At 36.1% G+C, this 72,089-nt stretch overlaps 2 protein-coding genes, 1 long non-coding RNA gene and 5 other non-coding genes across 9 annotated transcripts; 6 read left to right on the forward strand and 2 right to left on the reverse strand.

Moving 5' to 3' along the window:
- Nucleotides 1-10,099: 10,099 nt before the first annotated feature.
- LOC110886274 (UBX domain-containing protein 1) lies at nucleotides 10,100-16,507 on the forward strand. Its single transcript, XM_022134047.2, has 12 exons — nucleotides 10,100-10,405; nucleotides 10,730-10,874; nucleotides 11,875-11,970; nucleotides 12,138-12,214; nucleotides 12,448-12,527; nucleotides 13,290-13,350; nucleotides 14,023-14,090; nucleotides 14,178-14,259; nucleotides 14,351-14,434; nucleotides 15,037-15,114; nucleotides 15,235-15,354; nucleotides 16,138-16,507. Exons 1-12 carry the CDS (start codon nucleotides 10,238-10,240, stop codon nucleotides 16,312-16,314), a joined length of 1,236 nt encoding a protein of 411 aa, XP_021989739.1. The 5' UTR covers nucleotides 10,100-10,237; the 3' UTR covers nucleotides 16,315-16,507.
- A 908-nt stretch (nucleotides 16,508-17,415) lies between these two features.
- TRNAY-GUA lies at nucleotides 17,416-17,501 on the forward strand. The gene is given in 2 exon segments: nucleotides 17,416-17,452; nucleotides 17,466-17,501. It is a non-coding gene; the product is annotated as a tRNA-Tyr (tRNA).
- A 2,479-nt stretch (nucleotides 17,502-19,980) lies between these two features.
- TRNAY-GUA lies at nucleotides 19,981-20,067 on the forward strand. Its single transcript is given in 2 exon segments — nucleotides 19,981-20,017; nucleotides 20,032-20,067. It is a non-coding gene; the product is annotated as a tRNA-Tyr (tRNA).
- Nucleotides 20,068-34,829: 14,762 nt separating this feature from the next.
- On the forward strand, nucleotides 34,830-34,916 carry TRNAY-GUA. The gene is given in 2 exon segments: nucleotides 34,830-34,866; nucleotides 34,881-34,916. It is a non-coding gene; the product is annotated as a tRNA-Tyr (tRNA).
- Nucleotides 34,917-38,162: 3,246 nt separating this feature from the next.
- On the forward strand, nucleotides 38,163-38,254 carry TRNAY-GUA. The gene is given in 2 exon segments: nucleotides 38,163-38,199; nucleotides 38,219-38,254. It is a non-coding gene; the product is annotated as a tRNA-Tyr (tRNA).
- A 945-nt stretch (nucleotides 38,255-39,199) lies between these two features.
- Nucleotides 39,200-40,508, reverse strand: LOC110883209. Of its 2 annotated transcripts, XR_002560401.2 has the most exons (3): nucleotides 40,370-40,508; nucleotides 39,790-39,843; nucleotides 39,200-39,422 (listed from the first exon to the last, which is right to left on the reverse strand). It is a non-coding gene; the product is annotated as an uncharacterized LOC110883209 (long non-coding RNA). The 2 variants fall into 2 exon arrangements; XR_004871041.1 differs by having other exon boundaries at nucleotides 39,200-39,843.
- Nucleotides 40,509-42,964: 2,456 nt separating this feature from the next.
- On the forward strand, nucleotides 42,965-43,056 carry TRNAY-GUA. Its single transcript is given in 2 exon segments — nucleotides 42,965-43,001; nucleotides 43,021-43,056. It is a non-coding gene; the product is annotated as a tRNA-Tyr (tRNA).
- Nucleotides 43,057-44,442: 1,386 nt separating this feature from the next.
- Nucleotides 44,443-57,181, reverse strand: LOC110886275 (chromosome transmission fidelity protein 18 homolog). Its single transcript, XM_022134048.2, has 23 exons — nucleotides 56,554-57,181; nucleotides 56,054-56,115; nucleotides 54,791-54,928; nucleotides 54,449-54,724; nucleotides 53,506-53,592; nucleotides 52,685-52,786; nucleotides 52,544-52,609; nucleotides 51,022-51,132; nucleotides 50,869-50,930; nucleotides 50,145-50,189; nucleotides 49,953-50,026; nucleotides 49,818-49,885; nucleotides 49,645-49,713; nucleotides 49,457-49,557; nucleotides 49,297-49,378; nucleotides 49,051-49,129; nucleotides 48,876-48,963; nucleotides 48,638-48,791; nucleotides 46,723-46,914; nucleotides 46,591-46,650; nucleotides 45,474-45,769; nucleotides 44,738-44,843; nucleotides 44,443-44,654 (listed from the first exon to the last, which is right to left on the reverse strand). Exons 1-23 carry the CDS (start codon nucleotides 57,077-57,079, stop codon nucleotides 44,601-44,603), a joined length of 2,898 nt encoding a protein of 965 aa, XP_021989740.1. The 5' UTR covers nucleotides 57,080-57,181; the 3' UTR covers nucleotides 44,443-44,600.
- Nucleotides 57,182-72,089: the final 14,908 nt, after the last annotated feature.

The raw sequence follows: 72,089 nt of genomic DNA on the forward strand, positions 1-72,089 counted from the left end.
TGTTGATATCCCTTGTAAGCGTCCAGAAAGCACTTCAGGGGGTACTGAGATAAGGAGTCTATTTGAACGTCTATCTCCGGGAGGGGATAGCAGTCCTTGGGGCATGCCTTATTCAGGTCTTGAAAGTCGATGCACATCCTCCATCCCCATCCTTTTTCTTGACCATGACTGGGTTGGCAATCCAAGAGGGATACTTTACTTCTCTCACTATCCCTGCCCTGGGTAACTTCCTAGTTTCTTCACATGCCACCCTTCTCTTGCTGGGACCCATGCTTCTTTTCTTTTGTTTTACTGGCCTTGCCCAGTTGTATGTGTTAAGTCGATGCTCGGTCAGACTTCTTGGGATTCCTATCATGTCTCCGTGTTGGAATGCAAACACGTCTACGTTGAGGATAAGCAGTTCTTTGAGGGCACTTTTGCATTTGTTACTCAGGTGGCTTCCCACCTTAACTGTCTACTCCGGGAACCTGTCACAAAGAACCCATTCCTCTCCCCTTTCTTTTTGAGGCTTATCGGATACTTCCCCCTCAGAAACAGAAGACACTACCTCATATGAAGACTTTACCCAAGCCAAGCCCCTTGGCGTTTGGAACACTAAAGCTCCGTGTAAGGTTGAGGCTTGTGCCTGCAAGTCACCGATCCCGGGTCTTCCTAGGATCGCATTGTATTTTGAGGGTGCCCGGACCACTGTGAAAGTGAGGGTTATGGTTCGGGTACGATCCCCTACCCCAACAGTAAAAGGGAGCCTGTTTTTTCCCAGGGGGTGTGACACACTATTCTTGAAACCAACAAGGAGGATTGAGTCTCCCTCCAGTCTATCCCTTACATCCCTGTCAAATCTTAGGAAACAATGCTCATATATTACTTCTACTCCACTTCCCCCGTCTACGTGTATCCTGGCTACTTTGTGACTGGCTATTACGGCTGAAATGTTGAGGGGGAGCCTCTGCACCTCGTTTTCCTCCAGGTGTGGCATCAATATGGGAGCTCTCATGCGGTCCGGGGGACCTAGGACCCTAGCTTTCACACTCCTAGTGGTGTCAAGCTCATTCCTTCGCCTGATCATGTCTACATCTGCCCTTCCAGGCTCCCTAACATCCTTTCCCTTGCGATCCCCTTCCCCTTCTTTGATATCTCTAACCAAGTGAGCCAGTTTACCCGTCTTTACCGCGGCCTCTATTTCCTTTTTAGGTACATGCAATCGTCGGTCTTGTGACCGAAGCCCTGGTGGAAGTCACAGTACTCGTTCGGTTGTGCCTTTGGTCCCGACTTTATGGGTGGTGGCCTTGGAAAAGAGTTCTTCACCTTTTGGTGAGAGGGGTGAAGCTATCAGAATAAAGAGGTACTCCCCTACCTCGGGATCTGTATGGGGAGTATGTGGGCCTTGCCCTGTCATGCAACATCTTGTCAAACGCTGGCTTTCGTGAGTAGGGCGTACCTTTTTCTAGAGGCTTTGGAGCAGGATTGCTTCTTCAGGCCGGGATGTCCATCTCCTTAGCTTTATTAACAGTGTCTTTGCCTCTGACGAAGGCCCTAACCCAATCCATAAGATTGTCAAATGAGTGTGGGAACTCCTCCCCTCACTTTTCACACAGCTGTGCATGCTTCAGTCCGTTGATGAAGCTACTGATCTTCATAACCTCCGGGACATCTTTGATGTTCATACTTTCCTTGACAAACCTCTCCATATACTGATCTATTCGTTCATTATCTCGTTGCCTTATATGCATGATTTCGTTTGGGTTCTTGATTACTTTTCTTTGTTGACCAAAGTTCCTTAAGAATTTCTCACTTAGCTCCTCGTAGCTATCAATTCCCCCAGGAGGGAGGCTGTCAAACTAGAGCCTAGCTCCCTCCGTTAGGGTTTGCACGAACATGTGGCATCAAACAGGCATGGGCCACCGTCCCAGTTCCCCTGCATCTTTGAAGGCATGGAGATGATCTTCAGGGTCTCTTGTCTCGTCGTACCTGTCAAAGTTCGGGGGTAGCTTAGTCTTGGGGGGCATGGGTGCTTCGGCGATTCTCCGGGTGAACTTCGAAATCTCAGCCAGATCCCGAGGGAGGTAAGGTTGATCCAGACCATCGTCATTTTGATTCTCCTTTTCCTTTTCTTTTCCTTTCTGTTTCTTCCCCGTAATGAGGTCTTCTCTTTCTTCCGAGGACATCTGCCCGAGGGCTGTCATGAAGGTTTCGAGAGAGTCAGTGGCATCGTTTTTGCTTTGCGTATCTACTCCTTCCTGGTTGGTCGGTGTGTCAAAGGATAGTCTAGCCCTGAGGCTGTCGAGTCTCTCCTGTCTTTCTAGATCCTCAAGATGTTTTTTCAACTTCTCTCTGTGCATGGCGATGAAATCTGGAGTGATGGCCTCCTCTTTTTCCAGGGCTTTTACCTGGTTTCCATTTTCTTCCTCGTGGGTGAGGTCTTCCACTGTGACCTTATCATGGTCGTTTTGCACCGTTTGGATGGTTCGTGAACTTGGTGGTGTTGACATGTTGTTTCTTTCTGAATGGGTTATCACAACGTCGGTGTTTTGGAGTGAGAATACCAGCTAGGCTGAATTGTCCCACGGATGGCGCCAATGTCGAATACCCAAATCCCTGTGACGTTCAAAGGGTCTTCGCTGACGTCGTAGTATCCCAGCCTTTGAGTGCTACAAAAAAGAAAACCGTTAGCCTCGTCACGGAGGGCCCCGGGGGGGATCCGTGACCAAGCTCCGACGTGAGAATAAGTAAACTTGCCGGAGAGTATGAGAAGCTTATTCTAATGAGTGTGATCACCGAAATGTTTCTCTATGGTGTGAATCTAATAAATATGTGTGTATTTTTAATGTTGAGGAATTATTGTTGGAATTAATGAGGGAGCATTTAGTGTGATACCTTGGACCTGCCTTTCTGATAGTCTCTTGCCTTCCTTATATAACCGAGAGGTCTTATCTTGCATGCGGGATACTTACGAGATGATCGAATGGACTCTGAGCACTATTGGGGAACTCAGACACGTGTCTGAGCCCCAACGGGAAGATGATCGCCCTTATTTAATGTCACCGGCTGGGAAGTACTATGCCAGCCGGAGATGCCTTTCTTATCACTTCATTTAATGCATGCAGCCTTCTTTTTTAGCTCCTTTTTCCCGCTCGTTTCTAATAGAGAAACCTTAATGGGCAAGTTTTATATCATCGGGCCTCATTTGTTGGGCCTACATGACAATAGCCCAAGACGGGTAAATGGAGTAATCCATTGGCCCGTTGTCAATAAGGATGACACAATTTAAATGATTTAGCCATTATTTTTAACAAATAGATGATCTTTGCACATGGCCTCCAAAACTATGAAACGGCCCTGTCAAACACTAAAATGTACTTGATACAGGAACATAGGGCTGTAAACGAACCGGACGTTCAGCGAACAATTCGTGAACCGTTTGGCGGGAAGTTCGTTTATGTTCGTTCGTTTAATAAACGAACGAACATGAACAAGAAATTATGTTCGATTAGTTAAATGAATAAACATGAACAAAGGTCTCGTTCGTTCAATTGTGTTCGTGAACGTTCGGTAAGGTGTTCGTGAACATTCGTTCATTTGCGTTCGTTTATGTTCTTATGTTCGTGTTTTAATTAAAGATTTTTATACTTTCATATATTTTATCTATACTTTTTATACTATTAAACTTCTATTTAGATCATTACCCTAACAATTAAACTAGGAAACCCTCTTTCACCTTGTTTATGCACCATTTCCCTTTCTTTTCTCATTATTTACATCGACGAATATGATCTACCTCCGTTCCACAATAAGGGATCCAAGTTCTAGTGCTACTCTCTGGGCCATCCACCTTTATCCTTCATCGCGTTCGCCAAATTTATTTGTGTTCGCTTGTGTTCGTGAACCCTTCGTGAACACGCTCATTTCCTTAATGAACGAACACGAACATAAAATCTCGTTCGGTAAGTGTTCATGAACCGTTCGTGAACATATTTATTTCCTTAACGAACGAACACGAACAAGGCCTCGTTCGTGTTCGTTCGGTTCGTTTACAGAGGAACACATATATACAAAACTAAAGGTGGCAATAAGGGCGGGTGAGTCATCTTAGGCAACAGGTCAAAACGGGCAACTTTAAGTGCAGGATGCTACCAACACTTTTACATCACTGTTATTTTTTTCTTTTAGCAATTATTAAGTATTAAATATGATTACAAAACTGTATTACTATTATATAATTTCTATTAAACAAAATGTTTAGGCATGTTTTACTTTTTAGGAAAAATGTCTAATTTCCTTGTTAGATCCATTATCAAAGAAACACAACCCATATTGACCATTTCCCATTTATACTGAACTTGACACCTAAGAATATATTAAATCTAACCCATCTTGTTCTGTTATGTCATCAACATATAAAAAAACTCTTATGTATCTTCCAAAGTATAGCTTCTTTATAATTATAACATATGCACTAAGTAACCCAGTCTGCAGAAGTCAACATAATACATCACATGGTTACATCTTAGCATGGAAAATAATATTCTTTTTTTGGAGGGCTGGTGTAAAAGACTCACTCTTGCTCCTAGAAGTGTGCTTGTGATAAAATAAATAAAAGAAGTTTCCGGTCAACTGGAAAGCAACAACTGTTGTGATATGCAATATATCAAAGTTTTGAACCGCATTGAAGATAACTAATGTTGCATAGTTTCGAACTCCTTCCCCAAACACCAGACTGTACAACAAAGGGGTCTGATCTTGATTGAGCATCTGAATTATGAGATTAGGTAATTTAACACCTGAAGAGGTTATTGAACTTAGGCTATGGGTATGGGGCTTGGGTTGGGGGAAAACGCCCAAGCCACCACCCTGGGTGGGCTTGGGTTGGGGCGTGGCCTTTGGGGCTTGTGTTTCAAGCTGGGCGTGGGGCGGTCTTAACATGCTAGCTGGCTGCCTCCCATTCGCTCACCCCGCCATGGCATAGCGGCCTTTTCAAATTTTAAATTTTAAATTCAAACACGGTTCACCCAACCCAAGCCCAACCCACGCCCCGCCACGCCCCGCCATACCCCGCGGACACGTCACTAGGCGGTGGGGGGCTCCCATTCCACGTGTCAACAAATGCCCCAACCCAAGCCCCACCATACCCCACGGTCTTAACTAAATCAAAATTAGTGATGCACTTTGTACCTGCAAGGTGCAAACAGAATTGGTTGTAGAAAAGAGTGCACCGGGAAGAAGTTTGAAAGTTTAGCAAACACAAAGATGTTTAGCAAACCGTAAATAAAATTGTTAATATATCTTACCAACGTATGTTATTTAGATAAAAGTATTTATTGTAATCTCATTTAAGAATGTGTGCATTCTCCACATCAAAAGTCTATAGGCATTCAACATATCCAATGAATCAAGTCCATAAAGTATAAAATTGGAGGTTTTCAAATACTCTTAATCTATTTTTCCTATACGGGCTTGGGATATCGTAAATTATTACCGTTTGATCGGGTATGATATCATATGTCGGATTGTGGCAACAAAATCTTCATAACACGTTTTAATCTGTATTGTCTGATAACTTAAACATTGGGGGTTAACGCGACCGTGTCCTGGATATCCTCTGCTCATTTAAGTTACTAATGGCACGACCAAGCTCAGGGTGTAGGCATACACCCGACAGAGGCTTAATGCTAATATAAAAACGTTTTCTTACCCACTATGTGGGGATACCCCTCCGTGGGTTTAAGTGGTGTGTCGGTTAATCATGTCTCGGTGTTTAGTACTGGGCCCCATATGTATTGACAGACATGTAAAACTGTATACAAGATCATTTTGAATTGTCCCAAGTTATTTATAAAAACATGTGCCTTGTGCTGTTTTCAAAATATGTCGGTTGATTGTATTTACCAGTGTAAACTGATGTATTTTCAAAAGATTAAGTTACAGGTGCAAATACGAAATAGGCTGGAAGTTGCTCGGTAATGCTAGAAGAGCAATTTGCAACTCCTTTGCATAAAGTCTAGTAGTCTGATGTTCTCCCTTTTGTACATTTATGACCCGTCTCTGGATTTTATTACAAACAAGTCTGTATAATTATTTTTGAACATTTGGACGCTTACGTTTGTAATAATATTTTATACTCCAAGACTTCCGTTGTGCCATCTGTGATTGTTAGACTATGACGATACCAATCTTACGTCACGATACTCCCCACCCGGGCCCACCGGGATTGTGTTGGAAATTCGGAGTGTGACACATTTGCATTTGAATGGTTAAGCATTATACTGACTCTTAATGGTTTAGACCTCTTACTGGTTCAACACTTAATAGTTCAGACCTACATATTACTGATTCAGCACTTAATAATTCAGACCTCCTAATTTAACACTCACCCATTCAAAAGTTACCAAACAACCCCTAAAATAAATTTCGTAACACCACAAAAATTATCGTGACATTTTTCTCTTTTTTTTTTTTTTGAGTTAGCTGTCATTTACGTCTCTGTGGTTTGTTCACTTTTGCCATTTCAGGCTAAATTTCAAAATTGCACCATTTTCCTCCCCGACATTCTTGAAACATGCCATTTCAGTCCAAAAAATTAACCCCAGTTAAAAAAAAATCAATTAGCTCAGGGGGTAAAATTGTTATTTTACATAGATTTTTTATTTTACATTTTTTTAACTTCAGATGTTAATATAAAGAAAAGAAAACATATTCAAATGGCTAGGATTGAACCAGTGACCATCTGCTTAGAAACGCATACATTAACCAACAAGCCAAAGTTCCTTTTGTTCTAAGTTTCCATTTGTTTTTCTTTTGATATGTGTTAAACCACCAACACCGGTACCATTCAACTATCCAACCACCATCATGATACAACCATCGATGCAATAATTTTGTATGATTGATTCTTAAAAACTTCATAACAAATTTGTAACATATGTTTTGGATATTCTATTTAAATTAAAAATAAAAAATTGTTAGTTCCCACTTCTCAGTCTAGAAGAAATTAAGCATAAGTTAACTAGAATTCAGTTCCTCTTGCTTTGTCACCTTCTTTTGAGTGAACACCTAACCTGCATTTTGTGTTTATTTCACTCACTCATTCATCATCTTCATCATCTTCTGCGGTTAGCTCTATCACCAGTGTTTTTATTTGTTGGTTTCAATATTGATTCTGTATCTCTCTATGTTTATATTTATAAACTGATTTGTTTATGTCTTGATTTATTTTTAAATTTGTTCATCGTCTTCCAATCAAAAGCACCTTTGATATATGTTCAATACTTCAATGTTATATTGAAAGGATTCAAAATTAACAGTCTATAAGGTTTTTGAGAATCAATCATACAAAATTATCGACTCGATTGTTTGATGGTTGAATCGTGATGATGGTGGTTGGATAGTTGAATGGTGCCGATGGTTTAACGCATATCAAAAGAGAAACAAATGGAAACATAAAACAAAAGGAGCTTTCGCTCGCTGGTTAATGCCTGCGTTTCTAAGTAGATGGTCACGGGTTCGATGTTGGTATGTTTCTAAGCAGATGGTCACGGGTTCGATGTTGGCCATCTACATATGTTTTTTTCTTTATATTTAAAGTTGAAGTTAAAAAATGAAAAATAAAAAATTATGTAAAATAACAATTTTACCCCTGAGCTGATTGAATTTTTTAAACTGTGGTTAATTTTTTGGACTGAAATGACACGTTTCAAGAACGCCGAAGAGGAAAATTGTGCATTTTTAGAAAGTTAACCTGAAATGTCAAAAGTAAACAAACCAACGAGACATTGTTTTAACGGCAAGGAACGACATGCCGCCCTTTGAAAATAATAGAGAGAGTGAGAGTCGAACCTGAGTCACAAAAAACATCAAGTTTTAAGTCTTTCGCTAATCACTCCATCACAAGAAACTAGGGGTGTTCAAAACCGGATATCCGAAATTTCGGATATCCGAAAGTCGGATATCCGAACATTTCGGATAGTAGATTTCACTATCCGAATCCGTATCCGAAATTTCGGATATCCGACTTTCGGATATCCGAAATTTCGGATACGGATTCGGATAATGAAACGGATATCCGAAACTCTAAAAAATAAATTTCAAAATAGAATTTTCAACAAACCAAACAGCAAATAAAAGATTAAAGATCCAATGTTCAAAAAAAAAAAAAAAACAAACCAACACAATCCATTGTTCTAAATCACATAACATGTCCAAAATAAAGCAAAACATTGTCTTAAAAGTGGAAATAAAAACATAATCTTCCAAATCCATGCATCAGATTCCAATCCATCCTTCCAACTTTCAAAGCACCGTACGAAACCTGTTGCGCAAAAACATAAATGAGCTTAGTCTAGCTAAAAGGTTGATACAACATAATATATATTTATATAACAGCAGCCATATACTACCTATATATCCAGTTAGCTGTTGACTTCTTATATATCCAGTTTCATTGAACAGCAGCCATAAACAATAATTTTGTAATGGTAGAAGTTGACTTCTTATATATCAAGCTTGTATCATAATTCATAAGCACATTACAAATATCTCAGCAAGTAGTAAACATGAAATTTGCTAACATTTTATGATGATATATAATTAGAAAAGACCCACTAACAGAGTAACAGCTGCTGCCTAATAATTATGATAAAAAGTAATGCCTTTATGGCTTTATTTCTAAATCTTATGTGATCCAACAACAATCAAACATAAGCACAACAATAAAAATCAAAATAAACAATATATATATATATATATTGATCTACAATTTTTTTTAATAAAGATACCTTGTGCAGTTTAAGACGTTTCACTACTTTCATCAACCGTTTCATCAATAATAATTGTGGGTTGTTCCAACACCAACTCTTTCATACCTGTGACATAATAGAAAAGAACATATCAAAAACGACTTATGTATAAAAAATATACAACTAGAAAGTAAAAGTAATAAAATTATAACCTTCTTCCAAGCGCTCGATATCAAAAATGGTATCTTCAATGAAAATTGGTTTGTTAGACGCACGTAACCAATCTTGAGCACATACCAATGCTTCCACCATTCTTGGAGTCAAGGAGGTTCGAAAACAATCAAGCACCCGTCCACCGGTGCTAAAAGCCGACTCGGAAGCAACCGTAGAAACCGGAATGGCAAGAATATCCCGGGCCATCTTAGCAAGAACGGGATATCGGCATTGTTGAACTTTCCACCATTTTAAAATGTCAAAACGTGCATCCATGGGTTCACGATCTTCATCAAGATATTTATCTAACTCACTTTTGTTCAAAGATGTTTGCGAACTACCCATGGCCATTTCAAACTGCTTTGTCATGAGTTCGTCAACATCCATTGTGTCGCTAGAATTAGAACCTCCCATGGGCATTGATGTAGATGACGACACCTCAAATTCCTTCTCCTTTTGAGGCATAGATTTTTTATAAAATTCAAACAAAGAACGCAAGTTTGAATCTAGACTTTTTAGGATCCTCTCATCTACATATTTTGCTGAAACAATCCACTTAATATACTTCCATTTCCGTCTCGGGTCAAGAACCACGGCGATAAACAAAAAATGGTTTAACTTGGTAACATCCCCCCAATATTTTTGATATTTTCTTTTCATGTTAAGTGCCATTGAACTTATTGAAACATCAGAACTCATAGAAAAACCATCAATCACAGTGCCAATCCCAAGTATCCCAAGTATCTCTTGAAGAAACCACCGAGATTTAAATGACACTTTTATCTCCTTTTTTTTTAATTAATTAGACCTACCGTACTGGAGCGTTTTTCCTCCCTGATACCGCCCCAAAATGCCGGATCACGCCGGCACCTCCATTACATGTGGGCGTGTTTGGCTCCTTTTTGGTTTAGGCGTTTTATAAAAAACGCTGGATGGGCTATGTGATTGTCCAATCATATTTCACTTTGCATCAATTGGCCAATAAGAATTTTAATTTTAATTTTATTTTATTACAAAACATAATGCCCAATAATGTCTCATCTCGACTACACCCATTTTAGAAAACACCTAATAATGCTCCATTGCTGACTGAGCTGCCACATAACGCAAAACGTCTAAGGGTGAATAATGCCCGATACGCATGGTCTTTGAGGGAACATGGCTTGGGGAAGAATTAACACCAAAAGCCCCAAAGCCCAAACAATAACACATTTACCTGACAACGAGTAAACGAATCGAACCCAAATATCCCCTAACAACCACCGTGAATCGCCACCGTCGACGGTTGCAACAGAATGGCGGGAGTATCACTGAAGTGCGGCGACTGCGGAGCTCTACTGAAATCCGTTGAAGAAGCACAAGAACACGCAGAACTCACCAAACACACCGATTTCTCCGAATCCACTGAAGCTGTTCTTAACCTAGTTTGCTCCACTTGCGGCAAACCCTGCCGATCCAAAACGGTAATTCTATTCAATTCTACAACTCAATTTCTGAATGTTATGGAATCAGATCCGGTACAACTAGAATTAACCATAACATATAGTGCTAGCTAGGATCAAATACAAATAGGTTTTATCTTACTAAACTCACAAATAACTAGAGTAATTTTCATTTGAACTAGACTAATTATTATTATTATTATTGCGTTTGTTTGTAGCATAATCATAATTACTCTAGTTGTAGCGTTTGAACTAGAAATGAAAATTACTCTAGTTATTTGTATGTCTAGTGCGATAAAACCTATTTGTATTTGATCCTAACAACATATATTATTATGTTATTAGGAGAGTGATCTGCACACTAAGAGAACTGGTCATACTGAGTTTACTGATAAGACTTCGGAAACGACGAAGCCGATTTCGCTGGAGGTTCCGAAGAGTAGTAATGATGTGGATATGGTTGATGCTAGTAGTGCTGGTGAACCAGAAGGTATTAGTTATTTGCTTCCTGTTATATCTATTGGCTGTATGCTGTGCTGAAATTAAGAGCTAGTTGATTACTTAATTAATTCATTAGATCGTGTTATGTAGTGAGACAGTTCTATGAATTTTAATTGTGCATGAGTTTTATTTGCATTAATTTTAGTTATGCTAGTGCTGCTGGTGAACCTCAGGGTATTAGTTAGTTGCCTCTTTTGTTATCGGTTGATATATTTACAATTCGGTTCGGTTGGGTTTTCGGTTAGTGACAAAAAAATTTGAATAAACTGATCATAATAAGTTGAATAAACCGATATCTGAACCGATGAACACCACTTCATTTTTTTTTGTGCTACACCTAACTTTTCCGAAATTGTCTTGGTTAATTTTGAGTCAATTCGGTTCAAAGTTCTTAAAATTAAGAGCTAGTTGATTATTTAGTTGCTTACATCTTGTTATGCAGTGAGATAGTTCTATGATTTGTATTGTGCATGAGTTTAAAATCTTGATTGAGATAAACTATTGCAGCAATGTTGGTGATGTATGTGTGTGTTTTCTGTTGTCTTTTTGGGTTTCGGCCTTTCGAAATCGATTGAATTCGGTTCTGTTTTTGGTTAGTGACAAAAAGTATTCAAATATGGACGGATGAATACTCCTACCTTCTGTTCTTGATTGTTTAGTTTGTGTTACGCCTAACTTTTCTGAAATTGTTAAAATTAACTTTGAGTCAATTCGGTTCAAGGTTCGTAAAATTAAGAGCCAGTTGATTACTTAATTGATTAGATTTTGTTATGTAGTAAGATAGTTTTATGAATTGTACTTGTGCATGAGTTTTTAATTTTGATTTAGATGAACTATTGCACTGGTATTGTTGACAAATATGCATCTTAATCCAGCAGTGATGTTGTTTGTATTGGATGAAGATGTGTGTGTGTGTGTGTGTGTTTTATTGTCTTTTCAAGTTTTAGCATTTGCTGTGTTTGATGATCTAACGTCTATGTTTGTTGTAGAAATGGTTGTTCCTGATGTTGACTCAAAACTACTAGAGGAACTCGAGTCAATGGGTTTTTCGAAAGAAAGGGCCACCCGGGCTCTTCATTTCTCTGGTGAGTTAGACTATATCTGTTTAATCTTATGTGCTCTGAAATTTAATGAAGTTTGAAATTATTTTTGTATTTGATATAATACTTTGTCCAAATTTATTTATAATGTGTACTCTGTTTGGATTTTACATAATATCGGTATTGCTTTCATCGAACACATTTGTTTACAGGTAACTCGAGCCTCGAGGCTGCTGCAAATTGGATCGTTGAACACGAGGATGATGCTGACATAGATCAGATGCCTTTGGTATAATCCAAGAACTAATCTATTAATATTTATAACATGCATTACTTGTTAATGATCCTGTCTCAAAAGGGGTTGTGGCTTTATGTGATTTTGTGGAAGCAGTATCGATGGTTTATGTAATAACTAGACAATATTGGAAACAAAGATTACTGCAGGATGCATTACTATTTTCTTTTGTCATGTGCATAAACAAATTGATGTTTTTTACCGACTTTTATGTTACTCTCTTGCAGGTGTCTGCCAAGAGTAAATCAGAGCCTCCCAAGCCTTCTCTTACTCCTGAAGAACGAAAAGCAAAAGCGCAAGAGCTAGTGTATGATTTTATGTTTATTATATTTGTATTATGCTTGCTTAATCAGTTGACACAGCAAGCTAGTAGTAGGTAGGGGTGCAAACGAGCCGAGCCTGAGCTCGATTAACTTATGAGAGCCCGAGCTCGGCTCATTGGTAGTTTCTCAAGCTCGGGTTCGGCTCGTTTATAATATATTAATTAATATGTTAAATAAAAATAATATAAATAATAGACTTGTTTAGGTTCGCGAGCTCGATAAGTGAAGCTCGGGCTCGTACTCGTTTCACTAAACAAGCTTTCTTTTTAGGTTTGGGCTCGGCTCATAAACAAGTTTAAATAAGCTCGGCTCGTATACTAGACAACATTAAATAAGGGTAAATGATATTAAATAATAATAAATACTAATATTACACTAAGGCTCGACGAGCCTGACGAGCTTCACATGCCAGACTCGAGCCTGGGCTCGATAAATAAAGGAGGTTTATTTAGGCTCAAGCTCGGTCGGGCTCGATAAGGCTCAGCTCGTTTCAAGCTTTTTCTCGAGCCGATCTCGAGCAGCTCGGTTCGTTTGCACCTCTAGTAGTAGGTAAGAATAGGAGCACATGTGTTTAGGTTTTTTATATCAATATTAACTTGTAAACAGAAATTAGAATGCTCAGTTATTGACATAATGAGAACCTTTAAATGTTTGGAATTTGGTTGGACTACCTTCCATGGGGGTGGGTGATATGCCTTTTTTTATGTTACTAAATCACTTGTACCTTTGTTGTTGTTATATTTAAGGGAACGAGCTCGGAAAAAGAAAGAAGAGGAAGAAAAGAGAATGGAAAGAGAAAGGGAGAAGGTAATCATTTTTTATGTTTTAACGATAAATAATTACGTAAGTTATCTTCTATTTATAAAATTCATAAATAACTATTTGCTTAAATGTTGTTTCTGGACTCCGGAGTGATCGTCAGTTTGTGTGTGTGTGTGTTTTTAATATCATTCAATTGGAATGTAGTATTTTCTTTCAACTAAGTAGAACACACACATATATATACATATATGTTAAATATAAAAATATACGAATAAAATGATTGTTTATTAGGAGTTCTGAAAGTTCTGCAATTATTTCGAGTTCTTAAATGAACCCAACACTATATATATGTATTTAAGTATCTGGATTCATTTGGTTACATTCGAAGTTGAACATAAATGTTTTTACAACATTCCACAAATTATATTCATGTTATGCTTTTAATGGATTGAAGCAATGACGCTTTGATATTATGCATACTATTTATCATCAATAGCATACTTAATGGTATGATAGCTAAGAATTGACATTCAAATGTATCCAAATATGATCGCGTAGACGTTGGCAAGAAATAGATTTCGATATATTCAAATTGCGTAGACGTTGGCAAGAAGTAGATGTCGATATATTCAAATTATATTCATTTTATGTTAGTATTGTATGAATGTCCTGTGGCTGTGATCGTAACACACGTAACATATAATGAACTTATTTTAGGAGCGAATTCGAATCGGTAAGGAATTACTTGAAGCAAAGCGTATGGAGGAAGAAAATGAAAGAAAACGGTAACATAATTATTTCTTCTCTCATCAAAAGTAATTTTCTAAAGTTTTAACCAGTAACCTTTGGTATTCTTTTTGGGTATCTTGCAGTATTATAGCCTTACGCAAAGCAGAAAAAGAAGAGGAGAGAAGAGCTAGAGAAAAAATCCGACAGAAGTTGGAAGAAGATAAGGTCTTGAAAATATGCTTATTTGGCCTATAAAATAAATTTCAAAAGTTATAATAATATTTTTGTGTGAACTAATATTATGTATGTTGTACAGGCAGAAAGAAGGAGGAAGCTTGGATTACCTGCAGAAGATCCCACCGCTCCAAAACCACCACCACCTGTAGTCGAAGAAAAGAAGGTATCGCGGTCTTTAATTCTCCATAAGATATACGGATAGTCCCTGTGGTTTTCTAAAATTTTGGATTTGGTCCCTAACTTTCCAAAAGTACACGGATGGTCCTTGTGATTTGCACTTTGTAACGCATTTAGTCCCCAGCCAACAAATCTAAAGGTTTCAGCAAGTTCAGGTTATGGACCAAATGTGTTACAAAGTACAAACCACAGGGACCATACATGTACTTTCGGCAAAAGTTGGGGACTAAATGCATTACAAAGTGCAAACCACCGGACATCCGTGTACTTTTTGGAAAGCTAGGGACCAAATCCAAAATTTTGAAAAACCACAGGGACTATCTGTGTAATTTATTCAAGTGTTTAACAGTTAGTGTGTCAAAGATGATTAGAAACAATATACTATTCTAATAAGAATCTTACTTTTCTTGGGTAAGATTACGAACGATAAATACACTTCGCGTGATGTATACTCGTTTGACCCTTTTCAATTTTGGCTAAATTTTAATCATTTGACCCTTTTATAAGTAAACGGCTCGAAATTGCAGTCTAGTTCAGTTCTACAAGTATCAATAGTTAAATCAAGAATTTCATTGGTCTTTGTTACAGAGTTCGTTGCCCATCAGGCCTGCTACAAAAGCAGAGCAAATGAGAGAATGTTTAAGATCTCTAAAGCAGAGCAATAAGGTAAACAAAGCATCATCTTTTAACTATTGTCTGTATATTAGGTCAAAAGACTCGAAACGGGTCTTTTTTAGTACGGTTGGGATGTATTGACCTGATTTTTTGTTGCATAAAATGATTTAGGATGATGAGGCAAGAGTGAAGACAGCGTTTAACACCCTTCTGACTTACGTCAAGAACGCTGCAACTAAGCCCGATGAGGAGAAATTTCGCAAGATCAGACTTAGTAACGCTGCCTTTCAGGTCAGAACACGGAACACCATCTCCGATTTGTTGAACTTCTAGAATATTCTAGAACTTTTTTTGTTTACTTCCATTTTCCGTTTTGTGGTTGTTTGCATAGATATGCAAGAAGACATAATAACGATATTGAAAATATTAGATGGGCGGGTCATATGGGTTGGGTAACAATTTAGGGGTGTCAATCGTGTCAGGTTGGAGGGTTGAAATGTGCAACCCGAACCTGACCCGAATTATTATTCATGTCAAATATTTCAACCCTAACCCGCACGCACATAAATCCGGGTCAACGCAAACACGATTTGTTTAACCCGTTTTTCTAAATGGGTCATAGTTTCATAGATGTTGACGAGTTATAAGTGGGTTATTTATTGGTAACGTGTTTAACGGTGAGTATGAGTGTGACAAGTAAATATTATGGTGTGTCAAAATTAAATTTATTATAACTAACCATGTAAATGGAAAACGAATAAAAAAAACAAAAATATAATTTTTTTTTCTTAATACTTATACGGGTCAACCCATTTTTATACGGGCCAACTCGAACCCAAACTGTTTTTGATACAGGTCAACCCATTTGTATACGGGCAAACCCGTTCGTGTTAGTCGACACAAATCTTTTTTCGTGTTGTGTCAAGAACCGCCGCCCCTAGGTAACATGTGCAACATCAGTTTGGGTTGAAACAGTCCATTTTTAGTGCGGGTAAAAAAGGGTCAACCCACAAAGGCACAAACTCATATGATTGTGCTTACGGTTTGATTTGTGATTTTGGTTGATCTAAACAGGATAGAGTTGGGAAATTGGAAGGTGGCATAAAGTTTCTTGAGCTGTGTGGATTCGAAAAGGTTGAAGGGGATGAGTTCTTGTTTTTGCCAAGAGACAAAATCGATAGAGCAGTGTTAAATTCAGCTGGGACAGAGTTGAACAGTGCCATAAATAACCCGTTCTTCGGGGTTCTGTGATCCCATTTACGACACTATGTTTTAGTTCTTTGCTTTTCTCATTTGTGTTCACTTTACGACCTTCGGGTCAAAGGTCAAATGTGGAGGGCCCCCAAATGTGTACTACAGTTTCATTTCCCTGTTTTGTTATTGGTGTCTTGGTACTATTTGGATTGAATGTTTATGAATAACTTTCGATCTCGGCCCGTGTTCATGTTAGTTTTGATTAAAAAAAATGCTTTGTACTATTATGAAGTTGATGCATCATGCATGAACATGCTTTGCTAACAAAATAACTAGAGATTGCATGGTCAAATGAGCTGCCGGCTGGGCCTGCACATGACTAGACTTAACAAAGAAATTTAACACTCGTTAGTGAAAGGAAGAAAAGTACAATCTTTTTAAACATGAAGTACAAATTCTGACATTTTAATACAAACGACAATAGCTGAAAATTGGTATATATCAAAGTACGAAAAATGTAATTTACTCTATATTTTTTAATAGATAAGTAAAGTGGTTTTATAGAAACAATAGTTATCTTAATCTTTGAACAAAGCATGTAAAGTTTGATCCCCCTGGTTCAAATGTTCAATGTTGAGTGTTGCTCATACCTTTGGGTTGATTCTTGTCTTCCTGGCTCATCGATTTCCTGGTCCGTGTTGGCAGGATTGTTTAAGGCTTTCTCCACAAGCGCTTCCTCTGGGTTGACTTAGTGTTAAACCGTTAGCATTGCATAGCGAAGTGTAAACGCGCATTTCTTAGTGACAAAGCCGTATTGCGATAGTCCTCCATGAACAAAAAAGTGTTGGGACTTCTGTTAAAAACTTCAGTGCAAATACCATTAAAAAAATAAAAAAAAATAACTATTTTTTTTCACAAAAGTCCCTCTAACAATTTTTTGCCCATAAAAAACCAATATACTTTCTGTTTTATCTCACAAAGTTTTTTTTTAACATTGGGAGACTTTTGTAAGAAAATTTTGGTGTTTTATGGTATTTGTCCAAAACTTAAAATGCAAGACTCCGTTAAAAATATGGACAATTATTTGAACAAATAAAAATACATTGTTATGTCATATTATTTGAATACTTTTTCGCTTTGCTCAGAACACTTAGCAAACCGACCTTAGCTCAGTTGGTAGAGCGGAGGACTGTAGTGTTTCACAGGTAATCCTTAGGTCGCTGGTTCGAATCCGGCAGGTCGGATTTTTTTTTTTATAATGTAGTTTTTTTTTGCCGTCCAAAAAAAAACTTAGTATTTTTTTCAACAATTTTGTTTTTAATATATAGGGATTGGTGTGAGTAGTATGGAAGACGCGTGTAAAAGGGTGGTAAATATCAACTTGAATAAGCAAATTTTGAGTTGTCATCAGTTCATGCGATTTTTTTTTTGTTGTCATCAGTTCATATTCTATATTCTATATTCTATATATGTATTAATTCAAAACATCCCGAGGAATAGTATAGTTTTGTTTGTTTTTATTTTGGCCATTAAGTTTTTCTTTGTTTTAAAAACCCCTCAAAAGCCATCCGTCCATATCTTTTATACTAGTATGTATTAATTTAAAACATTGGGATGATTAGTGCTATAGTAGTTTTCCTTTTTTCTTTCTCTCTCTCTTTTTTTTTTTTTTTTTTTTGTCTTTGACTTTGTCTTTATGTTTTTTTTTTTTACTTTTAACCTTTAACTTTCAGTATTAACTCTTACGACCCCTTAACTTTCTAACTACTTTTTAACCGAGTTTTACGTCTTTATTTTTATTTACGTGTCGATATAAACTTAAGTTGATTTACGTTTCGACAGATTTTTTTTTTGTGTTTTCTCAACTTTCAGTATTCATAACAACTCTTTAACTTTCTAAATACTTTTGTAGTCGGTGATTTTTTTTTTGTCTTTTTGCTTTTTTTTTCTTTTTTTACTTTTAACCTATAATTTTCAGCATCGACTCTTACAACCTCTTAAATTTCTAAATACTTTTTAATCGACTTTTACTTCTTTATCTTTATTTACGTGTCGATATAAACTTAAATTGACTTATATTTCGACATAATTTTTTTTTTGTATTTTTTCAACTTTTAGCATTGACACTAACAACCTTTTAACTTTCTAAGTACTTTTGTAATCGAGTTTTCCGGTCGATGTAAAACACGTGTCGACATACTTTTGTACTTACCACGACTTTATTTTGTAAGTTTTCTCTTTCGACTGCTATATCGGATTAAAAATCGGGTTGCCCCGCTGCGAAGCGCGGCTGTAACCCACTAGTTGATAGCAAATTGTTAGGATTTCTTATAAAGACAACCTATGGTAACCTCAAAATTCATTAGATAATATCATATTTTCTCCCAATGCACGTGTATACATTTTTATGTGTTTTCTCCCATTTGGGTTCATCTAAACATTTGCTAGAACATATCTTTACAACATGCCAATATCTGGTTTTAGGACAGATTCGGGTTAAAGGTCAAATGTTGAGGGCCCCCAAATGTGTACTACAGATTCATTTTCTCTTTTGTTTTTGGTGTCTTGGTCAACTATTTAGATTGAATGTTTATGAATTACTTGCGATCTCGGCCCATGTTCATGTTAGTTTTTGAACTCTTATGATGTTGATGCATGAACATACTTTGCTGAAAAATAACTAGAGATTGCACATTTGCACTAGTAAATAATATGCTAATTGGGATTATAGAAACAATAGGCCTTTGAACAAAGCACAGGGCCGGCCCAAGGGTAAGCCAAATGAGGCTTGGGCTTTGGGCCACCAAAACTATAGGGCCTCCACAATTTGATGAAACCACAGTCCATTTATAAAAGATTCAGGGTTATCAACAGATGGATAGTTGGTAGTGTAGTGGTTTTGTGTATGTATGGATGTTGGTGAGACTCGGGTTCGAATCCCTGGTTCACCAAATTTTTTTCTTGTTTTTAAATTTTAACACAATCTTTCAAATAATTACACTTGGGCCCTTCAAGTTTAACTTTCAATCACATACATTTTTTGGGAAAAAGGCCACAAGATTTTACTTCGCCTTAGGCCACCAAAATGGTTAAGCCGGCCCTGACAAAGCATGTAAGGTTTAATCCCCTTGGTTCAAATGTTCAAAGTCGAGTGTTGCGCATACCTTTGGGTTGATTCTTGGCATTCTGGCTCATGGTTTGCCTGGTCTTTGTTGCCGGGGTTGTTTAGGGGTCCCTCCACAAGCGCTATAACAGGCTCATACAGTTCTCTCTTGGTTTGACTTAGCGATAAACCATTAGTATTCAGGGGCGGACCCAAGTGAAGGCTTGTTTGGGGGCGCCCCCTTAAAAATTGTGTATTTTATAGGCAGAAATCTTGATCTCGATCGCACCCCTTGAAAGTTTGGTTGAACCCCAAAATAATTTTTGAATCAGACATTGTATTGCACAACAAAAAAATGTTGGGACTTTTGTTAAAATGTAATACATCGTTAAAAGTATGGACAATTATTTGAACAAATAACAATTCCATTTGCTGTCATATTTAATGTCATTTTCATGATTGTTAGTTTTTATGTATATAATCATTCCACTTAAGCAAAGCTCTAAAATAATTATTTATAGGTTGATGACTTAATAATTAACACTTAAATCTTTGTCTTTATAATCTAATAATATAACTTATTCAAATAGATATTAACTTTGCTCAAATAAATGAACAAACTGACCTTAGCTCAGTTGGTAGAGCGGAGGACTGTAGTGCGTTCACAGATAATCCTTAGGTCGCTGGTTCGAATCCGGCAGGTCGGATACTTTTTCCAAAAACTTTTTATATGTTTATTGTAGTGACTAATTGTAGGTATACACTTTTATGGTTAAATTAGCATTCATATGTCCATTTTATGTTAAAACCTGATCTGATGAATGATCATGGATCATGTTTTGGTCAAAGTGATAATTGACTGCTTGTTAAGAAGGTTACTATTTCGCCGAATTATGGAATCGAGTCTACATTCTGTAAGGACTGAAATTGATACACAATCATACACCATAGATTCTTGGCTTTAAATTTGACGAGTGGTGTCTTTGTGTGACGAGGGACTGATAACCCAATTAATAGAGTCATATACGGATTGGTGTAAGTGTGGAAGATGCGTGAAAAAGAGCGGTAAATCTTGACTTGAATTCAAATATTTTTTTATTTTTATTTAATACATGCGCTTTATTAGTCGTGTCATCTAATTTTTTAATTATCGACGATAGGAGTTCTTGGAGAAGTAAATGTGTCTTACAATCTCACATCTTTTAGTTCCTTTTAGAGCGGCGTGTCTTACAATCTTACGGTCAGTGCATGTGCATGTGTCTACTCTTCTTTTCTTTTCTAGTATTTCTTCTTCTACTACTAGTAGGGTACCTTATGTTTATTTGTATTGCAAAAAAAAAAGGGTTTTGTCTAGCTGTAATACTCATTGGGAGCAGTCTCTCTATCTTTTGGGACATTACTCGATATGTTTGTCTAATTTACTAGTTGTCAGTTTAATGGCAAATTATTAGAATCTCTTATAAAAACAACCTATCATAACCTTAAAATTCATTAGATAATATCATATTTTCTCTCAACACACGTGTATACATTTTTGTATGTGTTTTCTCCCATTTGGGTTTCATCTAAGGTTTGCTGGAACGTATTTTCACAACAAGATGTGTTTTCTCCCATTTGGGTTTCATTTAGGGAACTTTCCTTATCGAATATCTCTTAGATTTTTTTTTTCGTGTTACGTTTTTTTTTTTTTTTTTTTTGAGACGTATTTAACGCTTGATATCATACTGGACACAGTTCTTGTGTAAAATGCAAAAGAGAAAATAACACACAGTCATCTTTGGACAATTGTGTCAAAAACAAGGGTCTTTTTGTGCATATTCATAAAATCAATCCTTGAAGATATGGTTTTTTATAGCATTTATCAACAATTTTCAATAATTTTGTTCGTAATTATTGTTCATTCACATGTCCTTTTTACATGTTAAAACCAAAGAAGGCAAATAAATAAATAAAAAGGTAAGGGAATTGTTAGAAAGGTTACATAACAATTAACAAATTCATACACGGATTGGTGTAAATGTGGAAGACTGGTGTAAAAGGGTGGTAAATATCAACTTGAATACAAAGATTTCCTTGAGTTCCATTTAATAAGCAAATCTTGAGCTGTCATCGGTCTGGTGTCTAATCTCCTAATTGTCGCATTTGATTTGTTATAGTTGTCAGATTGATGGCAAATTGTTAGAGCAAAGGGTATGGGGCTCGGCACCGGGCCGTCCCCCCCTTTTAGGGTCGTCGCACACTGCCCCCTTGGGGCTCGGCTCGGCGGTTTCGTCGGATTTCAGACGGTGGAGACGGGGCTGCTTTTTGTGGGGTCCATTGAATATTGCCGTTGACATAACGGCTAATTTAAAAAAAAATCATTTAATTTAAAACCTTTATAAATACCCACATATTTATTCACTGAATATTGCCGTTGACATACGCGAGGCGATCAGGGACATCCAACAATAATTCTAGAAGTTGTTGCGCCTCAAGACCTATTGGATTTGGCATGCTTTCTTTGGGATTCCTGGTTCGAATAACGACATCAACGTTCTAAAAAAATCTGAGGTTTTTGACGATGTTATAAAAGGGATCGGTCCTGATACGAGGTTTACAGTTTCGGGAGTGGAGTACAGACGCGGGTATTATCTTGCCGATGGAATATACCCGCAATACTCTACAATAGTTAAAACGGTTAGGCATCCTGCAGATGAAAAAAGAAAGAAATTTGCCAAGTTTCAAGAAGCGGCTAGAAAAGATATTGAACGGTGTTTTGGGGTTCTCCAACAAAGATGGCATATTATTGAAAACCCAGCACACGCTTTTACACCCAAAACGTTGCGATACTGTATGTATGCTTGTATTCTGCCGCATAACATGATCCTCGAAGACGAAGGACATGCAATTTGTGAGTATGACGAGAACGCGATGGAGGAGAATAATGTTCCGGTTAGCGGAGAACAACAAGATTTGAACAGGTTCTCGTTACATAACGATTCACACATGCCAATCTTCAATCAGACTTGATCGATCACATTTGGAGTCTCGGAGAAAACAACGCGTAGTTTTTTTATTTATTTGTAACTTTAGGCTTTTTTTTAATTTAAGTTTAGGTTTTTTTAATGTAATTTTAGGTTTTTTTTAATGTAATTTTAGGTTTTTTTTAATGTAGCTTTAGGATTTTTATTTAAATGTAACTTTAAGTTTTTATTTAAATGTAACCTTTTTATTTTTATTTACTTTGTTTTAATTAATATGGCAAAAAAATAATAAAAAAATGGGGGAGGAGCATCCACCACACCCTTGGATAGTCTCCACTCTCCAAGGAGATGGTGCGCCTATGCTTACGTGGCGCTTATGTGAAGGATAGTCCCTTTAAAGACTATTCTCCCCATACCCAATGGTCTTAAAATTTCTTATAATACAACTTATGGTAACCTCAAAATTGATTATACATTTTCTCACATTTGGGTTCATTTAAACATTTGCTAGAACATGTCTTTACAAAACCAATATCTGGTTTTAGAAGGACAGATTCGGGTCAAAGGTCAAATGTTGAGGGCCCCCAAATGTGTACTATACAGATTCATTTTCTCTTTTGTTTTTGTGTCTTGGTGAACTATCTGGATTGAATGTTTATGAATAACTATGGATCTCGGCCCATGTTCATGTTAGTTTTTTATTCAACAAAATGCTTTGTACTGTTATGAAGTTGATGCATAAGCATACTTTGCTGAAAAATAACTAGAGGTCGCACTGGTAAGTAGTATGTTAGTTAGGATTATAGAAACAACTAGTAAATTACCCCGCGCATTGTCGCGGCATTTCGAAAAAATTTACGTCAAAACGTAGATCAAATGAAAACGTACATAAAATAAGCACGAATACGTATTATATTTGACCCGTCTCATTTTCCGGAAAAAATAAAATAAAATTTACGTCAAAATATAGACCAACCGAAAACTTACATAATAATAAGCATAAGAACATATTATATTTGACCCGACTCATTTCTAGGGAAAATTTACGTCGAAATGTAAATCAACTTAAATTTATACCAACATGTACATAAAAATAAACACTAAACACGTAAAACTCGATTACAAAGTTTTTAAAAAGCTAAGGGGTTGTAAGTATTAATGCTAAAAGTTGATGGGTTAAAGTATAAAAATATACAAAAAGACAAAAATAAGAACAAATCCTTGAACCACTTTTCACCAAGTTTGATAATTGTATGAGAGGATGATAGTCCTTGGAGGATGACGCTCCACCTCAGTGCCACGTCATAGTCCTTGGAGGATGCCCCTCCAAGCCTCCACCCAAGGAAATGGTTGATGACCCTACCCCGCCTAGTTAATTTATTTATTTTTTTAATTTTGGCAAATTAAATATGCAATATATATATAGGTAGAGGATCCTGTAAAAAGTGCTTAAAGTGTGAGAAGTGTATTATAACACAATATATAATATTATATAACACCATATAAACAGCGTATAACAATATGTAACACCATATAATACCATATAACACTATGTAACACAATATTCATTATATAACAAATATAACACTATAGGTTGTCTGATAGCATGTCTATGATAGATGTATAGTGTTATATTTGTTATATAATGATATATAGTGTTACATAGTGTTATATGGTATTATATGGTGTTACATATTGTTATATGGTGTTTATATGGTGTTATATAGTATTATATATAGTGTTATAATACACTTCTCACACTTTGAGCACTTTTTACACTATCCTTACCCTCTATATATATATATATATATATATATATAAAACTAAAATTAATTTAAACTCTAAAATAAATAATAATTCTAACAGTACATTAAAAAACCAACCTAATCTTAAAAAAAAATATAAAAACTACTAGTCTTCATCCGACATGTCGTCATTAGGTTTGTTTTGTGCGTTGTTCCAAATATACTCCACCAAGTCCGCTTGTAGGTTTTGATGTGTGTAATCGTTACGTAGAGAGAATCCGTTTAAATCTTGTTGTTCTGCAGTCACTAGAACAGAATTCCCGTTAGGCGCGTTTTCGTCGTAGTCACAAATCGCTCTACCTTCGTCTTTGATGATCATGTTATGCAGCAAGATACAAGCATACATAATGTATCGCAACCTCTGTGGTGTAAAAGAACGTGCTGGATGTTCAATGATATGCCATTTTTTGTAGAAGCCCAAAACACCGTTCAATATCTTTTCTCTCCCCCTCTTGAAACTTGGCAAAGTTCTTTCTTTTATCGTCTGTCGAGTGCGGAATAGTTTTAACGATTGTAGAGTACGTTGGGTATATTCCATCCGCAAGGTAGTAACCGCGCCTGTATTCCACCCCCAAAACCGTAAAACTGGTGTTTGGACCTGTTCCTGCTGTTACATCGTCAAATATATGTGACTGGTAGATGATGTTAAGGTCGTTAAGTGAACCAAGCAGACCAAAAAAAGCATGCCAAATCCAGAGATCAGAGATCATGTGATGCAACAGCCTCTAGTATTATAGTTGGATGACCATGATCGCCCCGAGTATATTGACCTTGCCAGGCAGTAGGGCAGTTCTGCCATGGCCAGTGCATGCAATCAATGCTTCCGAGCATTCCTGGAAAACCATGTCTTTCTTCGTGTGCTTGATATAATTTTTGGACGTCGTTTGCGTTTGGTTTCCGCAGATATTTCTTGTTATATAACTTCACGATCCATTAGCAAAACCTGTGCAAACATTCACGTGAAGTTCTTTCGGACATCCTTAAATACTCGTCCAACGAATCGGGTGTCGTCCCGTATGCCAGTTGGCGAATGGCCGCCGTACATATATGTAAAGTGGTGAATCCCCTATGGCCCCTAGCGTCGTATCGAAGTGTAAAAAACGGATCAGACTGCGCCAAGTCGTCTGCTATATGTAAGAACAGTCGACGACTCATTCAGAACCGACGTCTAAACATCGCGTCCATGTACATAGGTTCGTCGGCAAAATAATCGGCCACTAAACTATCATGGCCAGCTAAATATTAACAACGAAAAATAAATAAATTAAATTCATTATTAACACTAAAAAAATTAAATACATTATTAAATTTAAATGCATACACTAAAAAAATTAAATACCTTCTTGGTCTCGGTTTAAGGCGGCGGCCCTAGTTAGCTGTTGAGAAGACGTTTCTTCCTCTTCCTCTTCCTCCATGATCATTTGCGCTGCGTGCATAACAAAGTTCGCAAAAAATAATTCGTCCTCACCCGAAGATGACGAACACCACGATGAAGAAGAAGACATGCCTGTATTTTTATAAAATCTAGTAGGGTGCCCGCGCGATGCGGCGGGGGCGACACTTTGCATTGCAAAACTCGTTTCTGGTAGTTTTCTTATTCGTATAATATTTATGATAACATTATTGTGGTGGATATATGTCATAAGTTTACACATATGTAAAAGTTTTGTTCTTTTATAAAAAAATAATAACCAAAAGACAAAAAAGATTGTTTTTTTTTGTATAAAAATTAATAATCAAAAGACAAAAAATAAAAGATAAGTTGTTGTAATTGTAAAGTTTGTTTATTTTATTGGTTAAATTATAAAGTATAATTTTATTCTTTAAAGTTCATAACTTTTTATAAATATCCACATAGTACTCATCCAATAAACTTTAAGTTTAAAATTTTCGTTTTTATAAAAATAAAAAATAGTATTTGACTCGTAAGTACGTTTTAGAGCTTTAACTTAAATTGTTAAATTTCGGGTTTTTACAAATATAAAAAATTTATATTTTTATAAGATTTCATAAACTGTTTTTATAAAAAATAAGATGATAAGAGTTTATATCTTTATTAACTTTATATCATACTAAGTTCAAATTTTTAGTTCCTAACTAATCTTATCTATATGAGTCTACTTTTACCTAATAATCCCTAAAAATATGCAACACAATCTACTACTATGTATCTAGTCAAGTTGGTAAATAATTATTTTAGAACTGACTAATATTATCTATAACAATATAGTTGAACTTATAATTCCTAAAAGTTTGGAACCCAGTTTAGAATTTATCTAGTAAAGATTGTAAATTTCTGGAGTATTTTATTTATATTACTTGTTATAAAAATGTTTATAAAATAATTATTTTTTTATCAACTTTATATCATATTAAGTTCAGTTTTTTAGTTTAGCTTTAAAGTTTATTACTTTATTACTTTTTAATTAAAAAATGCAAATTATTAGATTAATATTCAAGAATAACTGCAATAATTATTTTTTTATTAGTTGACTTATAATTCCTACAATTTTGGGACATAGTTTACTATTTATCTACTAAATATCGTAAATTAGTATTAAATAATTCCTAAAATTTTGGGATATAGTTTACTATCTATCTACTAATCCGTAAATTAGTATTAAATAATTCCTAAAATTTTGGAACATAGTTTATCTTCTATCTACTAAATATCAAAGTTTGTTTTGTTATAAAAATTAATAATAAATAAAGTATAGAAAAATTGTTTTAAACTTGTAAAGATTCGTTTGTTAATAAAAAATACTAAACAAATGACAAAAAATAAAAAATAAGTTGCTATCGTTATAAAGTAAGTTTATTTTGTTGGTGAAATGATAAAGTTTATAATTTTATTGTTTAAAGTCCATAACTTTTTTAAATATCCACATCATACTCATCCAATAAACTTTAATTTTAAAATTTTCGTTTTTGAAAAAGTAAAAAGTAAAAAATAGTAGGTGACTTGTAGGTACGTTTTAAACACCTTTAACTAATGTTAAATTTCATTTTTATAAATATTTAAAAAAATCATATTTTTATAAAACAGTTTTTATAAAAAAAAATTGGATGTAAAAGTTTATATCTTTATTAACTTTATCTTTTTATTTAAGAAATACAAATTATTCGAAAAATCTATAATATTATATAATTATTTTTTCATATCTCGTGTCGTCCAACAGTTTTTTTTATAGCAGGCACTAATGGATATATACGAAATCCTCGTGAAACATGACTGTTAAATTGAATAAGTTTAGTGTGCTTTGTAAATACAATCTTGAATCTACTCCAAACCAAGAGGTAGTTTTCATGTTTTGGCCATTCTTGGTAATCGAATTTATCTCTTTGGAAATGATCAAGTACGAACATGTAAATTATATAATACGAACATGATTAAGTACTAAAGTATATTAGTTTAATCGAGCTGTAAATTATAAGTGCAATAAAATAACACAAAACATAAACTTCAAGTATAAAATAAACTTTATTATTCATGGGATAGTCTATATCAAACAAAAACAACTGAAAATGAAAAAAACATAAAAACACTTGATATATTTCATCTAAAATCTCTACTTTTTTGATCCGTTTTTTTTTTGTTTGTGCTCGAATCAGCAGTATCATCTAATTCATCTTCTTTCTCATCGTCCTCAGAATCATCTAAATTCATAACCTCGACCCATTTCCATTCAGAGAGTCTCTTAGATCTTTTCTTTTGATTCTCATACTTCCGATCCTTAAAAAACAAAAATTTAATAAAAAAGTTAAAAAATGATTAAATAAATTTAAAAAAAGAACAAATATTGAATTAAAAAATTTAAAAAATATTAAATAAATTTTAAAATTACCTCTTCACTAAATTGACGTTGAAGCTTAGACTTGTATGGACTGAACATTGTACCATAAGAAATAATTTCAACACTATTATCACCATCATCCTACAATAAAACACCAAATAATAACATAACGAACTTGTTAATATGAAAGATTATAAGCGAAAATATTACTTAAAAACTAACAAAAGCTTGTTCGACAACTGGGGTGTTTAAATTGGTGTGTTGAATCTGAAAAATCAAATAAGTTAGTATTCACATAAAAGTAAATAAAAGAAAACAATTATTCATTATTGCGATATAAAATAGAACCGGCCTTAGATTTTTCAATATCGCATGCTTGTTTTTTCGCATCAAGTGAATTCAGAACTGGCTCCATATTTTAAATCTGTTTAGCAATAGAAATGTAGAATTGTGAGTGTTTGCTATGTATTTATAGTAGTCCATTAGGATTTAGTTTTAGATTGGTCATCCATTTATTTAGGAAGTTTGTTGTGAGTTTTAAGTTTTTAAAATAAGATGCACATATCCTGTTTAGTTTGTTGTGGCATGTTTAATAGGAAGTTTGTTGTGAGTTTTATCTATACTTACTATATTAAACATGCCACAACAAATTGACTCTGTACAAGTAAAATTAGGGAATATTTTAGTTTATTAATGTCGTTCAAAATAAAAAACTTGGGTAAAAAACAAATGTTAATGTACGGTAGCTAGGTAATGGTCAAAGCTGGCTTGGGTAAAAAACAAATGTTGGCTTTAATCAATTGTACATTTACGCATCGGCTATTTGTACTTTATGAACGCACGGCGAAACTTAAAAAGACAACTATCGAAACGTTTAAAAAATGTGTCGATCGTCATGGTACCTTCGGATTTTTTTAAAACATTACGGGTTGTAAGATATCGCGGGAATACATTAAAGAATTAAAGAGGGGGGGGAGTGTAACTAATTACCCATAATTATGTTAAATGTCAAGGATTTAAATGTAATAGATTGAGGGACTAAAAAATAATTATGGTTTAAAAGACCACTTTACCCTCATTCTAGGGGTTTATTTATAAATAATGGGGGAAGAAGTTCTTAACTTTTGGGAATCCTTCCCTCATGTATTATAATATAGTATAGATATGGTGGTGTCTAAAACAATGTGAGAGATTGGAAAGATTTGGGTTAAAAGTGGGAGAATAAAGAGTATAGATTTATATAGTGGGATTGAAAAATATTTTTTTTACAACGGCTACATTCTCCAACGGATAGATTTTTGTCTTCTTGTGTCTGTCCTCAACATCTAGCCCCCGCCGATCATGACAATGTTGACCATAGGGGAAATGGTGTTGGGGGGCGTCGTCGGGCCAAACCGGGCCTAGACGACCCCCACACCTAGTGGCCTAATGTAAGTCTTTGACAAAGCATGTAAGGTTTAATCCCCTAGGTTCAAATGTTAAAGTCGAGTGTTGCGCATATCTTTGGGTTGATTCTTATCATTCTCGCACATGGTGTGCTTGGTCCGTGTTAGCGTGGTTGTTTAGGGCTCTCTCCTCGAGTGGTGGAACTAACCCATTAATTTAGGGGTATCCCGATTTTTTTTTTATCGTGCAATCATACAATAATAAAAAAACAATAATAAATATAATAAAACAAAACAAATACATAATAGATTTGTTCTCTTCTTTTTTTTTCATAGCTTGAAATCGTTCCATCACATCATCGTCTTTTACTTTATCAAAAGTTTCTTTTTCGACCGCACAAACCATAGCATTATTCAAATATTTCGAGCCCATTCGATTGCGTAAATCCGTCTTGACAAACTTCAATTTAGAAAAAAAATATATTTCAACGGTTGCGGTTGCAACCGGTAAAACCAAAGCTAGTTTCAATAGGATACTAGAATACCCTAACCAAAAAATACTAGAATACCCTAACCAAAAATAGGATACTTGATATTACTAAAATCCCATTCTTTGAATAATACTAAAATCCGTCTTGACAAACTTCAATTTAGAAAAAAGAAAGGGATTTTAGTAATATCAAGTATCCTATTTTTTGGTTAGGGTATTGTAGTATTTTTTAGGGGTATCCTTTATATAAAACCGAAAAAAAACACTACGAATACGGGGTTGAGCCGTAGCCCGTGCTACGGCTCCTAACACTATGATTCCGCCTCTGCTCTCCACAAGCGCTATAACAGGCTCATATAGTGAAGGGTAAACGCGATTGTGTCAGTCTTCTATTAACAAAAAATATTGGGACTTCTGTTAAAATGTATTACATCCTTAAAATATGGACAATTATTTGAACAAATAAATACATTCTGATGCCATATTTAATGTCATTTTCATTATTTTTAGTTTTTATGTATACTAGGGAGAAAGCCCGTGCGATGCACGGCATGCATAATAGCTATTGTTTGTTCATGGTAAGACGTCTGACACGGCCGGTGCATAACATGTAAGACAATACACCTATAAAGGGGCGTGCTTAAACTTTATTAAACCATGGACCAGCGCCGTCTCCGAAAATCACAAAAAAATTGGGGCCCTGTGCGAGATAAAAAGTTTGGACCCTATTCGCAAATCTCCATACATTTAAATCCAAGCAAATTGGGCCACAAAATCACAAATTCAAAATTCTTAAAAGGCCCAAAAACGTTTTTATTTCATAAATCTAGGCCGTTTAAGATTGAAAAAAAAACATAGAAATTTATTTTTAGTATTTATTGGTGAAGTTTAGGAGTACGGTTAATGTAACATTTGCCACTAAAAAAAACATAGCCTAACTAAATCAGAAATCCACACACATAAATTTATATATTGCAACAAAAGAGCAATTACTTGAACTTTAATTAATTACTTGAACTTTAATTAATTATGTGAAAGAAATACAAGTAATAAGAAACAGCTCTTAAAAAAATATATACAGGCCCTTAGTAATAAGGAGCAACTAAAAACATGTAGAGAAGCAGGATTAAAAAAAAAGTATATACAGGCCCTTAGTAATAAGGAGCAACTAAAAAATGTAGAGAAGCAGGATTCGAACCTGCATCTTGGGTGAAACAATAAGAGGCTCAGCCAACTGAGTTATACAAACATATGTTAAATATTTCGATTTATATATAATTAATATATAAAATAAGATTTTTTTGGGCCTCTAAAAGCTTTGGGCCCTGTTCGGTGGCCCATCCGGCACACCCTACGGGTCGGGCCTGCCATGGACCATAAGTTGTTTCCTTGGCAAAACTTGCCGGCCAAAAAGAAGTGAAAAAAGATGTCTTCCAAGAAAAAAAAACATGAAACAGAAAAAGGAAAAACGCATAAACTCTCGCACGCCTTCCTATCTTATTGGATAACACATAGACCAAACTTTAGCTAACGCATGCCACCGTCATCCCCAATCCCATCACCAGCCAACTGACTGCAGTGAAATAACGAAAAGAAAACTATTAAAAATGGTATACTATGTTTACGTATATATGCATCGAAAAGTAGTACGGGTTTTCATTACAAACACTAACTGCAGACGGTATACCTTTCATGTAGGTCACTGTCAACTGTTTCTTCTGAATCCGAATCTACATAAGCAGGCCTGCGAAGGAAAAGCACGAAACATTTATGTAGACGGTTATCCAAAAATAAATATGCACAAGTACATTGTTTATGGAAATCAATCAATCAATTATAGTTGAAAGTTTTTTTGTTGCCTTTCCATTTATAACGACACGAAGTTTATTTTTTTCAAAAGCCAACTTCTCCCCTTATATGTCTTTACACATTCGAAGTGATGCGTTACCAAGTTTTTTTTGTTGTTGTTATGATCAACTTACCAAAACGACATAAATTTATAAACAGAATACATTTTTTTGGGAACTTTTACTTTGCTGTTTTACCTATGTTAAATGAATCACATCATTAATTATTTTAAAACACGTAGCATACTGATGATATGAACCGGTAATATCTAACTGTAATAACTGTGTCGTGTCTATAATTTGCTTTAAGCTGGTCTTAAAAAAATTAACATGTATAATTTAGAATATTCTTTTCACACTCATTTATTAACATTACTAATTATTATTCTATTTGTATATTACTATTAATTACTATTATTAATAATAATAATCATTAGCGTCTTTAATCAAAAAGGCGCAGCCCTGCCGCCCCTAGCCGCCTACCTACTCGTGTTCTTAGCTCGATCGAAGGTATTAACACTATTATTATTAAAAAATATATAAAATATTATTATTATTTATTTATTTATTAATATTATTACTATTAATATTACCGTTTTAGCATTTTCTTTTAACTAAATATTACTCTATCGCAATATGTTACATTAAAATTTTTGTCTCATGTGTATAACATTAATAAGAAAACCTGGATTCTGATGATCATAACTATGAATATCATGACTCCTTTTTGTTGTAAATATCAATGTCGGTAACATAATTATCAAAGATTTATATTTATTTCGATGTAGATTGCATTTAATATACGTCCTAATAAAACGACAAATACCAGGTGGGGTATAGGAAACATACCAACGAAGTACTTGTTTTCGGTTGGTTGGTGATCCTCAAACGCCGTAAGCAGGAAAGGGTAGCGTTCAAAACGACCGCCGTCATCAACCCGCTTCACAGTTGTCGAACCATGCAACCCAATCACAAAGGGGCTGTCTTTAAGAACCCGATACTGATTTGTAGGTTGCACGGCGAAACCGTTGACCAAATATACACCGCCCTCTTTGAGTTTGTCAAAGAAATAGTGGGCAATGTTATTCCTTGCGGTGTAATGCATCACACCTCCCTGGGCAAATAAAGGCGTAGATTTTTGTTTCAGAATCAAAAGTAGAAAAGCGTAAGAATGTGGGATAGCAGAGGGTAAAAAACTACTTTTATGTCAGTGACAATACAGTCGGTGCTCATGTACCTGCCGTTAACACTTGTCACGTCCCATTTTCTACAAACCATTATCATGATAGGTCCGGTGCTCCCTTCACGGAGTTCACTAAGGAACATATGATTGCTTGTACCACCGTCGGACGTTTGCAAACTAAGGGGGCTGGCCATGGCAATAGAGGAGGAAAGGAAACTATGAACCTACAAACATAACAAAGCCGACAATCTTATAGCATAACCAAAGACCGTTCAACTGTCTACAAATTAATCATATCCTAATGAATGATATTAAATGACAAGGATATTCAAAGAGGCACAATAAAACAATGCAATTTAATTAATTTTAAAACGACTTTTGGTATCCTAGCTTGTAGTTAGAGTTTCTTGAATTGGTTTTTATATAATGTTAGACTTTATAAAAGAGAACAATTTATTAAGAAATACCTACCACTTGTACACTATTAATTATGAATGTGATGGTTCATTTATATGGCTTTGGACACCACATGATTTATAAAAAGTTTAATTCTTTTAATTTGATTTAAATACATATTTTAGAGTTGTGTGGCTAACCTAAATATAGTATCATTAATGAACCTTAAAAAACCATTACCTATTTTTCCTCGTAACTAACAATTTTAAAAAAGAACAAATTAATCAAGGGTGTGCGGCATTGTAAGGGTGCGGCCCAATGTACAATAATGAAGGTTGTAAAAAAGTTGATATAACTAAATTTTTAAGTATATATATTTTTCCTCGTAACTAACAATTTAAAAAAGAACAAATTAATCAAGGGTGTGCGGCATTGTAAGGGTTCGGCCCGAGTAAACTTCCGTTTTGCTCCCTGTGGTTTGGTCACTTTAACGGTTTTGTCCCAAACCTTTAAAAATAGCCATTTTACTCCCTAATATTTTGGTTTTGTTCTAAAAAGAACAAATTAATCAAGGGTGTGCGGTATTGTAAGGGTTCGGCCCGAGTAAACTTCCGTTTTGCTCCCCGTGGTTTGGTCACTTTAACGGTTTTGCCCCAAACCTTTAAAAATAGCCATTTTACTCCCTGATATTTTGGTTTTGTTGCCAGTTTGCTCCCTACGGGGAGCAAAATGGAAACACAAACAATTAGGATGGAGTTAGAGGCGGGGAGCAAACTGGCAAAAAACCCGAAACATCAGGAAGCAAAATGGCTATTTTTAAAGGTTTGGAGCAAAACCATTAAAGTGATCAAACCACAGGGAGCAAAACGGAAGTTTACTCGTTCGGCCCAATGTACACCTTAAAGTATGTTGTGAACGTTATGTGAAATGCGGTTTTAATTTAACATCGCATTGATTAATTGTTTCGTTTCATGCCCTAGCTTTGATTCAATTGAGAATTTGCAGATTAAACATTTAACATTCAAAAGTCAAATTCTTTATTATATAGAGAGAGATGACAATGGTTGATTTAGGGTTCCAAAAAAACCTTCGATTTTACGGTGACCTGATACATGGATGACGGTCGTGGGTACGATGCACGATGATGACAGTGCTAGGGTTTTTATGTCGTCTTGCGGTGGTCTCAATCCAATTGAAGTTCCGTTGATGAACTGAAACTCCGATGCCGGCCAGGATGAAGAAGATGGGGTGGGGTGGGTGGGTTTGGGTTGAGTTTAAGTATATATTATATTTATTTTAAAAATAAAAAAATGTGGGACCTACTTGAACTATAGATAAATTAATAGGCAATTACAACTTGAAAGACACAAATGTATTTAAGAGGCTCATAATGAAGGTTGTAAAAAAATTGATATAACTAAATTTTTAAGTATATATAGATAATCATACCACTTAAGCAAAGCTCTAAAATAAATTATTTTAAAATTTTATTACTTGATCATTAACACTTGAATCTCTGTCTTTGTGTGTGAGTGACATTGCACATATAATACAATAATATAATTTATTCAATTAGATATCAACTTTGCTCAAGTAAAACAACAAACCGACCTTAGCTCAGTTGGTACAGCGGAGGACTGTAGTGCGTTCACAGATAATCCTTAGGTCGCTGGTTCGAATCCGGCAGGTCGGATACTTTTTCAAAAACTTATAATGTGTTTATTTTAGTGATTAGGCAACCCCATTCGTCCTTTTTACATGTTGACACCTGATGAATTATCATGTCTTGGTAAAAGTGATAACTTACAAATTGTTAAGAAGGTTACATATTTCGTGGAATTATGGAATCTAGTCTATATTCTGAAAGTCTGTAATTGATACACAATTAAACACCATAGGTCCGTAGTTTCAGATTTAACAAATTCTGGTGTCTTTGTGTGATGAGGGACGGATAACCCAATTAACATATTCATATACGGATGGTGTGAGTGTGGAATATGCGTGAAAAAGGGCGGCAAATCTTGACTTGCGTTTGAATATTTTTTAATTTTTATTTAATACGTGCTATTTATTAGTCATGGCATCTAATTTTCTAATTGTCGGTGATAGGAGGAGTTCTCGGAGACTTAGGGTAAGGTTAAGGATTACAGATTTTTCGTAGTTGCATAGATGGTATTTGCGTGTCTTACACTCTTACATCGTTTAGTTCCTTTTAAGGCGGTTCGTGCTATGTGTATTTCCTTTTTTTTCTAGTCTTTCTTCTTCTCCTACTAGTAGGTACCTTGTGTTATTTGTATTGGTAAAAAAAGAAAAAAAAGGTTTTGTCTGGTTGTGGAACTCATTGGGAGCAGTCTTTCTATCTTTTAGGATATTACTAGGTATGTTTGTTTGTTTAATTTACTAGTTGTGAGTTTGATGGCAAATTGTTATAATCTCTTATAAAAACAACTTAGTGTAACCTCAAAATTCATTACATAACATCATATTTTCTCTCAACGCGCATGTATACATTTTTGTATGTGTTTTCTCCCATTTGGGTTTCACTTAAACGTTTGCTGGAACGTATTTTCACAACAAGATACGTTTTCTATAGTATGTGATATTCTTCTTTGCATGAAAGTCACAAAAGTGGCCAAACCTCAGGGACAAAAATGACATTTTACTGTTGATAATTATAAACATCATATGTCATAATCTTGAGCATACAACATCCTTCACTTTTTTTTGTCGTATTTGATTTGTTAGTTGTCATATTGATGGCAAATTGTTAGAATTTCTTATAAAGACAACCTATTGTAACCTCAAAATTCATTAGATAATATCATATTTTCTCTCAACACACATGTATACATTTTCTCCCATTTGGGTTCATCTAAACGTTTGCTAGAACATATCTTTACAACAATATATCTGGATTTAGGACAGATTCGGGTCAAAGGTCAAATGTTGAGGTCCCAAAAATGTGTACTACAGATTCATTTTCCTGTTTTGTTATTAGTGTCTTGGTGAACTATTTGGATTGAATGTTTATGAATAACTATCGATCTCGGCCCATGTTCATGTTAGTTTTCTATTAAAAAAATGCTACTTTTTTATTTAAAAAAATGCTTTGTACTGTTATGAAGATGATGCATGAGCATACTTTGCTGAAGAATAACTAGAGATTGCACATTTTCACTAGTAAGTAATAATATGTTAGTTAGGATTACAGAAACAATAGTAATGTAAGCCTTTGAACGAAGCATGTAAGGTTTGACCCCCTTGGTTCAAATGTTCAACGTTTGAGTGTTGCGCATACCTTTTGGTTGATTTGTCGTTCTGGCTCATGGTTTGCCTGGTCCGTGTTGGCGAGGTTGTTTAGGGCTCTCTCGACAAGCACTATAACAAGCTCAATACAGTTTTCCCTTAGTTTGACTTAGCGTTAAACTGTTAATATTGCATAGTGATGGATAAACACGCATTTGTTGGTGACAAAGGCCATATTGTGTCGGTCTTCCATGAACAAGAAAATGTTGGGACTTCTGTTGAAATGCATTAGATTGTTAAAAATATGGACAATTATTTGAACAAATAACAATTCCATTTGATGTCATATTTAATGCCATTTTCATTATTGTTAGTTCTTATCTATACTATATAATAAAAGAAACCACTTTCGGGACACTTGTCATAATATTAGTCAATCTCTTATAGATAATTATTATTTTAATTTAATTTCTTCTAATTAATTATAGATAACTCTCCAACTAAATATTATTTAATTTAATATCTTATATTATAGATAACTCTCATACTAAATATTATTAGTTTAATATCTTATGGATAATTATTATTTAGTTTAATCTCCTTCTCATTTAAAATAGAGTAAATTACGATTTTGACCCCTATGGTTAATTGGTTATATCACTTTTACCCTTTTAGCCCAAAAAGAAATTTTTTAACATCTAAGCACCCAACGTCTTTTTTTTCTAACCCTTTTGGCCCCTAACACTAACCTCATCCATTTACTTTTAGGGGCTAAAAGGGTTAGGAAAAAAACGTTGGGGGCTCAGATGTTAAAAGATTCTTTTTTGGGCCAAAAGGGTAAAAGTGGTATAACCACAGGGGCCAAAATCGTAATTTACTCTTTATAATATTATTTATTTGAATTAATTATATTTGAATGTTTTGTTTAGTTTGGTATCAAATAGATTTTACGAAACTTAAAATAAAATTAACTAATATTATTTATCATTTATACATTTACGTAGTTTTAAATAAAGAGTCAAATTTATTGAGACTTTGTTAACAAATTTTGCAACAACAGACTAATGTATTTTTATCACGAAAACCAAACTTTGTATTAATATATTAACTATTTTTATTTTCACTATACAAAATTACATTTACTCGACCCATGTAATACATGAGGTTTTTTAAGATATAACTTTTTATTATTTGATATATAAAATTAGATTTATTCAATTCGTACAATACATGGAGTTTTTTAAGAATATATCTTTTTTTTAATTTAGTATAGAAAATTACATTTATTCAAACCGTGTAATGCACATATTTTTAAAGATGTAATTTCTAATTATTTGATATATAAAATTACATTTATTCAACCCGTGTAATAAATGATGTTTTTTTAAAGATGTGTTATTTTATTATTTGGAAGACAATATTACATTTATTCAACATGCGTAATACACGTGGTTTTAAAGAAATAAGGTTTTTAAAGATATATTATTTTATTATTAGTATATAAAATTTATTTATTTAACCCCGTGTAATACACGGGGTTATAACCTAGTGTATATATATAATCATTCCACTTAAGCAAAGCTCTAAAATAATTATTTATAGTTTGATGACTTAATCACTAACACTTAAATCTTTGTCTTTATAATATAATTTATTCAAATAGATATTAACTTTGCTCAAATAAAACAACAAACCGACCTTAGCTCAGTTGGTAGAGCGGAGGACTGTAGTGGGTATCATCTCAAAGCCATCCTTAGGTCGCTGGTTCGAATCCGGCAGGTCGGATACTTTTTTCGATAACTTTTAATGTGTTTATTATACTAGTGACTAATCATTCGTACAGGCAAGCTCATTGAGATTGCATCTGGCTTGCAGTGACATGAAGAACCTGATGAATGATTATGTCTTGGCCAAAGTGATAATTGAGGTTACATATTTCGTCATGGAATCGAGTATTTATTTTCCATAGATCCAGGGGTAGCACGGGCTACCCCTGAGTTCCATCTACGTGTAAATTTTTTTTTTTTTTTCCAGTTTTATTCAAAGGGTACTCCTGATCCAAAAAAAAAAAAAAAAATTGGGATACCTCTGAATTTTTGGCCTAGATTCGTCACTGCATAGATCCTTGGTTTGAGGTTCAACAAATTCTAGTGTCTTTATGTGATGAGGGATGGATAATAACCTAATTGATAGATTTATACACAGGTTGGTGTGAGTGTGGAAGACGCTTGAAAAAGGGCAGTCAATCTTGACTATATTTTGAATACATTTTTAGTTTTTAGCTAATACATGTGATTTGTTAGTCGTGGCATCTAATTTCCTAACTGTCGGTGATAAGAGACGTTCTTGGAGAAGTAGGATAAAGGTTAGGGATTTTTAAGGAATACAGATTTCTCGTATGTTTGCGTAGATGGTCTTGGCCTGTCTTACAACTCTTTTAGGGCGGTCCGTGCACTGAGTATGTCCTCTCTTCTTTTCTTTTCTTTTCTTTACTAGTCTTTCGTCTTCTGCTACTAGTAGGTACCATATGGTATTTGTATTTGTAAAAAAAAGGTTTTGTCTAGTTGTGGGAATCAACGTGTGACACCCTCTAATTTCATGCTCGAAGTTAGAAAAACGACACATAATTAAATCACCAAAGTTTAAAATTTGGGCATGACCCGTTCGCATTTTGAACAATTTCCCTGTTTATAATATATCAAAATACTCAAATAACGACACTTTCAGAAAAACATAAGAAAGACCTTAACATTTAAACTACCGTTTCAAAAGATCAAGTTTAAGATACTTAAATATTCACAAACATCTAGTTAAAGTTCAAAACTTCAACACCACTAACTTTAACAAGAGCTTTTAACTAATAAGGTTACTACAAAAGTTGCGGAAGCGCATCACGGGTGATCAAGGTGTGTTCGTATCCGAGCGACGCGATGACTTTATACTTGTGCTTTACCTACAATCATCCAACAAATTATATTAGTGAATAATACATGGCATTTTCGTTCCATTACAATTCGTATTCACGGTTCTACTAGATATCTTACCAATCATTCTTATTTCTTTTCCCCAATTCATTCTAGTCGATTTGGCATAACTATTTCTCATTCACTTCCATTAACCCGTTTAGTACGGATCATGGAGAAAACTTCCCCTAATTTCATTCTCATTCGAACCCGAACCGACCCATTCGACATGGACCGATACGGACTCCTTCCTTCACTATCTCAATCTCAATCGAAACAATGACTTTAATTTGAAAATCAATTATCAAAGGGACAAATTAATAAACTCACAACTAAACATGTAAGTAACGAACTTACCTCGATCTTGTGCCTTTGTTTGTGATCCGGAACTAGCTCCTTCTTCTTTCGATCCTACACGTATTCGTTCTTATTTAGATCATAGTCCTTACATTCATAACCATACTTTCAAGTATCAATGCTACTCATATAACAATTTACAATACATTAACTTTCAACATACGAAACCATTCACTCATGATTTATTCAAGACTACTTAGATTATCATTGAGACATTTCATCAAACACCTAATGTGCGTACAACTTCTTAAGCCTTATGTACACATAGCTTATGCATAAATCCACTAGAATACATCATATTTCACATATTCAACCAATTTTGCTCAAATGTTCATTCTACACAATATAATCTACCAATTATACAATTATACCTGAAAATTACTCAACTAATCACATACACACTCATCATCATGCTAGAACAAGTGGGTTTTTCCCAAGTCTTTAGTAAATCAAATTTCTAGTACAATACATCCTCTACATAATGATTCTAACTCGCATGCAACTAAATTTCATACTGATTTACAGATTGGTATAAACCCTAGTTCATCAACATGCATCAAAATTTGAGATTCTATCTTACCTTATGCTCAAAACTCTTGGATTAGACAATAATTAAGCACAAACATTCGATTTATGACTAGAATCCTTCACAATCTTGCTGAATTTTGATGTTAATTGATGAGATTCTTGCCTCCTGGTAGCGACCCACATAACCCAGAGATACTGGGTTTTTGATTTTTTTATCTCATTACTTTCCAAATGTTACACTACCAACCCCCAAGTTAGGTTTATTAACCCTTATAACCCATTCCTTATTTTATAAACTTTCTTTAGGTTTTAATACAATTACCATAACTAATTATTTAATACTTTTAAATGTTAGAGCATCCTATTTTATAAATTATGGGATGTTACACAACGGGAGCAGTCTATCTTTTAGGAAATTACTAGGTATGTTTGTTTAATTTACTAGTTGTCAATTTAATGGCAAATTGTTAGAATCTCTAATAAAAACAACCTATTGTAAGTTGTAACCTTGAAATTTGTTACATAATATCACATTTTCTCTCCACACACGTGTATACATTTTTGTATGTGTTTTCTCTCTTTTGGGTTTCATCTAAACGTGTGCTAAAATGTATCTTTACAAACACGTACATTTTCTCTAATATGTTATATACTTATATTCTTCTTGCAGAACTTTCCCTATCTAGAAGTTGAAAGACACAACAAACCAGAAGTTGAGATGAAGTATGTAACTGATACATTACTTAGCCTGCTTTGATGCGCGTTTTATATTGTTTCGTTTTAGGTCACTTATGCACGAGATTTTTAATGTTTTTGTTTTAGAATTTGCACTTATTGATGAAACTGACCCTGAAATTACATTTTTTTTTTGGTGTTATGTTTTCTTGAAACGTTGTATGTAACGCTTGATATTATGCTGGACACGGTTCTTGTGTAAAATGCAAAAGAGAAAAAAACACACAATGATCTTTGGACCATTGTGTCAAAAAACAAGGGTCTTTTTGTGAATACTAGATATTTACCTGTGTCGCGCGTTGCGGCGGCAACATAATGTTTGTGACTTCGTTACATGCGTTACACTGATGATATTAACTTGTGATGCCCGCACACGTAACATGGCTTATTTTTTTTACTTTGTCACACACTTTGAATTCATGACATTAACATGGTTAGGCATAGATAACGAAGAGTACGTCTCGCACGTTGCGGTGTAAAGTCATAAAAGTAATTTAAACAAAAGAATTAAAATATTGGAGAAGATGAGGTGTGAAGTTATTAAGTAGAAAAAAATGGGGTGTCAAAGTTAACAATTACCAAAAGTTAAAGGTCAACATGTCACTTATCAAAAGACAAGGGTTGGATGTATAAAATCTATTAAGTAAGGGGCTCAAATGAAAAAGGCATGGCCGGAACCACGACCATGCCTTTTAATATATATAGTAATAAATAAAAGGTTGGCGGGTCAAAGTTGTCAATAACCAAAATTTAGAAATGAGTGTATAACTTACTTAAAGATGAGGGCTAATAGTGTTTCAAGTCAAAAGTTTAAGGATGTAAAGTGAAAAAACCAAAAGTTTTAAAATGAGTTAGAAGTATAGAGTTGAAATTGTCATTTGTCAAAAGTTTAGAGAAGCTAAAAATTTTAAAATGAAATAGATTCTAGGGTTAAAATTATAATCTATTAAAAGTTTAGGGGTCAGAATGGTTGGTAGGAAACACTATCGACCATTCATTTCAAGATTATATAAATTCATTACACAATTTGTTTAAAATCAATCCTTGAAGATATAGTTTTTTATAGGGTTATTGGATTTTATCACCCCCCCAACTATTAGCTATTGGTGGTTGCCACCCTCAACTATTACTTTGACGCCCGTCACCGCCAACTTAACACTTAGTATGTTCTATCACCACGTCGTTAACTTATCACTAACTTTTGATCCTGTTACTATACTTTTGGGGGTGTCATAGAGATCTTAGAAGGTTTTAGGGATCTTAGAACACCCCCAAAAGTATAGTAACATGATCAAAAGTTACTGATCAGTTAACGACATGGTGACAGAACACACTAAGTGTTAAGTTGGGGGTGGCGAGCGTTAAAGTGATAATTGGAGGTGGCAACGGCCAATAGCTAATAATTTGTGATAATAAAATCCAATAACCCTTTTTTATAGCATTTGCACAAGAATGATAGTTGGTTTGGCATCTAAGAACTTTCATAATCTAATCATTTGAACTTTGAAGATGTGTTTAAGTAGAATGAATCCTTTGGACCCAAAGCAATACCATTTGTCTTTTTTTTAACCATAAAAACTCTTACTGAAAACTCACGGAACCTGGCCAATACCCTGTTAACCAACGGGATAAAAAATACCATATATCTTTTGTAATGATTATAAATGGCAAATATGTAATTCTCATTGTAGAAGTTGCAAAAATAGGAAATTTTTTCAGAAGAGGCATCTTTATTCCAAGTTTCAAAAGTTTTTTTTTTCTTTTTTTCAATTTAATTGTGGTTTACTTATCATGGCCTTATCGTTTTAAGTTGACTACTTGACTGTTTAGATCTTTTCTATTTATCATCGTTTTAGTATTATTTACTATTTTTAGCTTATTAAGTGTATTCTCTTGCAACTTTACCAACAAACCGACCTTAGCTCAGTTGGTAGAGCGGAGGACTGTAGTGGGTATCACCTCAAAGCCATCCTTAGGTCGCTGGTTCGAATCCGGCAGGTCGGATATTTTTTTTCGAAAACTTTTTATGTGATGTAGTGACTGCAGGTATACACTTTTATGGTTGCATTAGCACAAAAGAATAACCCGTAAGAAGAACCTTGTTGAATAATGTAACTTGGTTTTGGTAGGTGTTTATTTACATGTATTTGTTGTTAACAATTGCAGGATTTTTTTTTTCATGATTCGATATGATGGTGGATTGGTGGAAAGTGGCTGAAACTACAACCCAAATGGGTGGAAGAGGGATGTTGTGCCCCTTAGACCATCCGTAGTGAGGCGGTATTTTTTTAAAAAAAATTGAAAAAAAAAACGCCGCAAAACGCCAGACCCCCATTACATGGGGCGTTATATGGTGTGTTTATTGAAAAAAAATGGTTTGGCGTTTTAAATAAAACGTTTTGTACATGTTTGACCCACCAATCACTTTTGAGCTAACCCCCATATGGTCTCACAACTTAATTAATGGAGGCCACTTTTGCAATAAATTAAAAATAATATTGGAGGAGCAACAGCTTTCTCTCTGGCCCCACCAATCACTATTTAAGTTTTTAATTAATTGGAAGGGGCGTTATTGGGCATTATTCCCACTACGCCACTTTTGCAATAACCCCCAATAATGTCCCATGCTGACTAGACTGCCACGTGTCGCAAAACGCCCCATGGTGGGGGCATTATTGGGGTAAACCACTACGCATGGTCTTATTGTTCAAGATTGAATAGTTTTTCTTCGAACTTAATTAATTGCTGATTTTAAATAATGCAAAAAACATAAAGCTATCTATGATTTATTATCCAATTATTTTATGTAATCAGTCTCATTTTAATTGATTTAACATGTAAATTGTTGAACTAACACTGAGAAAAGTATTATCTTCCAAGTTTGTATTTTTTTATTATTATAGAAGAATCATTTGAATATCAAGTTAGATATAATGTTATGTTATTCAACTATAAAAAAATCTTCTAGAAAATGACATTCAATTAATCAATTGTGATGTGGCATTCCAAAGGTGAGGGTTTTTTTTTTTTTTTTTTTGCATTGTGGATGCTCTTAGTGAACAGAAATACTACTATTAAGTTTAAGCATAATAAATCCAATTCATACGAATAATTACATAGAAAAGAACTTTTGGTGTTAATTTCACAACATGAGGGATTGGCAACAGGATAATTGGTTTAGAGTTTATATAACTAGGTTGAGATCCATAGTTCATTGCAAGTGTTTTCTTAAATTGTTTTTTTTCTAAATTAACCAAAGTTTATCATAAAATATAAGCTTTAGTGTTACGCTTCTTTTACATCAATCTGAGTTTGACAAGCCCGATTTCTTACCATCACGTTTGCTAGCGTCAAGTACGTCACACTTCACTACTCGTATTCGTAATCAACTGATCATAATTACTGTCCCTATAAATTCTAAAAATGGGATTACAAAACATGCCTTAAGATCTAAAACACATAGCAAGAATAGATACAAGTGAACTTCTATATAACTTCAGAGTAGTTAAGTAGAAAAAGAACCATCAAAATTAGCAGAATTCCGAATGTTACATTAAAAGATCACGCATTCGAACTGGCCTTTTAACTGCATTTGTGAATCCCTGCATTGACACCAAGATATCTGTCTGATCAAGCATTACTAAAGACATAAATATTGAAATTTTGGACGGTTAGTAACGGTTACCTCGTTAAACTTGAACAACACCGGACGTGAATCCCTCTCCGATGTTGCTGGAACTTTTTTCACAGTTTCAGTCATTTGAGAACCGTTGGCGCTCGTTTTTCTGAACCTGGTTTTACAGATTAACAAAATGATTATGACCCACAATAAACAAGTTTAAATTTGTAGCATGTGTGTGACTGCATGAATCATTTATAAGATGAAAAAGAACTCAACAGCTTGTTATGAGGCAAGGGGCAAATTCCAACACGACCCGAGACACAACACTAAAATGATGAAGTTTTGGGTGTCATATGACATATCTAACACGTTTAATAAACAGGTTGTGTTTGGTTTGACCTGTTCAACCCGTTTAACTAAATAGGTTGACCTGCTAAGTTGTTTTAACCCATTTTTACAATCCATCAACCCAATTCACCCATTTAGATCAATTGGTTAACTGGATCGTGTTCGAGTTGCACGATTTTATGTCTGCACTTTACGATTAATTTTTTGACACATAAAAATATGAGTCGTGTCGGGTTGAACAATTCAACTAGTCAACCCGACACAATTGACACCCCTAGGAGCTCGAGGATATATATTTTTACTAAACTAATTTGCATTAAAAAAAAACTAAAAAAATAGATTTTTAATTATAAAGGTACATTAGTAAACAACGCCCCTTTTTAAATGTTCGCTTTAAAATGGCTGCCGACCCTCAAACTTAAAAAGGCAAAAGAAAAAAAAAACAATTTACCTGTCAAAGAAGTTGAATGAGCCACTTGATCTCTTCTTAGTAGTTTCTGAGGGCTTTGATATCTCACTGGATAACGTGGCACTTCTACCGGACGCTGTAGCAGAGACTATAGTATTAGCAGGAGCAGAAGTAACCCTGTTTGGAGCAGACGAATTCTTTAAGTTGCTGATACTAGTTTTGGTGTTTTCCGGTGCATGTTCAGGTTTACTAGATTTCTCTTTCCCGGAAAGATTTGTTCTTTCATTTTCGTCCTTTGATTTGTTGATGCTACTTTGTAGTATCCTTTGCTTTTCGACCTACAATTGAAATGTCGATACATAATCGTAAGCTGGTTCTCACGAGCCATGTGTTCAAGGTTCGGTCCCCCCCCCCACACACACACACACAGAGAAGCGTAAAAAGATGGGTAGGCCTGTAAACGAACCAAACGAGCACGAACAGAGGTATGTTCGTGTTCGTTCGTTTAACTTTAACCAAACACAAACATGAACATATAATCGAACACGTTTTTTTGTCCATGCTCGTTCATTAAAAAATGGGCATGTTTGTGTTCGTTTATGCTCATTCGTTTAAAACCTAAACGAACAGTTCAAGAACGTAAACGAACATAAACAAACATAATTTAACAAACACAAAACAACACAAATGAACATAAATGACCAAACATAAACAGACATAACGTAGCTTTTTTATTACATTATTGATTAATTACGTTAAGTTATATTGGAAAGCCCAGTTATCAATTAGTTATATGTATATAAGTAGTTAAAAAACCTCTTTTATGTTTATATTTATACAAAAATATAACTCCATATTGTATTTATTAAAATATTAACAAACAAACATAAACAAACGAACATAAATGAATAAACAGCATGTGTGTTCATGTTCGTTCTTTTAATTAAATGAACAAATAGTTTTGTTCATGTTTGTTCATTTGTTTAATTTAATAATAAACAAACATAAACAAACTTCCCGCCGAACAAGGTCACGAACACTTCATGAACGTCCAGTTCGTTTATAGGCCTAAAGTTAAGACCGCAATAATTTAGTAGACACGTGTAAAGACCGCAATAATTTAGTAGACACGTGTAAAGTAAGTACACTGTGTGCTTACCTCATGAGATAAAACCTGCTTCACAGCTGAGGCAAGCATGAAATAATTACAGATGTAGCCCTGCAGCAGATTACTGTAAATTAGACATTATAAAAATTATAGTTCAAGTGTTGTCATGTGAAAAACGCAAACCTCAAAATTTACAAAGTCGCCAATCGGGGGATCAAATGAGAGAATTTGGATGTCTGTTGAGGCTTGGTTTCTAGGTTTTCCAGGTAACGGGTCAACTTTTTTGTTCCTGTATGTTATCGCATAAGACACCATGGTCCTCACCAGCTGAGCCATTTCATTCTTCTCTTTTTCTGATAGTAAATGTAAAGCCACCTGAAAAAGCAGCAGAGGCCGTCACCATAACTTTTGTGAATAATAATAATAATAATAATAATAATAATAATAATAATGATAATAATAATAATAGTAATAGTAGTAATAATAATAATAATAGTGCAAAAGACGATAATACCCTATACCCCTAACATTCAAAATAAAAAGACAATTTTGCCCTGGTCAACAAACCAAATCTGTTAGCAGGGACTCAATTGATAAAATTGAGCAACCACAAAGACTTGATTGATGAAATTAGAAAAAGAAGGGGCTCAATGTGCAATCCGGTGTCAACCACAGGTTCTCAAATTGTAGTTTAATCAAAATAATAAGAAAAAAAAACATGTTAAATAGATTGAACAGCATGAATGTCTCCACAAATGGATTTTAGCAAAAATATATACATTTTTATGAACATAAAATGTTTTGATACATCATATTACAACGTATACGAGTAAAACAAGATTTTTTTTGTTTCCCTATTTTAATATCATACTTATGTAAATTTGATAACATTTAATTTGGTATGCATATACTTTCATCTTGACTAAAACAGATGCTTAATTTAAGATTTTTTACGCCCCGCTTGCGGTATGCGCATATAATGTACATATGTGTGGAGTCTCGGGGGCAAAAGTGAAAGTGCACTAATTTTAACGTTATTTTACTAATTTCATGAAAATAACGTTAAAAAGCGAGGGATGGTTAATCATGCGTCATGTGGGGGCGTTGATAGCCAAAAGACAAAGGGGTACATGCACGAATCGGCTTTTGTCCCAATTGCTGAGTGTTATGTGCCTTATGTCCAAGGCTTGATGCAAAACTACTATCGAAACAGGGGTCTCACTGGAAGCAGCCTCTATTCCTACAGGTAAAAGTAAGGTTGTCTACATCTTACCCTCCTCAGACCCTACCTTAGCTTTGCTATTGGTGGGATTTACTAAGTATGATGATGATGATGATGAAATCAAATTTTTTAATATCAAAAGTGAATACCTATACTCAAATCACACTATCATTTCATCTACACCTACTTTATGTTTTATTGCTTATAATATATATATACACACACACACACACGTAATACACAATAAACAAACAAAATAGCAGAACTATTTATGAATATAGAACGTGCATGATAGGAAAATCTCTTTGTAAATATATATAGGTATTATTGTGTACAATCTCGTAACTTTTTAAATCGTATAATACAATTCCTGAATTCATATCTTAACACAGGGTGAGTTTCCTGTAAAAAAGACCTTTTTTGTGAGAAGTGTGAGAAAGCATAGAAATTGACATGTAGGCATCATGTTTTGGACTTAGGCATGATGTTTTGGGTTGTTTTAGCAAGAAAAAACACCAAACATAACAATTTAAAACATAATGCAATGTATCATGGGCATGAAATTTAAAACACAACAAAAACACACTGCTTAACACTTAAAACACACTACTTAACGTTCTTGGCGTGGTGTTTTAAGTTTTAAGCCTATAATTCATTGCATTGTGTCTTAAATTGTTATGTTTGGTGTTTTTCTTGCCAAAACAACCCAAAACATTATGCCCAAGTCCAAAATATGATGCTTACATGTCAATTCTTATGCTTTCTCACGCTTCTCACGAAAAGTGTCCTTTTTATAGGATCCTAAGACTCTTAACACATTAACCATTTATAAAAATGTTTTAAAGAATGTGAAAAAGGTGAAGAAAAGAAAATTACCGGCCGTAACGTCGGCGGTGACAAAATATGCAATAACGGGGAAACCAGGTCTGCAACGAATGATTTAGTGGATATGTGTCTTGAGATGCATGGCGATATTTTATTGTGCCACGTGTGCAATGCCTCCACTTTCTCAATAAGTGACATTCTATACCTGTAGATTTAAGTAAACAAAAACAAAATGAAGCCAGCCTTTAAAAAAGCACAAAGCTCTAGATTAGTTTACAACTTTACATACCTATGAAAAGATTTTGGCCACTGAATATTAGGTTTTTCAACTTGAGATACCACACCATGTATGGCGATTGCAATAGCAGGCTGGTAAACTGTACGAAAATAACTAAATTTTGTTAGCTATTTAACTTTCACCGCAACTTTAGAAATTGTTAATGCTTATAGACAGAAATTATTACCTAGAAGAGACATTTTTTGTGTACGCATAAGATATTGATGAAGTATATCAGAGATCTCAAGATTGTTCAAGCACTTGACCTGAATTGTTTGAGTTATTTTAGGCACAAACATTCTATAACTGACTGCTTAACATATATACACACACACACCCACTGGTATTGATGGGCTGTGAGTTCCCAGGTGACAGGTTCTCACAGTTATCGAAAAAAAATGACTCGTTAAACAGATTAGAGTAAAGAACTTACAGTTTTTTTCATCACGGGATCATGATAATTTAGTTGCAGAATGTTCTCATGGATCCCATCTAATATTAAGTCATAGTTGCCACTGAAAAGTCAACGGTCAGCAAGATAAATGACACGAGATTTCATAAAAAAGAATATCTTTTGGAATATTTCAACGTACCAATTGGAGATCAAAGAGTGCAGAGAAGTAAACTCGTTAAACGAGCTTCTGCAGCCATCAATTGACTTCCTTACCCCCTTTAGTCTTCTCTTTTGAAAAACCTTTTTAAAACAAAAAAAAAACAAGTATTACCACTTTGAGTGAATATGCCAATAATTAACAGATATGATAATAAAAAATAATCACACCTCTTTCCATATATCAAACACGCTTTTTGATGTATCTTTCCTACCAATCACTTGAGAACTGATGTCCAACTACAAAGCAAGGAAAACAGTTTTTAGACGGATCACAAGTGCCCAAAAGAGCTATATTCTTTTACGTATTAACGATTCAAAAGGACGGGCTCAACGCAACATACCACATTGAGCATTTCCTTCTTTTTGTTGAGGAACTGGAGAGTATTCAAGCATGCCCGTATGTCGCATTCTAAGAAGAAAAAATGTATTATCAGATATGCAAGATATAAATAATAACCAAGGAGAAAATCAATTACCGGTGTATTCAGCCAGTGCAGTAAGTGCAACAGAACTAGTCCTCATTCCTTCCTTGTTGCATATATATTTTAGCCTAATTATTTGGCAATAAACCTGAGTTAGGTGTGAGAGTAATACAAAAAAACGTTGAGAAGATACACCTAATAATAAGTGCTCACACTTTGACATACTACATAGTAATAAAATTTCACCTGTTCACGATGCGATTTACTGTTGGCTGAACAAACACATGAACCCTGAAAATGTAGGAGTATGTTAATTTAAATTGCATTAAATGAGCATCATGCTCACACTATCAGAAGAACAGATGTTGTAAGGCTTACTTTTCATGCAACCACATTTGCTAAAAAAAGAAAAAAAACAGTGCAAACACGAAGGATTAGAAAATTAAGGTTTTCTAATGAACTTTTTTGCCACTCAGCTCATCTATAACCAACATCAGTAACCATTATATATATGCTATTTTGTCAACATCAAACAACTTTAGCCCCTCAACTTTAATAATGACGTGTTTACCCCCCTCAACTTTAATAACGACATGTTTACCCCCTCAACTTTAATAGTGACATGTTTAGCCCCTTAACTACATCAAACAACTTTAGCCCTTCAACTTTAATAATGACATGTTTAGCCCCTCAACTTTAGTAATTGACATGTTTAGCCCCTTAAATTTAATAATGACATGTTTAGCCCCTTAACTACAAACATCAAACAACTTTAACTCTTGCGATTTGCTTATTTTTATCTATGTTTCGAACCCGCTGCGAAACGCAGGTGGTAACCCACTAGTTTAGAAAAAGATGCTAAATTATGATGTTCTACAAATTAGCCTAAATGATTACATTGGTGCTGGCTTTTGCACAACAAGGATACAAACATTACATTGCAGGTTATCAAACCATAAAAAGTACGTACTTTGCCACATTACGCAACGGTCTCAAGGCAGGTGCATATAGGTCATTGCAAATGCAAATCACCTGAACAGGAAAACAAACCATAAGTATCAATTATCAAATAAACAAACAACGCCAGGTCATCAAGTATTCGGTTTCAGTGAATTGGCCTTACAGGTCTTAGAAGTGGTGTGTCCTTTCTCTTCTTCTTTGAGGATGTTTTTCCGGATTGTTCTGATTGAATATTATTTTCTGTCCCAGTGTCAGACTTCTTATCAGCAGCGACCTGCATTGATAACAGTGAGACATTACAACCTAAAATCAAACATTTATCCGTTGTATTTATCTAACCAGATAAAATTACGTATGTGAAAAACTGAACCAAATAATATAGAGTAAAATGTCATTTTCGTCCCAGAGGTTTGGCCAGTTTTGTGACTTTCGTCTAAAGGTTTGTTTTTCCGCATCTAGATAGTGTTGTCATTTTCATCCGGCTCATTAACTCCATCCATTTTTCTCCGTTAATGTTAATCAGGAGTATTCCTGTCTTTTTTGTTAACTTAAAAGGCAATTCGGTCTTTTTCACTTTATGTAAAAAGACCCAATACCCCTGAAAAAGACCGAATTGCCCTTTAAGTTAAAAAAAAAAAGACAGAAATACTCCTGATTAACTGAGAAAAGTGGATGGAGTTAACGAGCCGGATGAAAATGACATCATTATCCAGATGCGGAAAAACAAACTTTTAGATGAAAGTCGCAAAACTAGCCAAACCTTAGGGACGAAAATTGCATTTTCCTCGAGGAAGAATTTATATTCATGTAGACAATTAAAGTTTCATGATAATATTTGTATGTATAGTCAGTGCATCATACAACTTCTTTGAAGGTTCCCTTATGGGGCCTTATCTTGCTTTATTAAGTTGTTGTCCTTGTGGACTTTATGCAGCAATTAATATGGTGTATAGATAATGTTATGGACTGAAACCATTGCAAGGTATGGGACTTGTCCCACATCGGTTGTATTGTCAACCAATGTGGGGTTTATATACAAAATGGGCTCTCTCAACCACCAGACTAGTCATAAATACACAAAATTTATATACCTGCATACCAAATCTTAAACATACTAACTAGCGGTACGTACACATACAACCAACACATAGGATGTTTAACCATTGCAACCTATGAAACATCCAAACGTTTGTTATTCCGCTTACAAATCATAATCTTTATTTAAAACTGTTATGATCAGAAATGGAAATCAAGCATTTAACCATTGCAACCTACGAAACATCCAAAAGTTTGTTATTCTGCTTACAAATCATTATCTTTATTTAAAACTGTTATGATCAGAAATGGTAATCAAGCACAAAGAGCGAAAATACTGTTATGATCAGTAGAAGAAAACACAGAGAAGGGAGATTACTCTCAAAATCATTTACTATCGCATTCATCAGATCATTTAAGTACAACCATGATAACAAACAGTTACACAATAGACCCTTGACAATACAACAATTACAATATGGACCCTCTACTTATTATCTACCGTGACAATACAACAATTACAATATGGACCTTCCACTTATTATCTACGGTAACAAAAACATTGTTGATAATTATAAACATTGTATGTCATAATCGTAAGCATACAACCACGTTCACTTTTTATTAGGTTAAGAAAAGGCAAAACTTACCATTTTTAAAATGACATCCACTGCGCCTTTTCCATCACCAAGAGCTCCATCAATTTCATCAATTACCTATGAAAAAACATTTCAAATTTCGTAATTGTAACAACAAACTGTATAGTACTGTGTATGCTAAACAGAATTTACCAAACACTTTGGCCTTGAATCAGCCATGACAGAGTTCATCTGAACCACATCAAGAATTTTGGTTTCGATTGTTGAGGATGACCTGTCATCACTGGCGTTAATCTGTCGAGCAATAAATGTGATAAGTATACATATTGAATATAACACGATTCCCAAAAATTTCATAAAAATGAATCTTTGTTTTGATGTTTTCTTAATACTTAAACATGCAGATTTACGTTACTTTAATTTCAAAGCAGAAGCTATATCAAGTTACACCATCTAATCCTGCTTGAAATGAATAGAATAAGTATATTATTCTATGTGATGTGCATACCAGATGGTTTAGCTTACATCAAAATAAACGAAACCAGATTATTATGAAACTCTGATAGTGTATAGGCATGTCAGTATGGCTGTAAATGAACCGAACGTTCAGCGAACAGTTTCACGGGAAGTTCATTTGTGTTCGTTCGTTTATGTTCGTGAACATTCGGTAAAGTGTTCATTGGTGTTTTATACTTTTATATTTCATTTAAATACAAAATTCCAACAAATAAAATATTAAATAAGTATCAGTGTATTATATATTTTGTTCATGAACGTTTGTTTGTGTTCATTTGTTTTCATCTGTGTTCATAAACATTAGTTTGTGTTTGTTTGTGTTCACGAACGTTCGTTTGCGTTCGTTACCTAAAATTAACAAACAAACACAAACGAACACGAACACATTCATTTCCTTAACGAACGAACACAAACAAAAAATCTCGTTCGGTAAGTGTTCATGAACAGTTCGTGTGCACATATTTTCTTAACATGTGCCAAAAAGAACAAACGACAACCTCCACCACACGGTATCCACAATGTCTGGCGGCCACATGTGCAAGTGTTGTTTTCCCAAGCCCTGGCGCACCACATAGTAGAAGAATCTGCATACATAAGTACATGTGTAGATATATAAGAACCAAGATATTATTAATATTGTGGCATGATTCAGCTTGACAATGAAATGAAAAGGAATTATTCAACTTGATCTTTTCAATTCAAATAAACTTGCTTAGCTGTTCCATTTGATGTAGAATGTAAAGCACTTTTTAGATTGCTAATACAAAATTTCGAGAAAAAAAAACTATTTTGTTTTGTCCAAATTATATTATATATATACTATAAATGTATTTTGTCACATCAATCAACTTTGGCCCCTCAACTTTGGCATTAACTAACTTTAGCCCCTCAACTTGAAATGTTAAGCCCCTTAACTAAAACAACTTTATCCCCTCAACTTTTTAAGAAACAACTTTAACCCCTCAACTTTGATAATGACATGTTTAGCCCCTCAACTTTAATAATAACATATTTAGCCCCTTAACTACATCAAACAACTTTAGCCCCTCAACTTTAATAATAAACATGTTTAGCCCCTCAACTTTAATAATGACATGTTTAGCCCCTCAACTTTAGTAATGATATGTTAACCCCTTAACTAAAACAACTTGAGCCCCTCAACTTTAATAATAAACAACTATAGCCCCTCAACTTTAATAATAAACAACTTTAGCCCCTCAACTATAATAACAAACAACTTTAACCCCTCAACTTTACCAATGACATATTTAGCCCCTCAACTATAATAATGACATGTTTAGCCCCTTAACTAAAATATCAAACAACTTTAACTCTCGTGATTTGCTTACTTTTATCTACGTTTCGAACCCGCTGCGGAACACGGGTGGTAACATACTAGTAAAACTCTAAAAACAGTATCAAACAAGTGCTGAAAGCTACCTTCTGTTCTGGTGGGCCCGAATCCTTGATCTTCTTGTTATGAAGTTCGTGGATAGCATGAGAATCATAGTTTTCTTTGTTAAAGTGATTGCGTTCTCCAAACGTTCCACTATTAGGTACAAATTCTTTGCTCCTCCCGAAATTACTCTTGTTATAAACTTTTTTTTGTTGAGAAACAGAGGAATGCCTTTTTAAAGCAGACAAAACGTCATCGGTCGTACTCTTGACTTCAGTACCAAAAACAGAAGAATCCCATTGTTTCAACCACATGAGAACCTGAACATAACAAAAAGAATATAAGCCAACAGTTTTAAGTTAATAGTAAGATCATGGAAAATGTACCTCTCGGTTTGTGTGTTCGTCACTGAGAAGCTCCACAAACGAATTTGGAGAATATTTATCGACCCACAGTTGTTCAGTTACCACTGGTGTTTCCAAAAGATCTGTATCAATCTGAGTAGAAACACTCGCTTCCAAAGCCTTCACGCCACAGTAATAAGAAAAATGTAAATATGTATTACATCAATCATAAGTCGTTGGGAATTTAAGTCTAGTTGTTGTCACTTGGATTCCATACATTAACACGCCAAACTTTAGTCACAAAATTATGTGCTTTTAAACAATAACAATCCAAAAAAAAAAAAAAGCCAGTACTAATCTCACATACAAAAAAAAAAAATTATGGTATTGACTCTATATAAAAGAATAGAAGTTGAATAGTGCCGATAGGCTAACATAACATGAGCCTTGGAGGCTTTGCTAACTTGAGCCTTTTTTGTGAGTTTAGTTCTTTGCTGACTTGTGCCTTTTGTTTCGTTTTTTTGAGTTTAATATTATTAACGAACAAAACCGATAGCAGTACCGGAAACCGCTTTTAACTTTCGAAATTTTTTAACGAACTGAACATGCGCAGATACCCTTTTGGACATATTTTTTAACTTTTTTTCGTTTGCTATAACGAGTGCACCGAAACCGACCGAGTTCCTATCGTTTTCTTTTACGTTTACCTTCGTTTTACCTTATTGTTTTATCTTTTCTTATTTTTTTGATGTTTAGAGCAGAGCTACGATGCAAATAGCATTAACACATGTAGATAGCATTTTGTTTGATTTTACGAATTTATTCATCAGTTACCATGGTGTGCAATATGTAGCAAATTCCAACCGCGTCCCGGCGCAATGCGCGGGTGACTATGACCCTAGTTATTAACTAAATGAAACAAACATAGAATCTGGAAAGCAATCCTCAAGAGGTTTAAAAAGGGTAGTTACTCATTTACAAGATCACCCAACCGCGTAATGAACTATGGCAACTTAGGGACAAAGCTATATGTTGTGAGAGAATAATGACTGTGACGAATATATATCGAGTGACAATAAAGCCGCATGTCATATTGGTCTTTCATTTTGTGAAACAACTAATATTAGCATATCTTTAAGTCAAAAGGCCCTTTCTTATTCAGCATCATCTATCTATCATCCATCATATAGGTTAAACAGGGAGGTAATCAAAATAACACCTAATCTGGTCCATATGTAAAAGTAATAGACAACTATAGTGTGAGATTTTGCTAACCAAGTGATCATGAATATAAAGCAGGATTACCTTTTGCAACTCTTTCTGTTCCACCTTCTGCATTAAAACACTTATAGGTTCCATCATAAGACCTGCACAGTTAAGCCATCATAATTACCTTATATCAGCAACAAAATTCAACAAAATGTTTACTCAATTGATAGGTTTCCTTTGAACCAACGGCTGACCACGTTGTAAAATCGCTAGCCACTAGTCATGTGGTGGTGTGCCGGCTAACGATTAATCGAATTAGAATTTTACATATATATACACACACATAATTTCAAAATTTATGTATAATTTTTCAAATACTTCAAAGTTTTTGACCAAGTTTTGCCAATTTTGACCAAGATTTGACGTTGACTACCTTTGACCGATACCGATTTTAGGTCCATCTAGTTAAAATTCATCGGTACGGTTAATCCCCAATTAATCTAGATTTTTACAACAATGCAGCTGACAGAAAACCTCAAGCATCCTAACAAAAACAATATACAAAAACAAATAATCAAATTTCAACAGTATTCTACCTTCAAACCGCCCTTTCACTTCCAACTTCTTCACCTTATCCTCAACCTCCTCCTTAACTAACTTCGCATAAACCCTATCGCCATCCGGTGCAGTCACCGGCATGAAATCTCCATCAATATCCGTCGCAAATCTGGAAATAAACCTCTCCGTAACATCTTCGACAACGTCCGCCGCTTCTTCACGAACCGGCGAATACCGCATCCACTCATCGTCAGCTTCATTCACACCTAAATCGACTCTACACCGCTTATCTTCCACCGAATCGTCAACATTAGCAGAATCGAGTAAGCTAGGGTTTAGTAACCGCTTCTTCGGCTGCAATGTTTCGGTTTCCAAATCGGTTATGTGATCATCCGGAATTGATAGATCAGGTTTAGTAATAGGTTCCGGTTGGTGATGCTCGTATACTTGTTCGATTGATGCTTCTTCTTCGGGTAGTGGTGGTTCGAAATCTTCGTCGATGTAGTCGTCATGGAGGTCTAGATCTGCTTCGAGCCATCCGAGATCTTCCGATTCCATTTCCATATCTCCGATTCAAACTCTCTGTGTGGATGTGTGTGTGTTTGTTTGTGTGTCAAAATGATGTGATTAGTGATGAATGTATTGGCGGGAAATCTAGAAACACGCGGGAAAATAAAAAGGCTATACATAAAGAACCTTCTGAATTTACACAACCATCCCACACACATACACAATTAATTTTAGTTCGAGTTAATTGCTCGGATGGTACGGTGTTTATCATTTTTTTAACATTTAATTCTCACCTTTATAAAATAGCATCTTTGCTCTCCGTGGTTTGATAAATTATTATTCGGATGGTCCTTATAACAAATGGGCGTTAAACTATTCAGTTAAGTGTGTGTAAAATTATAAATATGCCCTTATTAATAAACACAAAGGGGTTGTTTGTTTACCTCTTAATAAGGTTCTTAATGGTTCAGACATCTTACTGTCTCAGCACTTAATGGTTTAGACTGTTTGTTTCACGAGCAGATGTCTGAATGGTTCAGACATTTGCCTCTGAATGGTTAAGCATTATACAGAGTCTAAACGGTTAAGATCTTTAATCTGAATTGGTCAAACATTTGCCTCTGAACGGTTAAGCATTATACAGGCTCTTAATGGTTTATACCTCTTACTGGTTGAGCACTTAATGGTTCAGACCTCCTCTTACTGGTTCAGCATTTAACCATTCAGATGTTGTCAAACAGTCCCAAAAACTAAACAATAAATACCTAAGTGGCCCCACCAAACATATCTCAAGTCATCAATAAGTTAACCAACCAAACCATTGTCCCCCTCATCTTTTATCGGACTTATACCACCATCCCCATTCATCAGACTTACACCACCACCTTATATGCCTCTTATACAGCTTCGCCGTCGGCACCACTCTGCACTAGGGGTGTGAATTTCTGACACGACCCGAAAACACGACACGAACCTAACATGAAATTTGCGGGTTTAGGTTTAGTCTGAACGGGTTCGGGTCAGTTTCAGGTTGAACCCGCGAACCCGTTTAGCTAAACGGGCCAGGTTCGGGTCAACCCGGTCGGGTTGGCGGTGTGACAACTCGAGTTTCCGAGATTCCACTTTCGCATTTATTGCACGTTAACTGTTTGTCTAGTTGCTTACTTACACAATTTGTTTGCTTTGTAACTGTATACGTTGTGATTTGATAAAGTGTATTGTGATTGTTGCATGGTTATGTGTTATTTTACGAATGATTTGACAAATACATGAACTTGGTGATGAAACTGTAAATTATATGTGGTGTGTGTGTTTTGTGTAAAGGATGATACTTAGGGGTGTTTAGTGGTAATAATGAAAATAAAACAAAACCCCTTAACCCTAATCATTCTCACCAATTTCAATCATACGGAACTTCAGATCATTCTCTCTACAATCATTTCTCTCATCATTCTTGGCTACACAATTTCTCTTGCATCAATCTTGATCTTCCAATCCATCTATAATCAATCTAAGGTAAACGTTTAATAATTATTTGTTGTTAATCATTGGTTATTGATTCATGCAAACCCTAGCTCTCCAAACAATGGTTCTGTGTTTATTGATCATTCTGATTGTTGTGAAATAGTTTATGAACAGTTGTGTAATCACTTGTCTGATGTTAAGATGCCTGATATGTTAGAATTGTTTGATTGTTGATTAGATTACAGCATTGCCAATGTATGAAAGTTAGGGTTTTTTATCGTAACCTGCAATGTAACTGTTCCATTGAAATTCTGTAAAATGGTTTTGGAATTCACGCATGTTGATAACTCGGAGTTAAGTGTCAGGACTTTGTGAAGTCACAAGTCCGAATTTTGTAATGTTGCATGGTCCGAGTTTTAGGGAGATGCCTAGTCCGAGTTTTATGCTTTGATGGTTGGTCCGACTTTTATTAAAGGATGTTTGGTCCGACTTTCATTAGAGGAGTTTGGTCCGACTTTTGCAAAGGATGTTTGGTCCGACTTTTATTAAGGGAGTTTGGTCCGACTTTTGCAAGGGGATGTTTGGTCAGACTTTGATAAGGGGGTGTTCGGGTCCGAGCTTTTGATTGTGTAGGGTCCGAATTTTAGTGATGCTTGAATGATCCGAGTTTTGTTAATGCTTGAAAGGTCCGAGTTATTGTAAACACCAGTATTAGACTTAATGTTAACACTAGGGATCTGAGTTTACTTATAATGCTAAGTTCAAAACCCTGTATGAGGAACATCTTGCATGCCACTGTGTGTTACTGTATGTTACTGTAGGTATGTGCAATCTATGTTATGTCAATCTGTAAACAATTATCACACGGAACACAGTTGTTTGGACACCAAGGAATTGTAAACTTTATTTGAACGTAAACACTTACATTGAGTTTATGTGCAATGTACCTTAGGTCGTGTGTAACGGACCTAACCATTAATTAACACTAGAAGCAATAACAAACCGAGCAAACCAAGGTGAGTTCACACTCTTACCAAGGCATGGGATTCCCGGGGTAGGGAATGGGATTGGATGATTATCTGTATTTACGTTGTTGTCGGGAATTATGAAATACTGACCTCGGTTGGGAAAGGTCACTTATAGATACTGCTAGACTAGTGATACATGGGGAAGCCCCCACTACTCTTCGCACACATGCCTGTAATGGTCGCGATACTGAAACTGATCTTCGCACACATGCCTGGAATGGCCGCGATACTGATACTATACTTCGCACACATGCCTGGAGGGCCGCGATACAAATAAAACTAGTCTACAATACATGGGAAACCCCCACTAATCTTTGCAAACATGCCTGGAGGGCCGCGATGTAATTATAAACGATACATGTGTTACTAAACAAACAAACATTTTATGAAATGAACACTATTACTAAACAACCCACTGTGAACTCGCTTAACTAGTTGTTGACTCTCTGTTACATGCCTTGCAGGTCGTTAGGTATACATGGAGCTTGCACTGGGAGGCGCGGTCGTTGTGGACAAGGATCGTGAATACTTTGATTAAACGTTTTGACATTACATATTCATACTTATGTTGGGTTTATTTTCATGCTTACGCTAAACATTGATATTGCACTTATGTTTTGAACACCTTTCATATTGGTTTGGTTGAAATACATTTACTTTTACTTATTATTTACATGTTCAATATGATTGGTGGCTTGATCCTGGTTAGTCACGCCTCCAACCGGTGGTACTCCGCGTATGGATTTTTGGGGGTGTGACAGATTGGTATCAGAGCCATTGGTTATAGAGAACTTGGTTTTAATATGGGGAAAATGTTTTTATTAAAACCAGACTATAACCAGTACAGTGCTCAACGATCCACAACGACGTTTCGCTCTACGTGCAAGGCTCAACATCATAGGTACTACTATTCATGTTACTTTACCTACTTGCTAGAATTACATAGAACTTTGCTCGTGGTATGCTTAGATTACATTGCCTGCTATTTGTTATTGCTTGAGAACACTTGTGTGCTTACTCTCTTCTGTCATCGCACTATTTGCGAACACTCCCTCATGTATGTTACCTTTGCTATGAAGATCATGGCTGGACGCATTAACTTGACACAAGCCCAGTTGACGGCTCTCATCAACGAACAAGTTGCTGCGGCACTTGCAGCCGCACAAGCAGGAAGTATACCCTGCAGTCGTAACTCACACTAGGATCTTTAGATCCTACACTCCTAAACCAACTCTTGTGTTTAACCTTGTCTTGTTCTTATATACACAACAGGTCAACACGCTCAGCCACCTGTTTGCACTTTCAAGAACTTCATGGACTGTCGTCCTAGCACATTCAGTGGCACGGAGGGAGCAGTTGGACTCCTCCATTGGTTTGAAAAGCTCGAGTCTGTGTTTGAGATGTGTGAATGCCCTGAGGCTCGCAGGGTGAAGTACGCCACTGGCACACTGGAAGGAATCGCGCTGACTTGGTGGAATGCACAAGTTCAACTCTTAGGATTGGCAGCTGCTAACGCCACTCCTTGGAATGATTTCAAGGAGCTGATTAAACGGGAATATTGCACACGTGACGACATCCACAAGTTAGAGGTGGAGTTCTTTCATCTGAAAATGACTGGGTCGGAAATTGAGGCATATACTAAAAGGTCAAACGAGCTGGCCGTTCTGTGTCCAACTATGGTGGGCCCTCCTATCAGACGTATTGAGTTGTATCTCAAAGGGCTGGCACCAGAAATTCAAAGCCACGTGACATCAGCCAACCTTGCTAACATCCAGGATATTCAGCGTCTTGCTCATCGCCTCACAGATCAGGCAGTGGAACAGAACAGGCTGCCTAAACGTATCAGTGCTACCGATGCTACAACTTCCGCTACTCCCAGTGTCAACAAGCGGAAATGGGATGGGGATTCCAGCAAAGGTTCAGCTACAGCTCAGTCACAAGTTCAGCAGCGCAAGACTGATAACTACCAGAGCCCTGGTCAGCAATCTTCGGGCAATCAAAGACAGGGTGGATATCGAGGAAATCTCCCAAGGTACAATACTTGCAACAAGCACCACAACGGCCAGTGCAACAAGGGTCGTTGTCAGCGGTGCCTCAAGATGGGTCATGAGGCTAAAGATTGCAGAAGCTCACGACCTGCGAACCAGAATCAGCAACAACAACCACCTGCTCCACGAAACCAGCAGCAGCAACAGCGGCGAGGCAACAGAGGATGCTATCAATGTGGTGCTGAAGGCCACTTCAAACGTGACTGTCCCCAGTTAAACCAGAACCAGAACAACAACAATAACAACAATCAGGGCAATGGCAACAATAACAACGGGGGAAACAATAATGGCAATGATGCTAGGGGTCGTGTGTTCGTGCTGGGGCAGAGTGATGCAAGGAATGATCCTAACGTGGTTATGGGTAAGTTTCTTCTCGACGACTTTTATGTTTCTGTATTGTTTGATTCGGATGTGGATACCAGTTATGTGTCTCTAAAAGTTAGTCAAATGTTAAAACGTACACCAAACATGTCGTAGAGATAGCCAATGGTAAAAGTTTAGAGGCCACACACGTAGTCAAGGGTTGTAACATTGTCTTAGCAGGTCAGACTTTCTCCATCGACCTCATTCCTATAGTTCTGGGTAGTTTCAACATCGTTATTGGGATGGATTGGTTATCCCAGCAGCAAGCAGAGATCTTATGCAAGGAGAAGATCGTTCGTATTCCCCTTTCGGGTAAAGAACCCCTCGAAGTTCAAGGCGACAAGAGTGGTGCCGTGGTTGGCATCATCTCCTTTTTGAAGGCTCATAAATGTTTACGAAAGGGTCACACTGCCATTCTAGCACTTGTTACAGATGCGTCAACGAAAGAGAAGAGATTAGAGGATATCCCTATTGTACGCGACTTTCCTCAAGTGTTTCCTGAAGACTTACCTGGTCTTCCGCCTCACTGTCAGGTCGAATTTCAAATCGAATTAGCTCCTGGAGCAGCACCTATAGCTCGCGCACCGTATCGATTAGCTCCAACCGAACTAGAAGAACTGTCTAAGCAATTGCAAGAGCTCTTGGATAAGGGTTTTATTCGTCCTAGCTCTTCGCCCTGGGGAGCTCCAGTACTATTTGTGAAGAAGAAAGATGGAACTTTCAGGATGTGCATAGATTACCGCGAACTAAACAAGGTGACAGTGAAGAACCGCTATCCGCTGCCACGTATCGATGACTTATTCGACCAGCTGCAAGGGTCGAGCTACTACTCCAAGATTGACCTGAGGTCAGGCTACCATCAGCTGAGAGTCCGGGATGAGGACGTCTCTAAGACAGCATTCAGAACTCGCTACAGCCACTACAAGTTTCTAGTCATGCCATTCGGGCTAACGAACGCGCTGGCAGTCTTCATGGATCTTATGAACAGAGTGTGCAAGCCTTATCTAGACAAGTTCGTCATTGTTTTCATCGACGACATTCTGATTTACTCCAAGAGTCAGGAGGAACACGAGTAGCATTTACGTCTTATCTTGGAACTTCTTCGAAAGGAACAACTATACGCTAAGTTTTCAAAATGCGACTTCTGGCTCCGTGAAGTTCACTTTCTAGGCCATGTGGTAAACAAGGATGGGATTCATGTTGATCCATCTAAGGTAGACTTGATCAGGAACTGGCCTGCACCGCGTACACCAACGGAAATACGCCAATTCTTGGGTTTGGCGGGTTATTACAGACGGTTCATCAAAGACTTCTCAAAGATTGCACAGCCGCTTACACAGAAAGGTGTTACTTATCGTTGGGGTAATACGCAGGAAACAGCTTTCCAACACTTAAAGGATAGATTATGCAGCGCACCTATTCTTTCATTGCCAGAGGGCACAGACGATTTTGTGGTCTACTGCGACGCGTCGATTCAGGGTCTTGGTTGTGTATTGATGCAAAGGGATAAAGTCATTGCCTACGCTTCGCGCCAACTTAAAGTTCACGAACAGAACTATACTACACACGATCTAGAACTTGGAGCTGTTGTTTTCGCGCTTAAGATATGGCGACACTACCTGTACGGTACCAAGTGCACTATCTACACCGATCACAGGAGTCTCGAGCATATCTTCAAGCAGAAGGAATTGAACATGCGGCAACGTCAATGGGTTGAACTACTGAACGATTACGAATGCGCTATCAAGTACCATCCAGGCAAAGCCAATGTTGTGGCTGACGCCCTCAGTCGGAAAGACACTACGCCTAGACGCGTGCGAGCATTACAACTTACTTGTCACACCCCCAAAATCCACATGCGGAGTACCACCGCTTGGGAGCGTGACTGACCAGGATCAAGCCACCAATCATATAGAACAATGTAAATAGTAAAAGTAAATGTAATTTAACCAAACCAATCCATATGAAAGGTGTTCAAAACATAAGTATAAATTCAACGTTTAGCGGAAGCATATGAGTAAAAGCCCAACATAATTAAAGTATGTAATGTCATAAGGTCTAATCAAAGCAATCACGATCCTTGTCCACAACGACCGCGCCTCCCTGTGCAAGCTCCATGTATACCTAACGACCTGCAAGGCATGTAACAGAGAGTCAACAACTAGTTGAGCGAGTTCACAGAAAGTAAGTTCATGATAGTAAGTTCGTTTGTAAAGTGTGGCTATACTGGGCCGATAGTATGATCTATTGGTGGGGGCTTCCCATAGTTGCATATACACTAGACTAATTGTAACCATAAGTGTTTTTCTTACCGAGAACAGTAGTACGTACAAAGTTTACGTAGGTTTTACGTAAGTGTCCTTCACAACCGAGGACAGGGGTACGCGGGGGTTTACATAGGTTTTACGTAAGTGCCTGACACAACCCGAGGCAGTAGTGAGTATAAGTTTACGTAGGTTTTACATAAGTGTCCTTCGCAACCTGAGGACAGTGATGTGTACAAGTATACATAGGTTTTACGTATGTATCCTGCGCATCCGAGGACGATGGTATATAGTCTAATAACATTGTAAGTACAAATCTATTCCTTCACTCCCATTCCCAACCCCGGGAATCCCATGCCTTGGTAAGAGAGTGAACTCACCTTGGTTTGCTCGGTTTGTTATTGCTTCTAGTGTTAATTAATGGTTAGGTCCGTTACTGTAACACCCCGAGTTTTCGAATGTCAAAGTCAAAGTCAAAGTCGAAGTCAACTTTGACTTCTTTGACTGTTAATGTTCTTTTTACTTTTGTATTATGTGGAGTAAGTGTTGTATAAATGAAGTAATCGAATGTTTTAACGCGAGCCGATCTACGACTGTGAATGATAGGAAGTAACAATGCGATAAAGTTAACTAATCGGTAATCAAACCAATCTAACAATCATCAAACTCGAGACTCGAACTATGCGAATTTTGGTATTGTTATACGTGTGCGTGTGCCTTCTGTGTTACTTGTGCGTGTTTACTTTATGTTTGGTGTGGTATTCAAGCAAATCAATCGAAAATCGAATCGAAACTCGAAAAGGCAATCAAACTCAATCGAAACCGACAACGAAACGTGAAATGTGAATGCTTGTATGTAGATATAGTAGTTGGGACTGAAAGTAATTTGACTAGGAACCCTATCATGTTCGTATCAGCGTCCATCGAAATCGAAACATCGAAAATCGTCGCGAAATACTCGAAGTGGGTCGCGGATCGAACAGGAAGCACCCTGATCGAACAGGCCAGCCGATCGGCTAGCATCTTCCTAGCCGATCGAGCAGCCCACTCGATCGGAGCTCCTGGCCGATCGGCTGCCACTTTCCTCTTTTGAAGCCTATAAATAGGGCTGTCATTGTCACACTTTCCATTTTTGGAAAGCTCTGACCGAACCAACCTTCTTCTTCACCTTTTCTCAGATTTCTCTCAACTCCGGTAAGTTTTCACTTTGATTCTTGTACGTTTTTTATCATTACTTGATTCTACACCTTTCTATCTTTCAAAACTTGGATTCTAACCGTGAAATCACCAAGATCTAAGTGTTCTTGAGTGATGTCATCATGGTGTTCTTGAAGAACATCAAACTTTGACCTCATTCAACCATGAATAGCTTAGATCTAACCGATTTCCACATAAACAAACTAAGATCTATCACAGATCTGAACATTTACATGGTGTGAAGGATTGAAAGAAGGATTTCCAACTTTCTTTCAACTCTTTTACACTCAATGTCTTCAAACCGGTAGAAACGGAGCCTGAGCCAACCCACCGATCATTCCAATGGTTGGATGGTTCAAGATTCGGGTTCTATCTACGAGGTTCACCGACAATGGGTTAAACTCTAAGCCGACGTTCCGAACCGCTCAACGGACGGATTTGGGTGATTCCTGTCTGAGCCGGAGAGACGAGTAAGAACGAAGGTATCATGGTTCAACTCGTTATCAAGCTACCTCGATATAATGACAAGTAACTAAACAGCCAAGTGTTAGACGAAAGGTCGACCAGGTCAGAGATGCTGGCCGAATGGCTAGGCTGTTCGAACAGCCCAGCCGATCGGACATACCAGCCGATCGACCGGGCCAGCCGGTCGGCTAGCACATGGTCCCACACTTTAAAATTTCATGAAGCATAGTATCGGGGAAGGGATGTTCGATCGAACTGCGTCTGGTGAACATTACTCTTCGGATCATGAGATACTACTCTTCAACACTTAATCGTTTTTACAACTCGTTCGTAGCAAGGAGTGCCAACCGATCGAACAGTCCGTTCGATCGAGTGACATTCTGTTGAGAACCACTTCTAAAGTTCCCAACCGATCGGTTAAGCCGGCCGATCGAACATCCCGTTCGATCGATCGACCTGAAAGGTAAGGACATTTTGGTGTTCTCATATACTACAACGAAAACTTCAAAAGTTCAAATCCTCAAACACAAACACACCAGAGGAAGAAACAATCCACTCGAATGGCCTAGCCGATCGAGCCTACCGGCCGATCGAACAGGACTGTCTGATCGGATATACCAGCCGATCGAACAGACTGTTCGATCGAACCTGTCGTTCGATCGACCAGCCTATTCGATCCATCCGCATTTGTTTGCATTTCCACGTTACTCATTGTTGTACTATCGAACTATTCAGGCTAACCCTACTCTCAGCGCTCCCTTCAATCCATAATCAATCACTGTGAGTATACTCGATCCCTTTTTGCTTTTAGCACTTTTGGGTGTTACATACGTTGCTTATATCAAAACACAAACGATCACACTACTCAAACTATTCGAACGCTAACCAATATGCATGTATTACGTGACTTAATGAATGCTTGTTGATTGTGTTTACACGTGGGATGCTGTCTACCTGCCTTAACGACGTAGTACTATAGTTTGGACTCAGCACCCGTTCACACGGGGGTTGTTAAGGACAATTACTTGCATGGATTACAGTGGTAATTATGTATTGCGAACCGTCTCGGACAGTCAACCCGCAGTCATTGGTATCGATAGGTCCATGTCGATAATTAACATGCTTCGTTTTCCTTTGTATACGTGCTGGTTATGCGTAAACTATTCGAACTCTATATGTTATTATCAAACTTGTATGCTCACCTTTACATTTTATGTATTGACTTTATTTTAACGTATGTGACAGGTGCTTAAGTTGCTAGGATGCTTAGGTGCGTGGTGATGAAATCGAGACTAGGGAGTCTAGAAATAATAAACAATTGTCTGTTATATTAAATCTGAGTTGTCGGAACAGAACTTCTTGTTTGGATGATTATCTGTAATAATATGTTTGTTTATTCAGGATACGGTATGGGACGTATCTTTAACTGGATTATATAAATAGTTGTTATGGAAACTTCTGAACAATCTGTTTCGCTCAGTGCCGCGCCCCGATGATTCCGCCATCGGTTGGGATGTGACAGATTAGTATCAGAGCCATAACTATAGGGAATTAGTGTAACACCTCGGAAATTTACGTCCAATAATGCATTGACACGTGGCATAGGCTTTGGATATGTGAAAACATACTTTAGAGGGACTAAAGTTGACAAACAGTGAAACTATGGGAATATAAGGGTCCAAAGTGTCAACAATGGAAAAATAGGCTCTACAATAACCCTACGTGGTGTTTATAATCCTAAACGGATATATCATGGATCATACAAAGCGAAAAATGAAAGAAAGTGAGGAATTGCAAACTACAGGGGCTAATTGTGTCAACATGTTGAATGTATACCTCTGAGTGATCTTTTGGAAAACCCGAAGCTTTGTAATGATAAAATATACTCACTAGAATATGTGGTAAAAATTTCATGAAGTTTCGTTATCGTATGAGAAAGTTATGATCAAAACCGTGCACGAAGGGTTAAATGCGTCAACGTCGAATTTCGTGACTTTTCGGGTGAGCGCAAAGTTAACCGAGGACTTTACCATGTTTGTAAATGTCCCAAGGTCCTTAAAAATCATATTTGAAGGTCTAATGTGCAAGATAAATAGCCAAAACCACGTAACAAAGGACCAAGGACCAAAACGCAAACATTAAAAAGGTTTTTGGTGGATCAGAAGGCCCAGGCGGCCCGCCTGGGGACCCTTACGCGGGCCGCATGACCTGCCCAGCGACAGAAAACTCACAGCTGCCAGTTTCAGGTCTGAATTCGGGTGGTAACCAGCTGTATCCGACTCTAGAGCCTCACCAATGGGATTACATGCAATTGAGGACACTTGTACAAGTCTTGCAACACCTATATACCTCTGTGGCAGCCTCACAACACATTAAAATCTGCATATAAGGGTCTTGAAGTAGTAAACCAAGAACACTTGCATTTTCAAAAATTCACAAGACCATCTCTGGAGCTTTCTGGACATCAAGGCATCTTCCTAGTGATCTCTAAGCTTATTTAGGACCATTGTAAGTGTTCATAACTCTTTCAAATTCGTTCTAGCTTAGTTTATTAACCGAAAGTCAATCCGTCGTAAATTTAGTTTGACTTCATGATTAAACGAAAATGGCTCTGTCATTTCTCGAATTGAAAGTACCTACAAGTTGGTATTTATGTGGGTAACGAACCCTCAAAAGGGTATTTTCAGATTCCCACTCTAAGCATGATGATTGTCGAGTCAAAGCTTTTCTTAAAAAGTCAACAGAATGTGTTTTTGCAAAAATTAGCATAAATAGCAATGTAGGTCACATGCAATCTGTTTGATCATCAAAATAACTTTGTAAATAATGTAAGAACATGTTTCATCATGATCAACTCGACAATTTTCAGTTTAAACCCGGATCGGAATCGAAAGTCTCATAAAATGACTTTTTCTTTGACTCTCAATTCGGATCCGTGCATGCATGTTTGAGATCTGCCTTGGAGCTTATTTTGGACCATTTTTATATAGGTACAACTCTCTGAGTTTTTACAAACTTGATTCAACACTTATCCGATTCATATGCATGTTACCGGTTTATGCTTAAATATGACTATTTTGCCCTTTTTGCTATAAAACACGATTTCTGAAAAAGTGAGAGAGTAGAAATGTTTGATGCTGATTTATAAACTTGCACCAAAAATTTGATATCAGTTTGAGGTCCAGATTTAGAGTTATGCTCAATATCGTAATTTAAAAGCCTTATGTTACTTAAACGGCGTAATTAGCGTATAACCTATTTTAAACCCACTCTTTGATACCAAACTTTTTACCAACTGATGTTATATAATATTTTGGGATTTTTAAAGATTTTTATTTAATTTTTGGCTGATCGTATCATAGGTCTCTAAGTTTAATTCGGTAAATACCGAATTTACCCTTTTAAGCCATAAAATGAGTTTTATAAATATTTTTGACCCCAAACCTTTTTCTACTGATTTCAATTGTGAAATAAAATATTTTGAGCCTTCTGGAATTATAAAAATCTCAGCTTTCTTTTAAAAACCCGGAAATGGCTCCAAATCGGCTTTTTAAGCATTTTTAACGCATAGTATGCACTATAATCACTTTAGACACATAAGGTTAATACCTACTGATGTTTTTAGTATATTATTATATAATAACAGTAAGCACAAGTTTTTGAACTCAGGATTCCAGTTTTGACCATTTAAGCCCTTGTGAAATTACCAAAATACCCCTAAGGGGCATAGTTTGGTTTTAAATGATAAGTTTCACATATGGGTCATAACCTACTGTTATAACATATTAAATTAAGTGTATTTGCTGTATAAATCAGACCTGTAACTCAGATTACAAATCTAACTCTTTTATAATCTTTTAAATGACCAAAATGCCCTTATGAGGCGTAAATTGAGTTTAAATTCGTATGGGGCATAATAAGAGATATCTTACTGATATTACAACATATTTAAGGCACATTATCTCAGGGAACTTGCATATGACTCTTATGGTTACCCGTAACGCTCTTTTAGCGTTCGGTTCGGTTTATGTAACTAGTTTGCATAAATTGACCGAAACGGGTCAAACATTATCATTTTTGTCTCAAAATCCAGAATGTATTTAGCATACCCATATTATACAAGTATCCAAACTTGTCGGGTCTAAATCACGTTCTATCTGGTCTTCGCTTAATCGTGCGTTTGAACCGTATCGTCCTTTAAACTAACCGGTCTAAGCTTAGGCTTAAATAAAGATCCGTTAGGAATCTAATAGGTTATATAAACCTTTGTTCCAGAATAGAAGAACCAGTAAAAGCTACCTTCACTTGCTAGTTGTGATTTATACTTACCAAGGTAAATACTTTTAACTTATTTTCCCTATACGGGCTTGGGTTACGGTATATAGAATACCGCTTGATCGAGCATCAAATCTTACATCCTTGGGTGGTTAATTGAATAATTTGATCGGCTCGTTTAAACAGTCTTGTTTACTTTAAGCCTTTGGGGGATTAATGACCATGTCCCGGATATCCTTGGCATCATCTTACGAGATGGCCACGACCAGAGCACGAGGTGTAGGCGTACACCTGTCAGTGTATAACTCATTATTGTGGTGTGTCTATTGATCTTTAACCCGGACAAGATCCGGGCTACTGAACGCACAAGTAACATGTAATTCATTCACAAGATTATAATAAATAATTATCCCAAGCTATAAAAATGTTTTGTGCCTTGAGCATTCAAATCAATTTTCAACCTTTTCAAAATGAGTCAGTTAAATTGTATTTACCAGTGCAAACTGACGTATTTTCCCAAAAGGTTAAGTGCAGGTACTACACGTAATAGGCTGGCTGTCTTCTAGAGCGTCCACAATAAGTCTCCAAGCTTGGATGACAATAAACCTGTTGAACAATATCTTATTTTTATTTTGATCCGCCTGTGGATCCGTTTCAACTATTAGTGATATTTGATATTACACTCTATTAAAGTTGAAATGAATCTATCTTTGCTTCCGCTGTGCATTTATATATTGTGTTGTTTGTCTATGATAATGCCAACTACGTCACTATACTCCCTACCGGGCCCACCGGTGACACGTGGAAATTAGGGGTGTGACAATTAGGTTAGACACGACCTACTCCGGGTCGCTGTCTTAGAGACCTAGACTATAGTTAGGAACCAATAGACCCAGTTTATGTGCCTTATTTTGTAATTCTTCACTATCACTGCACTCAAATTTTCAACTAAAGTCAGGCGATTCGGTCAAGAATAGGTGTGAAAACCACAAACTCCCGACTAAATTTCCTGACTTATGGGGATTTTACTGCTTCATTTCGACATTTTCGCCAATAAACGAGGAGAATTATACCAAATCAGGAGTGAAATCCATATTTTGATGAATAATCTCCTCAATTTTTGCTAGGGAACGCGTGTGGAATGCCCAAGAATCGAGGCAGAAACACGACCTCTGGAGTCGAAAATGATGACAAGTCTACTGTGAGTAGTCGAGTTGCCTTGGGTAGTCGTTGTCTAGTAGCCGCAGACAATCTATCTCTCGATTTTATGTGTTTCGACTCTGAGAACCGCAACCGTGTACTTTGGTGACTCGTTGATTTTTATGTGTTTATGTGTGCTTTCTCTGTTTTGTGTTTATATCTTGGATATTATTCGATTTTATCGCCATTTCAATCGACACACACGACTCGCAATTGCTGATATCCAATTGTCGCAACTCTAGACGATATCATACTATATTATGCTATACGACTAAGTTAGGCTAATACGATGCTATTCGACATACCATTCGAACGACACGCGAGCTTTGAAGGATAGGTTTCTGTTTTCTGACTGCTTCTGTGATTGATTGCCTAGGTACTTATGTGCTTCTGTGTTTCGTGCTCTACGTGCTTATGTACTTCTGCGACCTATGTGTTCTAAGTGCTTCTGTGCTCCATGATTAGGTATATCTGTGAATCTGTGTGTTTATGTGATATGTGTTTCGACGTGATTCTGATTCTAAGCTTTAGATAATAGTAGACGTGTGAGGTGAGATTCGATTTCGTTATGTTGAGTCTCGTGACGATGTCTAATGCAGACCATGTCGTCGTCTGGACACCGAACCCCACTTACTCGCCAAGAAAAGAGAGACCGACGCCTCGCTGCTATCATCTCCAAGCAAGTGGCGAAAGTCGTGAGTGAGGTGTATGAAAATGCCAGCAAGACGTCGGAAGAATCCCGAGCTGAAAACCCTAAGGA

Source organism: Helianthus annuus, chromosome 11 (genome assembly GCF_002127325.2).
Source record: "Helianthus annuus cultivar XRQ/B chromosome 11, HanXRQr2.0-SUNRISE, whole genome shotgun sequence".
In the NCBI taxonomy this organism is placed as follows: Eukaryota; Viridiplantae; Streptophyta; class Magnoliopsida; order Asterales; family Asteraceae; genus Helianthus; species Helianthus annuus.

Excerpts from the sequence above, each read along its gene's own strand:
- LOC110886275 (XM_022134048.2), bottom strand. The coding sequence starts at position 57,079 with ATGGAAATGGAATCGGAAGATCTCGGATGGCTCGAAGCAGATCTAGAC. Across the intron at positions 49,130-49,296 it reads ATCCCGTGATGAAAAAAACT|GTCAAGTGCTTGAACAATCT; the intron begins GTAAGTTCTTTA and ends CAAACAATTCAG. Across the intron at positions 44,655-44,737 it reads TGTTGTTCAAGTTTAACGAG|GGATTCACAAATGCAGTTAA; the intron begins GTAACCGTTACT and ends GTGTCAATGCAG.
- LOC110886274 (XM_022134047.2), top strand. The coding sequence starts at position 10,238 with ATGGCGGGAGTATCACTGAAGTGCGGCGACTGCGGAGCTCTACTGAAA. Across the intron at positions 12,528-13,289 it reads GCAAAAGCGCAAGAGCTAGT|GGAACGAGCTCGGAAAAAGA; the intron begins GTATGATTTTAT and ends GTTATATTTAAG. Across the intron at positions 15,115-15,234 it reads CTCTAAAGCAGAGCAATAAG|GATGATGAGGCAAGAGTGAA; the intron begins GTAAACAAAGCA and ends AAAATGATTTAG.